Genomic DNA, 65,121 nt, shown 5'->3' on the forward strand with positions numbered 1-65,121 from the left:
AAATGGGTATATCTCTAATATTACTTTACAATCGTAAGCTTAAGTATGTAAGGCATACCTCACCATGTGCATTAGTGGGAACAAGCCACGTGTCACATTACTACAGGTTGCTCTCTCAATGGTGCAAGATGTTTTGTGGAGAAAACCTGGAGATGCTTAGCGGAGATATAAATTCGACAGGTGACATGTTTGCTGATCTTGACCAGGAGTGTGTGTGTGTGTGTGTGGGGGCCAACTCAAAGTTATTTCAACGGCTACAAATAACTTGTGATTATTAGGCATTGTTGAGGACACGTTAATAATTAATAAATGTTCAATTTTAAACTGTAATACATTTTTTAAAGAAAAAAATATATGTTTCTCAAAAAAAAAAGAAAAAATATATATACTTGTTAATGAAATTTTTGGCTTACATGTACAAATGGTGTATTCTTTTGTTTTTTGTTTTTTTAATAGGATTTGGTGTTTGTTAGATGCACTAGACAAAAACTTTACCCTTATATATATATATATATATATAATTTGACTTTCTTTTTTGAAAAATGTATAAAAATTATTATTATTATTTTTTATCCAAATATAAAAAGATTTTTTTTTTATACAATATAGAAATTATACTCTAACCTAATCTAACCTTTCATTCTTGATTCTCGACCTTCTGAGGTTAAGTAGGAGCTCTCAGCATCTTCACCAATGGCAACATCCCGAACTTTTTATTAGTTAAATAAGTTCTCTTTGTGAAGTGACCCTCTTCGGAAATACCCTTATTTTTTTTTTTTTTAACGGCTTTCGATCCTCGTTCCTCCACACAAACCAATAAATCATTGATAAGTATTTTTTGTGTGTGAAAATTATGCATTATACCTCATAACTAAATATTTATTATTCTTTAACATGTGCCTTTTATGTAATCTAATGATCCAATAAAATAAAATGACCAGCTAAAAAATTATATTAAAAAAATATTTCTTATTAGGTTACTTTTTTTTATTGCCCCCAGAGTACCAAGCTATTTGTCAATCCAAACATTGTATTTATACAAACATCTTGCATAATAGTATATTAAAGTGAAAACTCAATTAATAATAAAATTTAAATTCTGATTGCACTCCAATTTTATGCCAAATTTCACTCTAATGAACTATAATTTGATATCCAGTGTCTTTAGATTTTCAATGCACTCCAATTTCATGTCAAGTGTCATTCTAGGTATAATTTATTTTTGTGTCAATTATATTTATATGCAAATTCATGCATTTAAACTTAAAATATTTAAAACATTTGATTTGAATCTATTATGTTTCTATTGTTTTTTTTGGTAAAATATTATGTTTCTATGTGATACTATGAATGTGCACAATTCATTAGTTAGAAAAGTTACGCACACATATATATTGCAGTTGCCTATGTAGAGGTTATAAACTAGATTTCTAGCAAAAATTTGCCAAAGTTTTTTAACACTTATAATAATTATTATTATTATCATTCCTTGTACTTAAATCATCCTGTCATTTTTCCCATCATGAATTAAGCTTTAGCAAACCATATAATTTATTTGGTTGTAATCTATTCTTTAAAAGAGGTGCTCATAAATGTTTTGGGTACTCCATATCTCCTTCAAACTCAGCCTAGGCATGGCCCACGAGCCAGCTGTTTTGATCACAAACAGAGATGGTACTTAAGTGTGCTAACTGCTAAAGCTGCCACAAAATAATGCATTTGTTTAACGATTTGTGGGCTAGTTTTATTTATGTCTTTAGCTTAGGTACAATGGTCCGAGATCTTTGCTCTAAACAGCTTAAAGGCACCATGGTCCAATTAATTTCTCTGCCGAGTTTGAGCTGAAACTGCAGCCCTGCCCAAAAAGTAGAAACAAAAGCAGCCCAAAAAGAAGAAAGAAAAAAAAAAAAACCTACAAAAGGCACAGTTCTCTTGCAGACCTGTTCTGTTGGGTATTTTTTGCTTTTTGGGGTTCTTGTCTAGGCTTAGTAAATGGTAATGTCTAGATTGTAATTGTAATCACCCACAGTGCAATAACTTAATGGATCACTTACTTACTGACTAGTAGTAAGACTGGGGTACAGAGATTTATAAAACACAATAATTTTTTCTTCTTAATTTTGTTTTTTGTTTTTTGGGGGTTTGGGGTAGGACAATAGGTCCACATAATGCATGTTAAAGTTAAGTACTACTCATTTAAACCACTGCGGCTGGTTGGTCCTGTAAGGGCGGCCAATATATAGGTCAAGTGCCGCATTCAATCATATCTGTAACACCATAGGACAGAGAGAGAGGCAGAGAGAGAGTGAGAATGTGAGATCTAAAATTTAAAAGAAAAGAATAATTGCTGGCTTATGGATTGGGTCTATGGAGTGTGAAGCTTACAGCCTTACAGTGTACTATAAGCACTCCATTTATCATAGCTGCCTCTCTCTGATGTGATAGGAATTAATGATTAGACTATACTCTATTTCATTTTTCTACCCAATCAAAAAAGGAAAAAAAAAAAAAAAAAGAGGAAAGTTTGAAAAGGTGTTGCAATTCAACGTATTGGGTGTGTGGATGAATTTTTGTTTTCTTAGCAATGAAAAAAAGGGTGAAGTTTATTTTTACAAAGTTAAATAATAGTGAAAATTACAGCAAAGTCTTGAGATGTGAGTAAACGTCAATAATTCTCAATTTGTTTTGCAAAAAATTACTAATTGGGATAAAGAAACCCTTTTTTTCCATTGAATTATCCGATTAAGTGTTCCTAATTCTTGTATAAATAGGGTAAATTGAATAATTAAAGAGAAAAATATAGATTTTCTTAATAAATTAAGGACAAATTAAGAACATAGTACTAATTTAAGGGGCATTGTCTAAAAAAAAGCATAAAATTGTGATTTATTGTAATTAGTATGTAATTATGTTTATCACAAAACTCAAGAGAAGGATGTTATTTTTGCAAAACTTAAGGGGCCATTGTCTTCTTCTTCTTCTTCTTTTTTAATTAAATTAAAATTTATTTTTAAACCATAACGAAGATTACCATAATTTTCCTCCAATAGTATTATAGTATTATTGTAACAACCTAGAAATAGTACTTCATATGAAATTGTCACATTTTTTTTGGAAATCACATTCTTTGATTATACCAATGAAGTAGCTCTGTCACTTTCTCCTCCTAATTCTTTCCCCCTTTAAGCATGCTGATTTCTCTCTACAACTGTCTTTCTCCACCTTTCTTTGTACCGTAGCTATCAAAACTATTCAATCTACAATAAATTTTATTTATCTTCAATTAAATTAATAAATTTTTTATTTTCTTTATTCATCATGTATAGTATGGCTATTTATAATGAAAAATAAAGCAAGAAATTACTGAACCATATTTCGGCTTTAATCAATTTTGGATATTTGCTTGTGTCTGTTCTGAAATGGGACCTAAACCGTATAGTGGGCCAGTGAGTATGGAGTGATGGGGCCTAAACTATATTGTGGGCCAGCATTATGGTGTGTGAGTTAAAGCCCACCTCATTCATTTCATAATTTCATACGGCTATCCATTTAGGCCATGGAAGCTTTTGCAGATAAATGTTTGGTTAAAAAAAGTGGGCTTTACAAATGAGAACCAACATTAAATCCCAAGATGGTGACACATTTGCACGTGTGGCCACTACTTGAACCCAGAGTCCACAATATATATATATAGTTTGATAAGGTGTTGTTGGTCCACAATGAGAGAGTACTACAATAATGAAAGGATAGCAAAAAAGTTGGATTTGATTTATAAATAAATTATATATATTAAAAAAAAAAAAAGTTGAAAGGAAAAGAGATGGGGGAGACTTTGACTAAAATCCCATTTGAGAACCAAAATCCTCATGCTAAATCTTTTAATGGGTTGGTAAGTGGTACTTTGGTTTCAACTTTCAAGTTTAACAAGTCTGCTACAGAAATGTTAGCTTAGCTCATGACTTTGAATTCGATTTTGCTCCTCTTTTTGATGCCCTGTTTGATAAATGTGCTACAATTTTGTACCATGTAATTAGTCTAGTACTTGAAAGAGAAGAAAGAAATTGCCAATAGTTTGGTTTTATTAGCACTAGGATTAATGATAAAAACAGAATTAAGGGCATAAACAACAGTAACACCACTAGGGTGATGGAGCTTTTTTTTTTCATTGAATAGCTATATAATAAACTTAGAAGATAGTGTGCAAGTATTTTATGACTATATCTTCTTATGTAAACTTCTTTGGCGGCTTGCTTTGTAGTTTAGTGAGACCATATTAAAGGCATATGGATTCTGGGATCTATTTTGAACTTTCATGTCTCCATCTACATTTAATTTCTCAACATTAATCAGATCCTGAGTCCAATTGCTCCTTCAATTAGGTCCATTCATTTGCTTTGGCCATGCATTTCACCAATAGTGAGTTGATTGGAAATTAATTCTATCATAGGCCATTGAATAAAAAGTTTGATATGTGTCCCCCCAGACATACTGAAAAAAAATCCCGTAGAATGATTTCCTTTTTAACTTATTTCCTTATTTTTTTCTGTTGTGAAAAGTTTTATCACATTTGTATGATAATTTAGAATTATGGGCCTACCTACAAGACTCAAAGGGCAGGTTCGTTGAATCGAAGTTATGTCTGCTAGATTTTGGGATTTCACAATTGATTTAGAAAATCACAAGACGGTATAATATCAGTACATTTGAACACAGCTTAGTATTTTGTCCCCACAAATATCAAGGACTGATTGGTTACTTCCATGAAAAGGTGAGAGATAAACAACCAAAACACAACATTTTGAACTCCAAGACATTAGGTTGCCTACAAACCAATAACTATTCATAACCCCCACCTCAATATCAATAGTGACATGGACCACATGGTAGATGATCAAGCTCTAGTAGTAGTACAGAAAGCCGATCGAGTTTTTTTAGAAATTCTGAGGAAGAAAAAAAAAAAAACACTATACTTTTTTATTGATAATTCCCACAGGTTCCTGACTTAAGTTTCTAGATGTAAACTTTATACCAAATTTTGAGATGGAAGACAAAAGGCTTCAATGACTGTCTATGCAATATGGTCCCAGACTTGACAAGGTCAGCACATCTAACCCCTGGATGCCATGATGATGAGTAATGACTATGGCCATTTAATATAATCCCAGATTCATAAAAATTTGAGGAGCTGAGGATCATATATTGGGTCTTGATATGACCTGCATGATCTTAAAGTTTTACCTTGGGTGCATGCAGTTGTGAAGAAGTCAAAGAATATCACACTGTAGGCCACTTTATTGATAATCATTCTCAAAGGTGAAAGGATGGCAGAGGCAGTGCGTGACAGGTTAGAGTAAAAAAAAAAAAAAAACTCCAAATTGATGATTTGAGATAAATCAATAACATGTGATTACTAGATGAAATGCGCATCCCGTATAAAGAGAATCTCTAAACGTGAGGCATTTATATCAGAAAATGCTTCCAACACAAGGGTTTGATCAGACTATTAGATCATTCAATGCTGCATTGAGGCGTGTTTTCAGTCTGCACACATAAAGCTTTGTCCCCCAAAAGCTATGGGCTCTATAGTGTTGGGAAAAATCAGTACTTTAACTTGACTGGCAACCTTCAACCAAAGAGAAGGAGGGTATTCAATTTGGTTCATCAATTAAGCCCATTCGCTTAATTCATTGTCAATACTGAAGTCATTTCATTGGATGTGCTAACTGTTCAATTATACTATTTCAATAATTGAAACACGAGCAACTGACAGTGCTACAAATATTCTAACTAGTAATCAAAAAAATATTGATATTAAAACATGTACACTTCTACCTGGTCAGAACAAAATTGTCAAAACTCACAAGTATTCATGAGTACATCAGACTGCACAAATCCCTTATTCTAACTAGCAAAGCGTTGATGAAAGGGACAACCCTGAAGTTGCCTGTATTCAACTCAAACAGGTCAATATCAAATCTGCATTGCTCACCATGGTACATTTAACTTGGGACTAGCATTAGCATGATATGCACATTAAATTTTGTATAGTTCTACCATTTTGTAACAAAATCAACAGGCCTCATAAGTTTTTATGAGCATATCAGACTGCACAAGTCCTCCATCCTTGCTTGCGAAATGTTAGTGAAAGGGAAAACCCTGAAGTTTCCATCACTCAGGCAGGTCAATGTCAACTGTTCATTGCTTACCATGGTCTGCATTTAAAATTTACCAGCATTAGCATAGAATATAAACCAGAGTCTATCCAAGTATCAATATATTTTTTTGATTGGTCTATCAAAGTATCAATTATATCATAACATGCTATAGTCCATTTGTAGAGACTTAGAAGGAAGAATAAATTTTATGTACAAAGAAGTCTTTTGAGGTAGACATTCTTAAAACAAATATTTTTTTTGCCCCTTACGGAGAAAACTTAAGAAGGTACCAAACTAAGTAAACTGCAGACAGAGTTGAAATCAAGCAAGCAAGAAAGGCCATCAGGAAAGTACAAAAATACAGATGAATATAAACTTAATTGATGCAGAATTGTATTGGAAGAAGCCATCTATCTTCATTAAAAATAATTTAACTAGCCATACTGAAAAAAAAAATCAGTTACGGTATACGGCAGTAATCTTAATAAATAATCTACATTCAGTATGAGGCAATGGTTTCACTTCCTTTGTGCAGTCAGAAACATACATACCAGTACTACCAAACAAATCCAAAGTTGTTATCCTATCTCTCCTGATTTTTTTTCCCATTTAGATTGCTACTTTCAGGTTTTGACATTATAAACAATCAAATTGCTAATAAAAGCCATTAGTCTTTGGACCAAGTGGCATTTCCTCCCTCCATAAATAAGGGGTGAAGGGTGAAGTCACAACTCACAAGTTCAATGTCATACTGGAGCGTGAATTAATTGTCATTAATTCATCAAAAGAATTGCTAATAGTAAATAAATCTATACCTCACAAGAAGTTGCTTTGTCTGTGCAGCTCCACCATTTGAAAGGAACACAATCAACATATTGACACCATTTGCAATATGGGCTGATGTTAACACCTTGAAGAACTGCTACAATACATCCAGCAAGTCTGCATAAAGAAGAAGCTCCTCTTATAACATATCACCCGCCAAAAATTTCTAGCAACTAGTAAGAGAAGGAAGCTTGCCATGCAAAGAAAGGAAGAAAAAGAACTTACATAAGACCAAAAAGAAGAAGAGAAATACTCCTCAGGACTGGCCTGTCTAGCATCTGCTTCAACTTCAACTTGATAGAATCTTTAACACCATACTCAAAGAGGTCTACTTTGTTTTGAGCCACTAGCCTGAGCTGAGGGCTGAACAAAAGCACAAATCCAAGCAGGAAACCTGATATAAAACCTCCAATATTTGAAAAATTGTCTACATAAGGTAGCAGACCAAGGACGAAATTGATCATGGTGACAAAGAAAATTGATGCTACAGCTGAAAACTGCAATCAAAGAAAAAAGCAATTATTAGACCACTTAATCAGACTAATGGTATAGAGTGATAACTGGGGGTTGAGAAAAGAAGAAGGTGAAGGACCTTATTGGAGTAAATCTTCCAGTTCCGAATAAGCACAGAGAGCATAGCTCCAAGCAATCCATATAGAGCTCCAGATGCACCAACTGCTGGAATGTTTCTGACAAAAAGTGCAGCCACCAAGGTACCAACAAAAGCCGAGAGTATATATACTAACCCAATCCTTACTGCCCAACAGAAATAAAAACAGCAAGAAGGTAAAATTCTTTACAACACTTTTCAAGATTTAGCTGTATACTTATTTGATTAAGTGAATCAGACTAAAGAGAAGAAAATAGTTACACTGTCCAAATTCTTTCTCTAAGAAAACCCCTATAAGGACAACACTGCAGAGGTTGATGACAAGGTGGATAGCTCCAGCATGCAAACATGGAAATGTGAAAAGACGCCAAGTTTGGTGATATTCTGTTAAGAATGAATGTTGAAGAGCTCCCATTTTACCTAGCCTGCAATATTGAAAAGCATCAATTTGAGATTGTTGGAAAGCACCAGACAGAGCCAACTAATAGCATTGGGCTGAGATCTGTCTGATCAGTGAAAAATATAAGGCAACATATTAGAATCATTTTCTAACATGTAAATGCAATTATTCAGTGAAAAAGACAAGTCAAAACACAAAAGGCTAAGAGTATAACAAACAGAAGATTTATATGTTAAAACATGAACTAAAGACAACACAAAGTACTATTAAGCTGCGCTACAAAACTTTGGTTCAGTCTCCAAAATTAGAGAATGTTAAATTGGCTTTGGAACTAAAGAACCACTGAACCACACACACACATTTTTAGTTCTCTAGGGCTGAAATCACCATCACTATCCATACTCCAAAGGTCCTAACTTTTATTAAGCAAGCTTAAGTCCATTAAACATACAGAGAGGCCCAAAACAAAACAAAAAAAAAAAAAAAAAAAAAAAAAAAAAAGGACATTTCTCAAACTTCCTTGTCAACAATATTACTATATAAGAAAGACAGGTAAGAACATAATTTTAGAGACTTAATTTTATGGATTAATTTCTCTTAAATGGATGAGGCTTAATTTTATTAATTTCAGGGTTTAATTTGTTACACCCTAAACTACAGGCATTAAAATGTAATTTTCCCAAAAAAAAAAATGTCTCAGAATTTACTAGAAACCCAGCATAAAAGATTAAAAGCTGCTAAACTAAAACCATTACTAATTTCTTCAGCAGTCAACAACAAAAAGACAGTTCCAAGGCAAACTTTTCAGGTCAAAGAAACTCAAACCCCAAAATGAAATTCACCAATTAGAGAAGGAATCATCAAAGAAACTGAAACCCAGATAAAGAAACCGATAAAAGAAGAAGATTTTGTTAGTAAAATTGAAAAAACAACTCACGTGGAAGCAGAAGGACCAAGCAAGGGATTCTCAGAGAGAGGCTGAAAAGAGAGCCTCCCAAGCAGCTTGAAGGCGCAGTCTTGGTGGGAATTGTTCCAGCAGTCATTGACGAACATGGTGGCGAAGAAGGCAACGACGTGGAGGATCACGAAGACGGAGATGACCCATGTGTCGCCGCTGCGGCGGCGCTGAGAGCGGGAACCGAAGAAGCTGAACTTGATTCGGTCTTGGAGTTGGAAAGTAGTTGTTTCAGCGCGATCGGATGTGAATGGCGGTGGTGGTGGTGGTGGTGGTGGTGGTGGAGGAGGAGGAGGAGGAGGAGGAGGGGCCTTGATTTCGATATGGGTCTGGAACTTGCAGTTGGAGTTGGAGTTGGTGTCTTGTTCCGCCATTGGAATAGTGGGTGTCTTTTCACTCTTTCAAGTTGCAGGAAAAATGGTTTCTTGGGTTGGAAGCTACAGCTGTATTTATTTAGAGAGAAAAAGAGAGAGAGAGAGCGGTTGGTTCTTTCTGTTTCTCGAAACGGTTGGGCTTGGCGGGAATTTTTTTTTTAAGCTTAGCATACGATTTTTTTTGTACTATCTCACAAAATAGTAAAACAATTGCAATAATAATAATAAAATAAATAAATAAATAAAACAATCTCACACTTATGATTAGTCTTTTTTTTGGTTAAAGGCAAGTAAGTTATTTGAACTCTTAATATTTTTTGTTGGAAATGCTAAAATGTATTAATCAATTGAGTTATAATACTTTTACTCACTTATAAGGTGTCTTAACTTTCAAATTTTAATATTCATATTTATGAAGAGAAAGAATATCATTAGATTGTGTAGAGTTGATGATTGGTTTTGCCTTTGGTGCAAAATGGAGGATGAAAGTAGTATTCCATGAAACCCACCAACACACGTGAAAAAAGAAGTTTATTTGTAGTGTGTAGAGTTGATGATCAGCTTTGCTTTCTGTGCAAAATGGAGGATGAAAGTAGCGTTCAATTATTCTTATTCATACCTTGTAACTCTGATGCTAGTTTGAGTATGGACGAGATGTTAATCAAGCCTCCACCGACAATATTGCATCAAGCTTTACTAGGCGAGGTATATTTCTTATTAACTTCAATCTTTCTTGAAGATGTATGGCATGCTAGAAATAGATACAAGTTCTTATGAGAAAATTTTTAAATAATTAATGTATGTCTTATTATTTTCCTCGATTAATATGAATCTTAGGTAAAATTTTTTTGAGTGAGTATTCTTAAGGTGATTTTTTTTTTTTTTTTTTTTTTTTGAGAGTAGAAACGATAGTAACCTTTATTTTGATAGAATCAAATTTTATAATGAGGAAGAGAAAAGAGGGACATTCTTCCAACTAAATAATAACCTCCTCTTTCTCTTTTGTAACATTAATCATGATTACATCGTAATTCGTAAAGGTATGCTAACAAAAGAGAGAAGAGAGAAGAAAAAAGAAATCAAAACTATCTCTAATCAGAGTATTCAAATTCTTCTCTACCCGAACACATGATGCAGCTAACACTTCACCTATGTTGTTGTGTAGAAGAGATCCAGAACCCACTGATGTAGTCTTCTTTGACAGTGAAATAGACAAACACAATTTCATGTTGGAGAAGTACCAATGAAGGATTGCGAAAGACTCATAATATCCCTACCAATAACTTGTTTTTTGTGAGTAGGAGAATCCAAAGGAGTGGAGACTGGATGGACGCTTGGCTAGATGAGAAGAATGAATCAAGACATCAATGGATGACTGGTTGTTAGGATCACGTAGTATACGTTTCCATGATCGAAGGGATGATTTGTTGTGGCCCATAAATCCTCAGGAAAATTTGTGGTTATCTCCATCTCCACATCAATGTTTGAGTACCCCCCATTTAAATTTTTGTTATCCATAGCTGGGATAGTTTTCAAATTTCCTTCAATAACCATCTTTTTATCCTTCTCACCCTTCCTTGTCAGTTGCTGTCGTAGTTGTATTTAAAATACTCTCCCTAGAAATAGGATTAGACTTATTCGAAGGAATTAGGACAGGATCTTTGGAAGTATCCGAAATAATTAGTTGTGGGTTATCTGGTGATTTGGAATTTAGATTTGATGAGGGGATAAGATTTTTGGATATTGTGGATTTAGGTAGGATACTATCCCGTTCAAAATTAGAAATTTGATTATGATGAAAGATTTTGAAGTTTCCCACCCATTCGAGATTCTAATTGAGTTAACCAGCTGTTGTCCAATTGTTTTCACAGTAGATTTTCCTATCAACAGATTACCAATCAGTTGTTGCTGGATTAAGGAGGGCTCAGCTATACCATCTTCCCCCTCAAAGACCTAGATTTCCTCTTCATCTTTGTCATTTGATTTGGATTGTTTGAAATTACTTTTCTTCTAACCAACTTTTGGAGCTATAGCATGAAGCCATGGCCCAAATTGGAACTCATCCTCATCCGGAGAAAGACAACCTTTTTTTTTTTTTTTTAATTTTTTTTTTTAATTCATGATCTTGATGACCAAGAATACCACAACGATAGCAGAAGGTAGGTAGTCTCTCATACTTAAAAGAGACCTATCATTCTTCCATATTTTCAATATGAACTATTTTTCCCCTTTCGTGATATCAATGTCTACTCCAATACAAAGGAAAGGGCCCCAAGCAAGACTACTCTTTGGAGCATCAACCAAAGGAGGAGTACCAATCTCATTGGCAATACGAATACCAATAATTCTATTCATACTTTTAATATGAACATTGAAAACCCTAATCCAAAAGGGAGAACGTTGAAAAATAACCTTACTTGGGCTGAGATCACCATTGAAACACTGTAACAAAAAAGTCTTTTATCAAAAGACTATGGACTTCTGTCTAGAACTTCAACCATGTCCTCCTCATTTGCAAAGATAGCCAAAAATAGATTGTTCCCCACTTCTTTGATAGTTACACCATATGAGCCTTGCCAAAGTTGTTGAATGGTAGATTTGAACGCCTACTTATTAAAATCTTTGTTGATTTGTAATTTTAAAAAGAAGGCTAAACTGAGCTTGTTATTTAGAGAGAGCTACTTCATGAGAATTAACAGCTAGAACTCCTTTTTCCTCTTTAGAATGATGAAACTTTTTCCAAAGCTCCTCCATAGCCCCATCCATAATTGGTACAAAAACAAGGTAAGGAAAAAAGAAAAGGGAAAAGAAAAAGGAAATATAAAGAATGAAAGAAAGCCCCTACTACGATCAATTAACATATTGAGGAGGTTTGAATCTTACGTTATACAATGCAAATTAGTTTTTTTTACTTTCCAACCCTACTGAAAGCCAGTGAGAGAAAAGTTCATTTTTCACTCCTTAGGAGAGTTAACTTATAGCTCTTCCTTTGAAGAAAAAACCTATAGTTATTGTTATAGGTTTTTTTTTGGGAGGATAACCTATAGCTGTAGCTAATCATATTAAGGAGGGAAGGAAGATGAGACTACCCTCATTATGTAGTCCATTAGGCCTCTAGTGGGCCAATAAACAGTCGTTGTCATAAGAGGTTGCATCCAGCTGTATAGTCCATTGGACCTAAAATGGGCCATCCAAAAATCAGTGATAATAAGATCAAATCCTCAAAGGTAAAAGTTTTTTGGTCCACTCTTCAAAAAAAAAAAAGTTTTTTGGTCCACAAAAAGGGAAGGAAGTCATAGGATTCAACTCCCAAGTCCCAACATGATTACGATGATTTTAGCTGTCTCTTTTTAAGAAGTGGTTAGTGGATGGTGATCGATTGTGACTTCCTTGGTTAGAACTAATAAACCCAAAAATGTACCTTATTTAATGTCTTTGATCAACAAAGATAAGCTGTCCAAATCATGAACTAAATAGAAGTTGGATGGGTCTAACTCCAGCCTAAAAAAAATTAACACTTTTTGGGTTTTTAAATGTAATTGAATTATAGTGTTGACTTTGATAACTACTTTGCTCCTACGAATATGTTATATCTCCATCATCACAACTTGCTTTGTCATATGGGTATAATAGGATGCGGCAAAGTCATCTCATGAAATGAATATGATGTCGGTATGCCGCAATTTCAGATTTTTTGTATTCATTTTTCTCATGTTCCAACCATTCCTTGCCCTAAAATGAGAAAAATGATAGAAAGAAAATAAAATATAATTTTGAAATCTTAGATTTTGTTTAATTAATTGAGCGGGGAATTAAATTAGTTACTTGGTGTGGAATTGTGATAAAAGTTTTTGGCCCCTAATTTGGTTCTCTGGTTTATTTTTTGTTTGGATTTAGATAAAATTTCTAGAAAGGTGAAAATCGAACATCTTCTTTCATATATTCATTTTTCACTATTTTGAATTAGAAATTTAACTAACTGATTTGACCTATAACTGATTCAATGTTTTTTTTTTTTTTTTTTTTTGGGTTTCTTGGTGGCCAAACAGGAGCTTTGGATTCTTCATGTTGTTTAATTACTTGACTTGATATGATAATGATGGATTTGTAAAAAGTAAAAAGTTCTATGCAGAAGGTTTAAATGGATGGTGTTTGTTACCCTTAAAAATTACTATAATTTTTGAGTAGAGTTTGTGGTATGCTTTTATATTTGAACATTTTTTCATCTTTCTTATGTGTGTGTGTTTGTTTCTCAAAAAAAGAAAAAGAAATGTGGTGTCTATTTCTCAATTGATTCAAAAGGGTTGACAATCATTATTGTAGGGATAAAATTCCCAAAATCAAAGAATGGGTCTTGGGCCCCATACAGAGTCCAGCCACGACCGAGGAGAAAATGGGGCGCCAAAAAGACTTCCAGCCCAACTCTAATGAGTCCAAACTTATTTTAAAAGAGGTTCGAGGAGGAATTCCTCCTCGGACGTGCCAAATATGGCCCAAACGTGCACCCTATTCATAATAAGGAATCACTCCAACTAATATTGGTAGTAAGGACGAGCCTCACAAAGCCAGGAGAAGGAAGAGAGTACAGGATGTCCAGGGGGAAACCACAAGTGCCGCATTAAATGCATGAAAGCTACTTTTCTGGCCGCATTAATGTGGAGAGGACAGGCAAACAATATTACCTTGGCCACTGCAACTCATAGAAAGGTAAGATAGATGTCCGATGGGATGGACACTCAAGTGAAGGTGTGGACGATCAACAAGTGTAAGGCTCTGATTAATTTAAGGAGGCTATATAAGAGAAGGGCATCCCCATGAAGAGGGGATCGAAAAAAAAGGAGAGAGAGAGAGAGAGAGAGAGAGAGAGAGAGAAAGACTATAGTCTTTAATCAGGAACAAAAGTGCACCCACACGCCTCCTCGGACCGAACATCCAGTGGACATAAAGGAGGTATTCTTACGTTCAAATCGCTGCATGGCCCAAAATTAGCTAACATACACTTCGTTAAGGCCTAGTTCTGTAACCCACTCTCTACAAATTCATTGTCTAGGGCTCTTTGAGCCAGAATCATTTACCTGCTGGGTCTGGGCCCCAAAAATTGACTCTACAATTATGATCTAAGATATTGGAATTGCATGATTCATATCCCAATGTGACCCATAATTTCGTTTTTTAGAAGACAATGTACCCTATAATTAATTTGTTAAACAATTAATTTTTCTATGAGCATATAACAAAAAAGAGAACATTGAAACATTAGGGAAAAATGCCCATGCACCCCCTAAATTTTCAGTCACTGGCCAATTTACTTCATAAACAATACATATCTGCCAAACCAATACCTTTGTTAGTTTGGTGTCAAAAAACTAATAGAATAAAAGCATGTGAGATGCAGGTGTTCCTTAAAAACCAATTAAACCACACACGATAGAAAGAAGAGAAAGGAGAGACCAAAGGTCTAACTGGCAGAGAAGAGAGAGAGAGAGAGGAGGTAGAACCAGAGCCATTGCAGAGCGTCTTTCTGTTGTCTCGCCGCCCTTGTACTGGTGGCACCGTGGTGGTTCCGCCATGCCGTTCACTAGCAACTACGTGGTATGTTTTTTCTCCTTTTCTTACATATTGCTATTTAAATCCACAAAGAACTTTTTTTTATTTATTATTATCTCCATGTGCAAATTTATATAGTAGAAATTCTTGGTTTGGTTTAATTTTTTGGTTGGGTCTCTGTGAAATTCTTGGTATTAATTCTTGGTTTGGTTTAATTTTTTGTTTGGTTTAAAATTCCAAGGAGTGACAGTGGACATTCATCCATGGCTATAACAAAAAATTTAACAAGAACATTAATAGAAGAGTTGGAGAAAAAAAAAACACACACACAATACAGAGAATAGTGGAAAAAAAAAAATAATACTTGCATTCAATAAAAGGACAATTCCTCTCTTCTTGAATGTGGTGGCTTAGCAGTCTATCAAATTGGATTAGAACTATACGAATCTACAGCTTCCAGTTCAATATGATAACATCTATCTTTGCACTTATCACACTTGTTGGAGATTGCAAAACGTGGGGCCAAGTCAATTATGAAACTGAGAGGAATATCATATTCCTGAATTTTTTCCAACCTTTTTGACTTTTTTAATCAAGATAAGTCTTTGTAGTAAACGAAAATTTGAAGCCAATGTTTTTGTCCAGACCAGTTTTCGACAAGCAGACACACCCTAATTATAAGAAACTATGAGAATGATTGTTGATGAATGATGATGTAGCTTTATCAACTATGGGAAGTTAGTGATTAGTTGCAAATAAAGTTGCCATATTGCCCAGAAGATTAAGCAATGGATTTTAATTATAAATTCTGCACCAGCTGAAAAAGAGTGAGGTAGCATTATGGTTAATTAATTGTAAACTAGGTGGGCTCTATGGATTTAAGTATAATTCTGCAACAGCGTCAAAAGGCGAACAAGTGTCATTCCCTTCGCAGCAATACTGGATGGCAGACAAAAGTTGACAAAAGATTACTATAAAGAATTTATTTGGGTCCCATATTTGACAATTATAACATTGACATTAGGTGCATATTTTGCACAGCCCCGTATGCGTGCAGCCAGCTTCAGGCTTCATTGATAAGATTAAACCATTAGAGCAGTAGTCATATCTATTTCAGGCACTCTACACCAGCTCTGGTTCTACCGCCTCTTTCTCTCTCTCTTCTCTGCCGTTCAGTCCTCTCACCTCTGGTCTCTCCTCTCTTTTCTTTCTATCGTGTGTGGTTTAGTTAGTTTTTAGGGTTTTTTTAAAAAATAACCATAAAACACATTCTATATTATAAGTTAGACAACGTTTGAAACATATTGCATTTCTAACAATTCGAGTTCAGTAGACTCGATTTACCCAGAAAGCTGACGTGGAGAAAGTAGAAAATCGAGTTTACTGAACTCGATTTCTATACATAGAAATTGAGTTTAGTGAACTCAATTTCTGTGTACAGAAACCAAGTTTAACAAACTCGGTTTCTGTACATAGAAACCGAGTTTATTAAAATCGATTTCTATGTATCCAGAGAACGCTCATCTTCTGCTCAAAAAATCCAGAGAACGAAGAAGAAAGAAGCAACGGAGAGTTCAAAATGAAGAAGAAAGAAGCAACGAATGAAACCCAGGCGTCGATTCTGACCAAACCCAGGCGCCTGAAGCTTCATCGCATTGTCGCGGCGGCGAAAGCTTCATCGTTTTTGCATCGTCGCGGCGGCGATTCTGACCAAACCCAGGCGCCTGAAGCTTCAGGCGATGCAAAACGCAGAGATCGGACGTGTTCTTGGCCGCAGCGGCGAGACACGTCCGATCTCTGCGTTTTGCATCGCCTGAAGCTTCAGGCGCCTGGGTTTGGTCAGAATCGCCGCCGCGACGATGCAAAAACGATGAAGCTTTCGCCGCCGCGACGATGCGATGAAGCTTCAGGCGCCTGGGTTTGGTCAGAATCGGCGCCTGGGTTTCATTCGTTGCTTCTTTCTTCTTCATTTTGAACTCTCCGTTGCTTCTTTCTTCTTCGTTCTCTGGATTTTTTGAGTAGAAGATGAGAGTTCTCTGGATACATTGAAATCGATTTTAATAAACTCGGTTTCTATGTACAGAAACCGAGTTTGTTAAACTTGGTTTCTGTACACAGAAATTGAGTTCACTAAACTCGATTTCTATGTATAGAAATTGAGTTCACTAAACTCGATTTCTATGTATAGAAATCGAGTTCAGTAAACTCGATTTTCTACTTTCTCCACGTCTGGGTAAATCGAGTCTACTGAACTCGAATTGTTAGAAATGCAATATGTTTCAAACGTTGTCTAACTTATAATATAGTATGTGTTTTATGGTTATTTTTTAAAAAAACCCTAGTTTTTAAAAAAACACGTGCATCTCACATGCTTTTATTCAATTAATTTTTTAACACCAAATTAATAGAGGTATTGATTTGGGAGATGTGTATAGTTTATGGAGTAAATTGACCAATATAAAAGTTTAGGGGATGTTTTGGCTAGTGGTTGAAAGTTCTAAGATTGTATGAGCATTTTTCTTGAAACATTATTTTAAAAAAATTTATTGATTAAATTTTGACACAATTGATTTTATTAGGAACAAATGAAAGCAAACTCTAAAAATTAAGGACCAAATGTGATTTAATTTATTTATTTTTTGATGTAAAAAATGTTCAATTACAAAAAAGAAGATTTTTTTTTTTTTTTTGGTGAGTTGAAAAGAAGAAGGTTTAAGCTATTGAATTGGGAAACACAAGCTGACTTACAAGTTACAATTACTTACATAAGAGCATCCATATTGGTGGTGCTAAATACTCCCTCCTCCGTCCTACTTTGTTTGTCATATTTGAAAAGTCAAACTTCTTAAGGAAATATCATTTATTGTCTTGTCTACCTTCTAAAAATGTATAAGTTTCCAAAACTACTCTTAAATAAATTTATCAAAAAATTGAATTGGTAAATTAATAGAGGTATAATAGGAATATTAGTAAATTAATGACTTTTATTTTTAGAAATAGGACAATATTTTGAGACATCTCAAAATGGAATAGATGACAAACAAAGTGGGATGGAGGGAGTAGCTATATTGCTATTTTTAGCACCGCCAAATACCAAAATGTGCCCTACAATGGTGGAGTCAAAGCTATATTTTTTGGCTCCACAGCTACAGTGCACAGCTACTTTGTGCATAGTAGCTGAAGGTAAATTTTATTTATTTATTTGTGCATTTACACTGCTTTTGATTATTTTAATCATTTTTATTCTTTCTTTTATTCTTATTTCTCTTCGTTTGACATATGCCTGTTCTGACCGAAATCTTTTGAGATGATTCGGCAATACAATTTGGCGGAGGAACTTTAGGGCGTTCACACTGTTATTGTTTGTGCGTTCATACTTCTTTTACTCATTTTTTTTTCTTTTTTTATATAACGCACTACTATATATTGTTTGTGCATTCACATTGCTATTATTCATTTATTTTTATATGATTTTATTGTGATGTTTATATTATTTTATTATGTTGAAAACTAAAATAGATCCACTGATGCTGGATGTTTTATAAAATAAATAAGTAAAATAGATAAAGTAAGTTTTTATGATATCAAATAACTAAAAAAATAGCTTTACCAATATGGATGCCAGTAAATATGTATATACTCACTCTGTCCTACTTTGTTTGTCCTCTATTCTATTTTGGAATGTCCCAAAATAGTCATATTTCTAATAATAGTAATTTACTAATGTTCTTATTATACCTCTATTAATTTACCAATTCAATTTTTTGATAAATTTATTTAAGGGTAATTTAAAAAACTTATACATTTTTAAAAGGTAGACAAGATAATAAATGATGTTCCCTTAAAAAGTTTGACTTTTCAAATATAACAAATAAAGTAAGACGGAGGAAGCATCAAATAAAAGTCCCCACTTGTCTCTTAACTGTCAAGGTGTTTCCATAAATGAAATCAAATTTAATTCATATGTATATTCCCCATCGGCTACCGCCAAAATGGATCACTCACCCCAAAACCAAACTATAGTCCTTTTAGGAATTGAGTGGGACAGGTTAGTTGGGCTGGTGCCTCACCCTTACCTTAATTGTGGTCTTTGAGTTTGTGGTAAAGCTATTGTCATCGTTGACATTGGCGGGCGGCTATTGTCACTCTTTATACTTTTTTTTTTTAGAAACATCACTCTCTATACATTTGACTAACAATTAAAATCACTTGGTAAAAAAAAAAAAAAAAAAAAAAGAAGAAGAAGAAGAAGAAGAAAAAAAGAAAGACAGAGCCTAACAATTAAAATTAAAATGAAGAGATCTAATAAAACTTTTAATAGTTAAATGAGAGATTTGAGGTTTAATCTCCATTTATATCGAAAATCGATTAGTATATTAGTTTAAGAGTACAATTATTAAAAGTGAACGTTAAAATTATAAATTCAAAAAACAAAAAATCAAAAAAAGAAAAAGAGAAATTACACTTTACCCACGTATGATTTATTCAAAAAATACTTTAATCATTGTGATTTAGAAAATAACATCTTATCTACTTATGATCTGATCCGTCAATTAGAATTTGCCCATGTGTGGCCTTGCTGTTAGTCTAACACCATTTAACTTAAAAACACCAATTGAAACTGAATCAAAACATAAAATCTTAACTTAAAAACACAATAGAAACTAAAAGTTTTAGAGAAACAAACCTGCCCTACAACCTTCACCCTCTCTCTTTATTATTTATTCCTTTCATTTTCTTGGTTGAAAAATACTAAAGCCGTTCATCAGAACTTAGATCACAAGTAAAATAAGTTCCCAACTAAAATCAAGGTTCCATATTTCACTCCAACACTTCCTTCTCAGTTACCACATCGGACCATATCCACACAACACAACCCCGTACGCTTAACAGAGTCCTATGTTATCGTATCAACGAAATTTCATTATATAAAATTACAAATCCAACTTTACAAGTCTCCTCCTTCAATTTCAACCCAATTAATATTCACTCTCCTCTCTCTCTAGCTTCAGAGTCCCTTGCCTTTTAATTTATCAGGTAAGAAATTCTATACTTTGGATATTTCTCTTTGCATTAAATTATAGAGAAAAATGAAAATTTTTGTAACAAAATTGGAATCTCAGATTTGTTTTGATTTATTCAAACTCAGATTAAAGTAAGGTAAAATGTCATTTTTTAGACCACAAGTAAAAAAAGTGTTATTTTTTAAACCGCATGTAAATAAAGTGTTTTTGGTTTATGTTTTTTGAGCAAACTACAGGCGGTAAAATCTCAAAAGAAAATTAAAAAAAAAAAAAACATAAAAGAAAAAGTAGCAGAGACATTTGAGCTCTCGAAACAGTCTCCCGGAATATCTATATAAACGCTTTCGAGTCTTCTTATCTCACACACACAATTGAAAACTTTGACCCTTTCACTCATTTCTCACATTTTTAAGGTAAGTGTTTGTACTGTAAACTCAATCAAAATTCTTCCTTTTTTCTTTGCTTCGTTTTTGTATTGGTTCTGGTACCTCAGCGGGTTCATGTTCATTGATAGGGTTACAAATCCCATCATTTTTAACTAGTTTCTGCGTGGGATTTGTTTGTTATGCTTTCTCTGAGGTTAACATTTATCTAAATTTTAATGGGTATTATTAAAAATCAAAAAATTTATTGCCTAATTGGATCTGTTTTCAATTCCTTTCATATTCTAGTAATGATCTTTACCCTTTTTTTTTGGGTTGGGTTTAAATTTAGTATTCATATACTTATTCTTTTAGTTAAGAGTATGAGGTAGCTTTTATATCACGCTGATGTTTCATATTTCATTCACTATCTTCTTTCTTTTTTTCTTTTGTTGTTGTTGCTGTTGTACTTAATATCCTCTATCAGCTATCAAGTCCCGAACTTGTGGGCTATGACATGATTTCTGTGTGTGTGAATTCAAGTTTGGGGTTTTTGACAAGAAAATAACTGTAGGATTTTTGTGATGGATATAACAAATGGACTGGGAGTTCCACAAGAAACACTGGATGCAGAAATCAAATCATTTTTTGAATCAGCTCCTCCTCTAAAAAACAGTGATGATATCGGTGAAAAATTGAAGAAATTCATCGAGAGGAATTCGTTATCACTAGGCAAGTTCACCCTCTAGTTTAATCACATGGATACATTTTTTTTTAAGTTTCTTGACTTGAATTGGTCTCCATTTATTATATATTAAATAGTGTGTTCGTTTTGATTTGAAACATGTTTTTAGGAAATGGAGAAGCTAGGAGAGTTGTGTGTGTGACATCCGGTGGTACGACCGTTCCTTTGGAGCAACGTTGTGTGCGCTACATTGACAACTTCAGCTCGGGCCATAGAGGGGCAACATCCACGGAGTATGGCACTTTACTCCTTATTGAACGAATTTTTTAATTTGCAAAGCGACATGATATGTTAACTATATTGGTATGCTGATTGTCTTGCAGGTATTTTATAAAGGCCGGATATGCAGTTATCTTTTTATATAGGAGGTGAATTCTAGTCTTTAGTGCGTTTTATGCCATCCATTAACTCCAAGAAGTTTACAAGTGGGAATTCTTCTTGTCATATGGTGGGTAATGTATGGAATTTATGCAGGGGATCCTACCAGCCATACTGTAGATCTCTTCCTGAGGATCCCTTACTTGAATGTTTTGAATACACTGATGAGTCTAGTATACGAGGTTTGTAGCTTCTGTTACTTGAAAGCCATGACCCAATTATTCAATATAAAAAATGCCAAGATGTCAATTTTTCTCCACAATCACCTTAGTCGCATTATATCTTGTTATCTATTATTTATGTTTCTCTTTCGAAGTTAATTTATTTATTTATTTTTTTCTCAGATTTTGTGAACTGATATGTAGGACCTAATCATAGAATGACATAACTGGAGTGGGATTTGGGGGGTTTTTGTCTTTTAATTGTGGGAGGGGAATTTTTTACTTTTACTTTGTCCTGTATTTTTTTAGAACTTTAATTTCAAATTCTTACAATCAAATATTATATAATGCACTGATGGTTCTTATTAAAATGACTGAATTTTGTTTCATAATTCAGTGCGCGAGTCACATTCTGAAGCAGTGAAGAAGGCTATTTCTGAGCATCATGCTGTATGGAGTATTGATATATGCATATATGTTTTGCATGTTTTTCTTCCCCTTTTCCCCTTGAATTTTGACTCTTTGCTCTCTTTGTTTATAATGCGATGGATGAAGATTAACTCAGCATAACATTGGGCCACTTTGGCTTTTTGTTATTGCAGGCAGTAGCAGAAGGCTTCTTGTTAAAACTTCCCTTTACAACCATATTTGAGTATCTTCAGGTGATCATTATTTGTTTTTCTTTGTCAGTTTACTTTTAATTATATAATTGCATATTTTTCTTGAAGACAGTAAAAGCTACAGTATATTGCTTAGGTGAAAAAAAAAAAAAGTTTATATATAACATTTAGGAGTCTTAACTCTTAAGGTTGTATGATTTGTTTTCTGTTGGATGGCTTTACTTCATGTACAATGCCCCTTGAACAGTCAACAGTTTTTTCCCCTTTATTATTATTATTTTTTGGCACTGAATTGCATTTGATGATTATATTGAATCCCTTATGGTGCAAATTGCTGCATGTATATGGTTACCCTTTCCCTTGTATAAATTTACTATTTCTCTTTGGTAAAACCATTTTGTTAAAGTGCCAAGGTATTATAAAATATTTGTTTTATTTCTTGTTTCAGGCTAATTTTCCAACCTAGAAACTTGTTGCTGCTTTATTTGATGTTACAAAAGTGTGTGGCGGCTTTGAACATAATAGCTGACTACCTACTCTTTGATTATGAGCAGATATTGCAGATGGTTGCAACTTCATTGAGGAGTCTTGGGGCACATGCAATGTTTTATCTTGCAGCTGCAGTTTCTGACTTTTATGTTCCTTGGAAGAGCATGGTAATGGTTTAATATGTTGAATATTGTCTTTCTTTTATTCCATCCTTTTGGATGCATTTGGTACTCATGAAAAAAAAAATATCCCTTGGAAGGTTTTTAATTCTTTTTTATAGGTGAGCTTTTGCCTGGCCTTTATGGTCCTTGAATTAGCCTAGCAATGATTTAATATATTTAGAGCTTTTAAAGATTGCACTTTTTAGTTTTTACTCCCTCTGGACTGCTGCATTTGGTACTCTGGAAAATGGATTTTGTGAACACTGAAAGAATTTTTACTTAATTTGTAAACCCACAATAAGCTTGGTGCCATTTTTTCTGATATTCAAGAAAATCTGACAGATGATTATTTATAATTGTATGTTTGAGGTTTTTTTGAAAGGGGAAAAAAGGGAAAAAAAGAAAATAAAAAGGTTAGTTATTGTATTTCTTATTCATCTTGTCTCACACATCACTTAATTGGCAATCATATATTGCAGGTGTTAAATAATTTTGTCTTCTTTGTCATTTTATTTTGACCATTGTAGAGCACATGATTGTTTACAGAATTCTCCCAATATCATCATTTATAAACAGACTGAAAATCAATTCTTTGTTATAAATGTATTAAAAAAATGGTATTTAACAAAATGTATCAGATATTGGTCTGACTTGGAGTAAGTTCAGTCTTTTGCTGGTTAGCTGCATGTTGGATTTTAGGCTGACTATATAATTCAAATTCATCTAAAATTAGTATCATATTTTATATCAGTAACAACAAAAACCTAAGAAGAGCACAGATTTGCCTTTTGAAGTTCCAACTGTAGCCAAGGAAGTTAGCTCAAATTTATTTAACTTGGCATATTAGATTTTGCGCCATTTCCTTAGCATAGGATTCCTCTACTAGAAACTTGACTTTAGTTCACTCTTCTATTGACTCACAAACAAGTGCTGAGAAATACTTTTCATGAAATTGGAAAGTCTTGTACTTTTCTTTATAAAAGATATGGTTTTGTTTGCAGGCAGAACACAAAATACAATCAGCATCTGGTCCTCTGGATATGCGACTTGTTCAAGTGCCAAAGATGCTCTCGGTATTGAGGAAAGATTGGGCTCCAATGGCTTTCTGCATATCTTTCAAGGTTGAATACTTTTGCCACCACTAGTTAATTGTACTTGGGTGAATATAAAAGGTTTGACATACCCATAAATTATTTTATAACGATATATAGCAACATCTGCAATGATGTCATGAGAGAGAGAATCAGTGAGGCAAGGTCATCTGTGGGGGACTTAAATAGGTTTGTTTGGGACTTCCACTGAACAGAGATGCATTCACAATTTTTTTAGCTTCATATACTTCTTTGGTAATGTGAATTTGAGAAATAGAAAAGGGTAGGCAGAGGATGTATGGTCTTTCATAATCCCCTATGTCTTGAAGAAAGTGGAGGGCCTGTTACTTTCCCTTCCACTGGAACTTTGCATAGAAAGCATTTTGCTATAAGTTCCTGGACTTTTTATTATTTTATAATGAGATGGTACTGAAAGTTTTCCTCTGCTTGACTAAACAGCTAGAGACTGATATAAAAATACTTTTGGAGAAGGCTGATATATCTCTTAAAAAGTACAAGATGCATATGGTTGTGGCAAATGAGCTTTTAACTCGCAAAGATGAGGTTGTAGTTGTTACAAGCAATGAAAAGATATCAGTTCGCCGTGACAAGACTCAAGTTGGTGATGTTGTGGAGAATCCCCTGATTAGAGTTATTGTGGAGAGACATTCAACTTATGTTGAGAAGCCGGATATATGATATCTAAGCCTAAAACATCATCAAAAGTTGATATAGCAGACATCTACCAAAAATTGCTTTATGGTAGCAGGTCCTTATGATAATCATTTGGATTATCTGGTAGGCTGACTTGCCTTTCGGCAAAAAATAAAAAGATATAAAAAGCAAATTTTGATTTCAATCAAAGTGCTTACAGAATAACTTCAAAGGGGGGAGATTATGGCAAACATTGTAATCTCTCTATACTGTGACAAAAAGTGAATAAAGTTGTTCCAACATTGTAATCCCTATATACTGTGGCAAAAAGTGAATAAAGTTGCTCCTTTTATTGATGATAGTGTTTCCTCTTTCCTATTATGTCTCAAAGAAATTTGAAGTTATGAAATATAAAATATTATTGTCCATTGATGCAGTTTGACTTCGCATGCGTTTGTATTTTGTGTTATATATTTTGTTAACAGTTAATCCCAAGCCCACAAAAACAAGGGTTGTAAGTTGATGGTCAACGTACAATTTAATTACTTGATTATGAATTACTGCAGTTTCATTGAACATCATAAGCAGCTACACTAAAGCCATAATGTCATGCACTTATATCTCTATGTGATATCAGGCCGATATATGTGAAATTGGAAAAGTCAATGCTGTATGCTGTGATCTATCAAATAACATTGCTTGACCTCCTTTCTGTCCCTAACCCTACAGGCTAGAGGTGGGTCTCCTGAATCGTTGAATCCAAAGAATTCATGGATGGTTTGTTTGGTGTGAAATTGTCATCTATGTATTATATCTTTTTTATTTTTCAGTGTGAAATGGAACCAACACAATTGTGTTTGCATTAGCATATGACAACCCATGACATCCCAAAAAAACTGGACGTCAAGTTTTAGGGCTGATCACATTAGTCAGAAAATATTGAAGCCACACTTTCAGAGATCCTAAGCCCAGCTAGGTGCATTTCAAATTTTGAAGCAGCAGAAATTAATTATTGGCAATAATGTTGCCTCTTCATTCAGCTTGACAGCCTTGAGTTTTAGATCCTGCTAGATGAGCTGCATAGTTGCCATTTTATTTATTTAGATAGCTCTTTCCTAGTTGTCAAGCCCTGACCACCTGGAGTCAGTTAACAAAGCTGCGATCCTAATACATTTCTAAATGATTTTATCTTATGTAACGGTTGTATTTTACTCATTTTTATTCTTTCTTTTATTCTTATTTCTCTTCTTCTGCGTTCACACTGCTATTGTTCATGCGTTCACACTTTTTTTACTCATTTTTTTTTCCTTTTTTATATAGTGTTCACACTGCTATATATTGTTTATGTGTTCACAATGCTATTGTTCTTTTATTCTTATTATTTTATTGTGATGTTTATATTATTTTATTGTGTTGAAAGCTAAAATAGATCCACTGATACTGGATAATCAGTAAAATGAGTAGGTAAAATAGATAAAGTAACTTTTTTTTAGTAAAAATAGTTAAAAAAATAACTCCACCGATATGGATGCTCTTACATGTGAACTATATGGAAAGCAAGAAATAAAGCTGATTCTATAATACAATTTGCCATTGTTCAAATTGTAATTTGATTGCGCACCAACACCCAAATTAACCGGTTTAACTCAACCTCAAATTTAAAGATATTGCAACTGTTTAGGTCGTGAACTAATGGCTCCTTAAGTTTCAAGCGCATTAAATCGCAATGTTTCAGCCCATAAGGCTATAGAGTAGTTCCACGAAACAAGTGATATGTGGACCTAATATCCCCTGTGAAACTATCTATGCCTAGTGAGGGTACAGGTACAACTTCCAAGTCAAGAGCCTATCAGGCCACAGGTCCGCATACAACTTTATCACGCTTATATGAGTTTCTTATAGCATGATCACCTTTCACCATTCCAGCAAAATAAGTACCAGGTACCAACTAAAAACAAAGGCTCCATTCCAAACAGGTGAACAACTGACTAAACATCACGCCGGGCGTGTGAGTGTGGCACACCCGGAAAGCACTTTTCTATTTGTAAATGGTAATTTCCCATTAATTTCTCTAAACTCTTGAAGGAATACTATACATTTTCCACTTTTTATACAATAAATTTATGTATCACCAAGAGATACTCTAGAATGTATTCTATAATAAGATTTGGGATGACAGTGAGTGAAGTAAATTGTCTACAGGGCCTCATCATCATCTGTCTCAAGTTCAAGACCCTCTGCAGCTAAAAGTTGACTGATTACCTTTTTCTTCTCTTCTTCTGCTTTCTTTCGCATCAAATCCCTTTTCTTTAGGACAAGTGTATGCCGTTTAAGGGTGCTGGAGAAATACTCCTGGGATGCCTTTTTTTCTCTGGCCAGAATTCTTTTCTCTTCTTCAGGGTCAACCTGGAATTGCAATAGATTTTAAGCAAGAATTGCAGTAAAAATGTGGAGAATAATTAAAGGATTCTATTAGTGAAAAGTGAGATCAAAGAAGAAACTTTGCGGAAGCTATTATTTTAAACGTGAATCACCAGAAAATATGGTGTGGTATGATGCCTATAGCTATACTTTTCTAACTGCAAGAGGCAGGGCCTTTCAGTATCCATCAAATAATTAGAAGGGAAGAATTATATCTTTAATGCTGCACAAAACAATTATGATTTGCAGAATAATTGTCTCAATTCTACTTTCCATCCAGTTTTGAGAATCAATTTTCAACTTATCTTGTTTTAAATAAAAGGTATTTATATGGTGCAGAATCAGTATAATTTTATTTGAAAAATATAAAAAAGAGAACAAAGAGCTAGGTCAATAGGCTGTTATAAGAGAAAGATGGAGCTTGAGAGCATTCTTTTACTGGTAAGTTACACACAAACCTATTTTTAAACCACAACCTCATCCTCCACCCCAATCTTGTCAGAGGGGGAAGTGTCGTTTGAGTCAAGACATAGGTAGCTTGAGAGCAATTTTTTCAACTAGTTGGAGATGTAATTTAAATCAATACCTTTGAACGAGCAAGACGGCGAGCACGAAGACTCATTTCACGCTGCTGCTGCTCAGCCCAAGCTGCAATGGCCATATCACCCCGCTGATCAAAAGCTTTTCTCTTTTTCATAAGCCACTCCATCCATGCTTGAGATGCCTGATATATTAGTGAACATAAAACACCATTACTAAAGCAGCTAATGTGAGGATTCAATTATAAATTTGCAAAAAACGCATCATCTAATCAATAACCAATGAACTGAATCATCAATTTTATGCATATATAAAAGAGATAGTGCATTTGAAGGCTGGAAGTTTATGTATTTCGGAAGCTGAATGGTGCACTAATTTGAAGAATTGAACGTGAACAGTTTAAATAAAACTGAAATTGATTATTTTAGCATCAACTTTTAGGTGAAAATATACTCCAAAGCATCTTGGTCAATATCTCAACCAAGAGTTTAGAGCCTTACATATTTACCCTATAGGACAACCTATGTGAAGCACTAAAACAAATTATGTATATTTACAGGTATGATATTGAATATGTTTATACCTTTCATAAAACTTAAAGCACAGAATGCAAAGCAAAGACTTAAAAGTAACTATACTCAACAGAATTGTTGGAAATCAAAATAAAGGCTTAGTAAATTGGACTAATTGGTTATGCTAAAATACTTTGCAAGTATTGCACATAAAAGCAGAATATGAAGAGAGAATTTAGAGTGTTCTTTGTATTGCTTAATGATTGTTATATTCTTCCTTTCATATGTTTGAGCAGTCCTAAAATCTCCCCACCCAAAAGTTTCACACTGGAGTAGCAAATAAAATTTGCTAATGATTATCTATGTATTATGTATGTCATAAAACTGCCAAATCATGCTAACTTAGAACTACTAAGCTGATAATTATAGTGATTATTTTCACATTTTCTTGTATAAATAGACTAAATAGTGGTATGAGAATTTTAGTTTTGAAATTATTTAACAATACCATAATAGGTGACTCATAACACAAAGCTCGCAAAATATCTCACAAATGCATGCTTCATGTAGCTTACCATGAAACTAGAAAATTTTAAAATTCATAAATAATTGGCTTTGCTCATTCTCATGGTTACGTTGTGGTGAAGAAATTCTCCAGTACTGCTTTTTACTAACAATGATACAATTCTTGTGAGCATGTGCAAAGTTGTTAGATTCCAAATGCAGCTAGTATTGTGCTACAATAGTTTATAATGCAATCAGGAACTTCACAAAGGATAAATGAAAGTAACAACATATGATTCATAATAAAAATTATCACCAAGAATGATTACCAATAATTTCAATATAACACTAAAATTCTTGAATGCCAAGCTGTCCAATGATTAACATATATAAGATAAAAATTAGACATCTTTTCTATGCTCCATAATAATACTAAAAAATATTAACATGTGGACATCTAAAGCAAACTATGAAGTGACACAGTGATTAAAATATAAATTATTATAATTTTGTTTAAAGTATAAATTATTATAACTTACTTTCATTGGGTTGACCCGGTTATCCATATCATATTTCCTCCGCTTCTCATCATCTCCGAGCAACTCATAAGCAGCTTGAATCTTAATAAATCTAGCTTCAGCTGTTTCTCCTTCCTCAAGAGTCCCTCTACCGTCATAAACTTGAAACAAGAAAGATGACTGGATCAATACCAAGTCCAAGAATAAGGGCCAACTTCTAAGCGTACACCGTACAGAACAGAAAATAAGAAACAAGTTGCAAAGAACATTTTGCGCTGACATCCACCATGAAATTAACAACCCCCCCCACCCCCCCCTCTTCCAGCCCAAAAAAAAAAATCTATAGAAACAATCCATACGAAAACTTAACACAAAAAGTGAAAGTCATAGTAAAGGACAAACCATCTGGATGATAAAATTTGGCCAAGCGTCTGTAAGCCAACTTTATTTGCTCCTCATCAGCATCTCTCTCTAACTCTGTATCAAAACCAAAGGAAACAAATTTGAGACACAATTTGTTAAGCACCCATCAACATTCAAATAGAACAAACCTTCCAAAAGTCTACAAGTTACCAAACAGCACATAAACTTGAATAACATGCCTATGTATAAGTTACAAACATGTATAAAAACCATACCTTTTAAATGTATAAAGCTTTAATTTTTTCTTCTTCAATAATCTAATTCATCCTTTTGTCCAATTATTCACATATATAAGCACGTTACAAATTGTTACATTAAATGAAAAATTACCAATTATCTGAAATGTTTAAGCTTTTGGAACAATCAACCATTTTTCACGGCATCAGAGTAGATTCAAACCCTGTCTCCACCTTACCTCCCACTTAAAAAAAATTTCTCATTTATTTTGGGCCCCACAGCAGTTTCGTCCCACAAGTAAAGGTGATGTTAGATTAAATTATTAAATTAATCATTTCTTCAAACTTTCAAGACAATGGGTAATTTATCACAAATTATTCAAATCCACACATATATTATTGTAAAAGCTTACAAAGCACATAATCACTAAATTAAAAAAAAAAAAAAAAATTGCTTGTAATTGTAATTGTGTGTATGATTTCTAGAACTGATTTGAAAGCTATGAGGAACTGAAAAAGAAAAAGAAAAAGAGAAATAGATACCGAGAGTTTCGTAGGGAGATTTCTGATCGGACCAATTGCAAGCGTGAACCATGGTCCTCCTCTGGTTGACACGAAACCAGGGCTCAGCACCATTGGAATTCAAGCCCAAGGAATCGAACCAGGCAGAGGAGAATTGAGGCCCGTAATTAGGGTTTGGAAGGGAAACCCTAGGTCGTGCTCGCTGTCTCTGTCTGCAAGAAATGATGGAGGAGAACACCGTGTACGGCCTACATATTGTTCTCAGATTGCTCATCTTCTCTCCGCACAAATCGCTCAGTTTCGAACCCCCAAACCCTAAGGCTTCAATTTTATTTCAACAATTTAAAAATAAAATATAAAAAAAAAATGGCGTGATTTGCGTAGCTGAGCTGAGGTTGAAGACGTGAAGGAAGTTGAAAGAGGTTCTGATAATGGGACCTACATTTGAGAATCTTACTGAATCTGAATTTTTTTTTTTAATTTTCAAAATGATTTATCCTATATAGTCCAAATCTTTTGGAATATTTTTCTTTCTTTATTTTTATTTTTATTTTCCGAAATTGGGATTTATGGACGGTTAGGCTTTCTGTACAATGACAGTTGAGATTTAGATAAAATTACCTTTTTGCTCATTTCCTCATCCCATAATAATAAATAAGATTTCCTATGTTTTATTTTATTTTTTGGAATCAGAATTGCTATTCCTAATAACGTGGCCTCTTTTGCCAAATATTCCGTTTTTTGCAAAAAAATATTATTGAAAAGTCTTCATCCAAAGTTATTTAGTTATATATATGGTTTCTTTTGAATTCAATTTTGCTAACATTGAGTTGAGTGAACTCGAATTTTAAGCAAATGGGTGCTCACATGGATCGTCGGATAGATATCTTTCTTACTGATAATATTCTCTGTTTCTAATTCTGAAGCATTTCTAGCAATTATTTCTTTTCTGCATTCCATTTGCCAATCGGTGGGGTCAATCTTAAGCTTAAAATATACGTTTAATTTAACCAGTAGTTTATATACAGCTTTTTTTTAACAAACACTCTTTTTTCTTTTTTGGTACATTCTATTTAAGAAAATGAAATCAAGCTCAGACAAATTAAGTGTGAGAGATATAACAGATATATTAGCCCAATCTAATAGGTCCAAATCTAATTTTACTTTGTGTGCAACCTAATTCTCTTACTTGTAATAGAAATTTATTAGTCTAGGGTTTAGTCTATTATATATACAACATGGTATAACACATATAATTGCTAATAATATTATTTAATATAGTATCAGAGCCAGACTTATTTTGGCATCAAACAAAATCTCTAGCAAGCAAAGAAGATTCTCACGTGCACACCACCATCAGAAGTTACATATGCTTGTCTGCTGGATTTAGACTCCACGGCATCTCGTAGACACCGTGGCTCAGTGCTGTGTCATCCACAAACTCAAGCAAACCCGTAACATCAATCTCAGATCTACGCAAATCCAAGCATCGCCTGATGAAACCAACCACACAGACGTGCCCCACAGCCTCCCGTGAGAAAAACCTAGAAGTCCGGTCACCACTGAACGTTGCACGCGCCCCAATGCGTTGACGAAGTTTCTACCAACTTCTCCACGCACCGCCGCAGATTTCACAGGTTCAAATCCTCCTATTGTTACATGCGCCGCCCTAATGGCCTTGTAGCCCGCCGTTCTGCAAACATGAGAAATCTGGAGCTCAATGGATGTTACACGCACCTCCACGCACGCGCAAACAAATTGCTGCTGATGTCATCCTAACGTCATCAACCACGCAAGCACGTCCACATCAGTGACACGTCATAGGATGACGTCAGTGGCTCTGCTGCCCGATCCGTAACCTGACCCGGAAACCCGAAACCGACCCTTATCAGTATCCGTTGACTTTATTTTTGTTGACTTTGACTTTTTTCGTTGACGTTTGACCAAAAGTCAAAATTTCCAAAAGGGCCAATCTTGCTCAGTTTTTTGCGTAGATTAATTTTGGATTCTATTTCTTCATTTGAAGCTCTGAAATTGGTCAATTGGCATATTCTTTATTGTGGTTTCTTTAAAGGCATTCTTCAAGGCATCTCCAAGGAATCTTCTCATGCTTATCCAACCCCAAGCCTTCATTGAGTTTCCGCCTTGAGTTTGAGGGAGGGTGTTAGAGATATATTAGACATATTAATCCAATGTAATAGACCCAAGCCTAATTCTACTTTGTATGCAAGCTAAGTCTCCTACTTGTACTAGAAGTCTATTAGTCTAGGGTTTAGTTTATTATATATACTTATGTTAGAGTTTATTGTAACACAGGTTTTGTACTACACTCTTACACAATAAAGATGTAACCCTTAAGGGATTCCTCCGTAAAAACTAAACTACGTAACTCTCGTGTTCTTAATGTTCCTATTCTATACTTCCCCTTTCCCATCCACTCTAACATATACAATATGATATAACACATCGCGTTGTTAATAATATTATTTAACATAAAGCAACATGTTTAGACAATAAATACTTCAAATTTACCTTTTACCACAATATACACAATACAGTCTTACAACATGCAATGTAATTTATAGGGAAACTTAAAAATTTCCCAAGTTTCTTCTTGATACACAACCTTGAGATTTATATTTACACCTTATCGAACTAGATAAAACTGCTGTGAAGCAGAAGGCACAGGATTCATATCCTTCGCAGCTGCGTCCTGAACAAGGGCGGTGACTAGTACTACAATCTATATATATATAGTGATTCTAAAGGTGCTTTCTAGGCTATGCAGGTTCACGAGGACGAGCAGACCAAAGCGAACTGAGAGCACGGAGACGATGGAAGTACTCCCCCAAGCCAAGCAAGCCTCGAGCTGATTGCCGGATTGTTAGGATACGATACATTTGCTGCAGAGTTTGTTGCCTAAGGTGATCCGCCTGCTTTGTACAAGGGTGACAGTTCAGTGATCAATTTGAAAGGGCAATGCATAATATAGACATGGTAAAGATTATAAAAACTCTTAAGACACAGAAACTTTGGTCCTAGATAATGGATATTTGTTTCACCATGGTTAGATTCTTGGGCTAGATTTTAATATTAATAGGTGAATGTTTATATAAACTATAAACTGGTTTTGTTTTTACAGCCCATAGGTCTGGCTGCTCTCTTCATTTGAAGACACATTGGTGTCTTACATCTTCAAGGAGCCAACTTTGAACTCATAGAATCTTACTTGACATTTGTGAGTTAGCTGCCCTATATGCACTTCAACAGCAACCATCTAATATAAATTACCTGGTTCACAAATCCCTCAAGGGCCTCCAACTTCTCCATTGCAGCAATCATATGAGACCCATAATTACTTGAATTTACAGATTCAGCTCCTATGTTCTGAGCCAGACTCTGCTGCAGTTTATCCATTCCCTGTGAGAGAGCATCTTCTGCTTGCTGCGATGACCGTCTGAGGTTACGAACACTCTGAATTTGGGTATCGGTCAATGGTTCAAGCTGTGGCAAGAGGACCTACCAAAATAAAAAGAGCACCTCATATTTTATGAATAAGGTTGCAGTACAGCACAATCAAATCATGATGATATAACTAATTAATCTGAGACTCAATGCATGAGACTATTGTTAAATGAACCAAAAACATTGGTCTAAATAGGAAACAGCTTGAAGTAGATAAGCAATTTAGCATAATATTAACTTTCTGACTGACCTAGATGTATATTCTTGAAGAGCAAATAGTTAATTTCACAACGACTAAAAAAAATAAAAAATATTGCACAACTCATAGAGCAACTTATCAAAGTGATATTTCCTGCTATATTGATGTTCTAAAAATTATTTGAAGGCACTGCCAACATCCATAATGTCCCAAATGCTATGCATTTCTGTACCACCTTGCTCTGCTAATTATCATGCAACAACTTCAAAGAGGTAAAATTTTGTAAATTCCTTGAGGTTGAAGAATTATGGGGACTTCTGTTTGCAACCATTTTTCCAAAACAGTGGCAGAATGCTGCATGATTAACTTTAATTTTTTTTTAATAAAAAAATTAATATGCCTGATTAAAAATAGTTTGTTCAGATATGCAGTCCTACTGCAGGGTTGAAGATAAGGCATTCCACAGTGATAACTCCCAGATAGTGATGATGTAAATAGAGAGTCAATCCCAAAAACTAAAAAGTAAATGAAGAGACTACTTATTACATTTAGAAGCTCTGATGGGCGGAATCCACCCATCCAATGGAAGAAACGCTCTGCTGATGTTCTCCACACTCCAGATATTAAATAAAAGACATCAGCCTTTGCAGCATCTGCCTTCATGCGAAAAAGATTATAATAATGACTGTAGCCATTCTCAACAAGTATGTTAAGTTCTACGTCAGTTATATGAGCTTGCAGTGCATTTCTAAGCTCACAAATCTGTCTATTTTGTTCTTCGACCCAGTGTGCATATTCCATTTCAAATGCTGCTATGCCTGCAAGATCCACAGTTGGGACTATTTCAAGAACAAAACAACTTTAATGACAAAAGTAGTAAAGAGGACAGGCAATTGTTTTCACAAAAAGGAAATTTTCAAATGTCATGCTTATTTTTGTATGTATGCTAAATACATACACATATAGACATACAAATATAATTATTGCTGATCATATGTACTTCAGAATTATATCAAGATGTTTGGTTCTGCGCATCATTCTTTGAGAGGCAAACCATACAAGAGAGTGAGACAATGCTTCCCTACTCCACACACACACACACACACACAGCTCTCAGAAATAATCAAAAGCACTAAAGAAGATATTTTCATTGCTCTCTCTCTAGCTTGGTAAGATTAGAAGCTAAGACCTTCCAACAACCCCACACCTCCCCTCAGATTATCCTGAGTTTATGAGGAACTAGTCTTATATAACAGGTACATAACATAAAAAAAAGCTGCTTTATGAAACTATTGAAGACACAGTGATTAGAAGATAGAAATGGGCTCGTCTCTAGGGTAATCAACACCATGTTAGTCTGTTTCTTTTATATGTCAATACAACATTCCTACCTCAGAAGTCTGACAAAAAGATGCAACCCCGTTGCATTAGGTATTAGGGGAAAAAAAACTTAAAGCATGGGAATAATGAAACCTGGAGTCTCATCCAAGGAAGAGAAATCTAGGCCTGAAAGGATGGAACAGATCATAAAAAGAACTTTTAGGGGCAGGGAAAAATCTTGCAAGAGTCATTTTCTTTGTTTCAGAATACAATTCTTCTCTAGTAACTGGGCAAAACAACAGCTAAGAAAACTAGGATGACTCACTTTTCCGCATATATCATATGAACCTTCATTAAATTTCAGAGATACATTTACTGCTAAGAGATTTCTACATTCAGTGCATGAATCTGTCAAGCTGAACTCCACTTGTACATTGTCTACTATCTCATACACAGAAGGATACATAGTCCAAAATTTAGGTTTTAGAAATTGCATAAGAAATAAAAACATTGACTGAACTCTAAGAGTAAAGAGTAGAAGAACACATAGGTAGAGCAAATACATGATATAGAACAACAATTACCAGCAGTTAGAATCACAAACCTGAGTTTACATTTCCAGAGAATCCTACATGACTGGTATCCGGTGGACATATGTAGACACCCTACAATCAGGCATTCAGTAGTTATCAGATGGATACAAAATTTGAATGCATGATCAATGAGTATACACATTTGATGATCAGGGGAATACTGAATATGGTGAGCTTCCACTAACCTGCTTCCTAGCTCTCTCAAGCTCCTGCTCCAGTTGAGCCAGCTTCAAACGGCTTGTTTCCAACTGTTGGACATAGGCCTACGAAAATAAAATGAAAACTGAAACTTAATGAGCTTGATAAATTCCAACAATGAAGTTATTACAGGAATGCAAATCTTTTTACCTTCTTCCGCAAGCGACTTTTTCTAGCAGCTTCACGATTTTGTGCTAGACGTCTCTGTACCTGTACATAGATATGTGCATTTACATTACCAACACTGATTTAGCAACTGATGGCCTACTTAGATCAGATGCTTATGTGCTCAGTATGACCAGGTGATATTGGGTTGCCCACATGGGTCCTAGTCAAAGTAAACACCACATAATTGAATTCAAATCAAGTATGGAAAAAAAATCCTTGATGAACAATCCATAAAAGTAGCAAACGGTGTTTAGCACTTGAAACAGCACATATTTTCTTTCATGTAATATATGCACAATCATATGCTCTCCCAACTTGATAACAATATGATGCACTCTGTATGATGAAATATAAAATAAATAACAAGAAGATGACATGGATATATTTCCTAAGAGTACAGAATTGTGGATGGGGGTAGAGATAGACCATATGGTGCAATTTTTTCACCTTATCACCAGGCTTGTTTGCTTCTTGCTCATTTCCAGAAGGTCCCATCGAATCATGAGAAATAAATTCAGTCTAGCAGATCATTTGAGGAAATCATTAGAGTACAATATATAAAATAACTCTAATATTGAAAAACAAAGAGATCAAATTTCATGTATATTCACCTTGTTTTCCAGCCTAGTGTCCACCTGTAAAATTGTGGAAGCATTCGGGATACTATCACCTTTAAAGGTATCTCCCCACATGCTAACCTGTTGGAATGGCTCGTATATGCCCATCCTTCTTGAGGTGACGATATAAGTTGATGGAAAGCTTCTATAAATTGACTAATAAGCTTATTAATTCTCCTGCAGCATTACAATAATGAAAGAACGAAATCAAATTAAACTTGTCATCCTGAATTAAAATTAGAAATGTTGGGAACGTTAAGAGATTAATAGAATGACCAATTGTAAAGTGGACAATAACAGAGCAACAAAACTCCAAATTTCATAAATGGTTAGCTCTTTTCCATGCATATTGTTTCTGATCAATGAAATGAGTGGTACAAAAATTTTTGAAAACCATCTACCACTATTAGCCAGATCACAAATAATGGTTTCTTTAACAATTTGGTCACGCTGGATAAGCAGTATCTCTGGTCAAAATCAGCTAATTGACACACAAAGCATACAAAGTGTGGGGGCATATACCTACAATGGTGGATATATGCTCTCACACACAAAGCTAATTGAGCGGTTGTCAGCTGGCATTTTCATTTTTACCTACTGATACACCATGAGATTTCTACCTAAACTTACATGTTTAGTTGTTTGCACAAGAAAATGATAGGCAACAAAAAGACTTAAACCTGAAAATTTGATGTTGAGATGGGCAAACTTATGAAACAGATGGAAAGCAAAAATGGACAGCATAAAGCTTCCGCTGAAACAGTTATTTGATTGCTTATGGTCTGTAGGTTTCTGAATCTCAGGAAGTGAATTAAAGGATTGAGGATCAATGCCCAAAGCCTAAACTTATTACAATCATTTGGAGAAAATAACACTTAACGGCAAAATGAAATGAAGATGATCCACCCACAATGAGCCCTATATAGCAAAAGCTAACATAACACTTACTGTTCTTCATGCATTTCTGCATCCATCAGGACGATGGTGAAATCTCCCTATTATCATCCTCACATAAAACAACAAAAATGTATTCCAAGCAAGCATATCTTTGTCATGCTTGTTGCATTTTTCTCACCTCAACCAATTTTTAGATCTCAATCAAAAGTAAAGCCGAATTTTAAGACTATTAATTGTATTCAACAAACCCCAAATATATAGCAACTTCAGTGATTTCCTCATTAAGATAGGTAAAAAGTTCTTAGACAAATCAGGTTAAACAGCCCTTGTGTGGATTAAACCCAATCATACATATTCTGTAAGAGGAAGAGAGGCAAGAGTCCACTAATGATGTTCCAAAGGCAGCAGTGGTGCTCCCTTTGTGGCATTCACTATGTGTTAGTCCTTCTCTCTTAGGTGCCCTCCATATTTGTTGAAAATGACTGAATGCAAAAGGCTTGCTGGGCTCATAACTAGAGATCTAAATCCTCTGTTGTGTTATGTATCTGTTTCTAGAAACCACATCATGCATCAAAAGTCAAAACAGTAAATTGTTGGCCACAATCAAGGCTAGCTACTATATGAATGGTTCTTTTCTCCACAGCTAACCTATGAAAATTCCATCAAAGTTTAAGCCTCTACGTCTTTCCTTAACAAGAATCTCGAACATGGGGAACTAATAAATCAACGTTTCTGACAAATCAAAGTCAAATTGAGTAATTCAACTACTAAAGATATTTAGCTGTACTTTTAAGATTGATAAATGTTTGACTATATTCTCCACCACGTCTCAACAATCTAACACAAAATTGTCCTACAGAATGGCCAGTAATTGTAATAACATGTTCTGATCTTTCATAAATCAGAATAGGTGAAAAGTCATTTCATCAATAAAAGAAGCTCAGTCATTAACTTATTAATCAGTGGATTAAAATATCATACTTAACTGGAAGCAGAATAATTAGAAAATTGGACTCGTTCCCCAATTTCTTTGTGAAACTAATTGTACTTATTAACCTGTGGATTAAACTATCATAATTCGGGTGGTTTGTATTCAAATGAAATCAACTCAATTCTGGTAAAAGTAAGGTTATAAGCATAGGGCAACAATACATGAGAAAGATTTGCAGCTTCCAATTTTTCAATAAGATTGAGCAAAGGGAATCCAGTCTGCGCACGTGCCCCGTGCACGCACGCACACGTGTACTGAGATAGATGATTTCAACATCTACTGCCATTGTGACTGAGCTCTAGCTCAAATGGCACCTGTGGTCACGTGTTCAAAATCCATACCACTTCCAAAAAAAAAACTTTCAGGTAACATTGACAAGAACAAGTAATCATAGTGCGTTTACCTTCACAACAAGCGGCAATGAATGAATCCTTTGCAGCAAAATGGCGCCAAAATCACATGATTCATTAAAAACTAGCCAAAAACAAAGAAGTACTTAATTAGCCAGAATTCTACAAGTACAAACAAAAAATTCCCACCAAAAGGGTATATATAACAAAGTCCCAACTTTGTAAACAACATTAAAACAACCCCACAATAGTAATTTCCTTCTTTCTCTTTTGGCATGAATATGGAGTTTCATTGAACCAAACTGAAGATTGTACTACAAAACTGCTCCACCAGTACAAAACTACAAATCAGAAGCAGCTTAATGCTGCAAAACCATAAGCACTTTCAACTAACTTAACAAAGAACAAACCAGCTAAGGCTCAGTTCAGTTGGAAACTCACAAATTGGAACACAGAGAGAGAGAGAGAGAGAGCAAAAGTTTGAGTAGTACCTAAACTTGATGATTAACTGCAAGGTTCCAAATTAAGCTGAGTGAGGCCTATAATTTGGTATTTAAACCTGTCTTAAGCTCAGCGAATTAATAATGTCTATTCCACGACGAAAGCAAACAAGAATCCGAAAGTAACATAACGACTAAAGATTAAAGAAACGGAACCCAATAAAATAATAAAGATGAATAAGAACAAAACATTATAATATTTAATCAATAAACTAGTAAAAATATTTGGTCCATTATTTGAACGCTACAGTCAAACGTTAACGTGGCTGTGTTCCCACTAAAGAAGTACTACTAATTAAAAGTGAAATCCTCCCTACCAAAACCAAAATAAATAAAAGTAGTGGTGTGGTCGCCAAGAATTATTGTATTACTTCCCATGATACTTGGTAGGAGTTGAATTGGTGCTTCATTAAACGTGTTGTGCACGTAATGATATTGATAACTTTATCGATCAAAACCGGTAGTATATGTGGTATTACCCTTAATTAAATGTGTTGTACACATAACGATAATTTTATCAATCAAAGCCGATAATCTATGTGGTATTATTTTTATTGTCACGTAACTTGAACTTGATAAGTTTATACTAAATTTTAAAAAAAGAAAAAAAAATATATATATAATAAAGTAGTTTTTTTTTTTTTTTTTTTGAGAAGAAATAAATGAAGTAGTTAACAAATTAAGAAAAATGCTTTAAAAAATTAAAATTGCGCACCAATTTGGTAGCTTAACCTACGCACCCCCTTCCCCCTTAAAGTGCGCATAGTGCTAATGCTGTCAAGCCCATGGCGTATAGGCTGACGTCATTAATAGGGGGGGTAATTGTGATTGGTCGGGTGGGTTCGATGTGCCACGTGGAGAGTCTTGGTTTGTGGCTTACTTGCGAAGTCAGTGAGGTTATCGTTCCCCCCTATTGATTAATTTTACATTTTTTATTTATGTTGTTGTATCTGATTTTCTTGAACATGATATACACGTAACAGTTGAGTCAGCACCTGGCAAACAGTCCATCAAGCGCGTGCTTTGTCGATTATGTGGAAAGGGTTTTTTTAAAAGAAAGATAAAATTAATAAATAAATACCAAGAAGGTAGGTACGTAATCTCGCTTTCACATACACTTTGACATGTATATGATACTGCAATATAATTTTTATAATTTATATAAGAGTTATATTAATAGATGTTTTTAAAATAATTGTTAATAAATCATATTAGAAAAGTTTTAATATCACTTTTAGAGAAAATATAAAAAGCTCTCAATAAAATTAAATACTTTATTATTTTCTCATAAAATATATATAAAAATAGTTCATAAACTAATGTTCTTATGGCATTTTTTAACATTTTCCTTTATATAATTTCACTAATTCATACAATCATATGTTAGGTTGATCTAGTTATAGCTTACTAAATCAATTAAAATGTTGGTACTAGCTTAACTATTAATAAAATTTAAATGTTTTCTGATTCACTTTTACTATAAGTAGGATTTTAAAAGCTTGGCAGATAGAAGGTTGTTGAGATCTACATTAGAGTATTCCTTTAGAGTGGATATAGGCTTTAGACTGGTCTTCATTTACGCCTCACCTTATCCTTAATTACATAACAAAGGAAATGAAAACTTCGTAAGTAATTGGATGTCAATTTTTAAGTATTTAAACCATTTTCGGAGTTAGAATACTCTTTTTGGGGTGTGCTTGGGGTTTACACCTATAATACCTTACGAATGATCTATTGGAGCTAAGAATACGTTTGGAAACGGCTCTAGTTTTCGCCTTTTTGATCTATGATATTTTTGTCTTAAAATGCTCAATATACATGGTGAAGAAATTAAATGTACCCTGTTATAAGTAGGGTACTAAACACATCTTGCTTAGGAATGTGTGTTTTTTAGAATGTTGAGACTGATTGTCTCACTCAACTAGATATGAAACTTGCTCAAGCAAGTTCCACTTGAACAAGAGAATCAAGATTTGTTCGAGCGAGAGAATCAAGGTTCGTTCGAGGGAGAATTGAGGTTCACTTAAGTGAACTTTTACAGAAAGCACATATTCAATCAATTTTCAATCCTTACAATTGACAAAGAGTACATAACAGATTTTAAATTACATTATCAATGGATTATGGATATATGCCAATTCAAGATCCTAACAATTAGTACATTGTAGGAGACATATTCACATTTACTATTTATATCAATTTTATTGTGTGCTAATACAATATACTCTAATCTAAAAAAAAAAAAAAATTTATAAAAAAGGTTTTGAAAGAATACTAAAAAAACCATTATGGAGTGTACGATGTGGAAGATTCTTCACAAAAATAAAATTCTTCTCACAGCAAGAAATCCAAAAAAAATAGAATAAAAAAACCAAGAGGTGAGCTTTTACTTTTTTCTCGTGCCGGTATTTTGCCGTTGTATTTTGTAAGATTGCATGCGTGCAAAGTAAAGAACCATGAATGTGATATTGTGATTATTATCACAGTTTTTTTTTTTTTTTTTGAGAATCATTATCTCAGTTGTAGTTATCGTATTTTTATGAATTATATTTTAGACTTTATCCCGTATACTTTAACGCAATTATTGGCTAGTTGGCTAAGATAAGATCAACAGGGCCGGCCCAAAGCCTAGGCCTAACGCCCCCACTACAAAAAAAAAAAAAAAAATTTACCTTTTATAAAAAGACCCCAATCTCATTGTAAAAGGTCCAAAATTTTAAAAAATATGAATTTTTTCAAATAGTTGTACACTTTTAATTATTATTGATATTAGGGATATCACAAATTTTAATATAAATTTATATAAGGACTGAGTTTGGATTGGACCCAGTATAGGATTAGGTTTTAGCTCAACAAGCCCAAATAATGAATTTGTAAAGCATGAGTGAAAAAACTAGTTCTATTCCAGAAGAAAAACAATAATAGTTGCTGATTTAAGAGCATTAAACACAAATAAGATAAGAAAATATGTCATCGGCACGGCCTAAGGAGCTATGTTATAATATTTTGTTGATGAACAAAGTTACAAGAGTTCAAAGTATTATTACAAAGATTTCTTGGTTTTTTCCATCCTCTCTTTTTTTTAGGCCACCTTCTTATGCTATATACTATAATCTTGGTATCATCTCTACCATACACATGTAAGGTTAGATTCTAGGAACTCCTTCTTGTCCCATCCAACACCTCCTAGAACCATCAACTAGTAGCTGTAAGACTGCTTGACCACTGTTCAGGTATCACCTCCACATTAATGCTGCCAAAGAGTTAGTTGGGAGGCATTTAATATGGAAGTAGCAGCTTTTGAAGATATTTGTTGTCTCCCTTTACTCATCCCTTATCCAATGTCCGACTCTTAGTTGTGATGCAACCTTGAAGAATGTCCAAGATGATAAGACATTCTTACTGACCTCGGATCTCCGTTTTCGAAATGACTTAACAAGGATGTTCACTTGCACTATAGCATCTCAAGAATATGGCCTTATTTAAAAACATCCTAGTACACAAGCAAAGAAAATATCACTTTTTTGAGACATGGACATCGCAAAATATAATCCCAATGGAATGAGTCATAAATCTTCATGAGGTCCACTTTTATTTTACCCCTGTTGTTCCTAAAACTTTGAAGCGTTTGATTTTTGTGAATACTAAAGATCTTGTCTACCCTAGGTTGTTCTAATGATTTTGTTGGATAATTTGGCTCCAATTGGCACCAAAACTTGTATAGAATTCAATTCAAAAAATTATTGGAAAATGATTTTAAATTTAGTAGTTTCTAAAAATGCAATTTTCATTTGAAATGGAATAGTCTTACCGAAGATTGAGATATCATTTCTTTATATTAAAAAAAATATATTTTTTGGTTATTTGCCCACGAGTCAAACTATTTTGCTTCCTAGACTGTCTTCTTGTGTCCAAGAGCCAACTAGCTTTTGAATAACCCAAACAAGTTGGAAATTTTGTTTTTTTAGTTAATTTTTTGTATGCAAAGAGAGGTTTTAGAGAGCTATAAAATGTTTAAGTACTTTTGGATCAATAAGTTAAAAGTGTTAGTTAGATATTCTAGGCATGTGGTCCTTACTAGTGTATGATTTAGTATTGGGATCAATGGTTAAGGAATAGGTCAATCTAGACGGGTGATCATATATGATGTTTTCTGTAAGTTCCACTTGTTTTGAGATTCGGAATATGCTCTTAGCTTAGGTAACAGAAACTTTGAAACTATTTTGTTTCCTTTTCATTTTACTGAAGTCTCTTAACTTTGAAGGTTCAATAGAAGTGTGATCTGTTTACTATTTTAATTCGAAAGAACCAGTTAAGAGCCTTGCGATGACACTTGTTGCAAACCAAAAAAAAAAGACCTTGATTATACTAACCAATTTAAGCTAAAAACTACAACGAAAGTACTCAAGAACCCCAATTACGTGGGTTGAATTTCAATTAAAAAGTGTGGATAATCTCTAAACCAACTTTTACCCTTCAATCATAATATTTAGAGTTCGCTATGACAAAGCCATGAGGGTCCTTATCGTTATCTTCTCTCTGTCTCTGTCTCTCTCTCTCTCTCTCTCTCTCTCTCTCTCTGTCTCATTTGTTAATTTTTACATACATATATTCATAGAATTTATTGCATTACTAGAACCCTAGGGGAGATTAGGAGAGCGATAGCATATAATATTAGGCCAACGCACACAAAGAATCTTTGGCCAAACACAATATACAAAGAAAGCGCACAAATTTTCTGACCCGAATGAGTAATGGCTAAAGGCCCCCCTTATTGACACAAATTTTTTAAAGACAAGTTTTTATTTTGTCAATTGTGCTTAGAACTCTTTTGAGATTCGCTATCTAAAGAAGGGAATGGGCCTCTAGATAATTGGGTTGCTTAACATAAGTACAAAAACATTAGGAAAGCACCTCTAGGTACCTCTTTTTCATATAAAAAAAAATTGCTAGTTGATCGCACCAAACTTCAGAACTATCCGATTCCTAATCTGGAGGGGAAAGTGACAGGAAAAAAGGACGTCCTCCATGCTTTTTAAAAGAAGATGAACAAAAAGTCGACAGATCTCTCTTATCACTAAAAAAGAGATAATAATAATGATTCTAACTTGGTCCAAAACTTGAAGTCAGAAAAGGAATCCACATTGGATTTGAATATGCATCAAGAAGAAAATCGTAATCTGAAAATCATGTGAAGTTCTTCTACTACCATAAACAAGCTCACAACTGTTGTTATAACTCTCCTATATGACAGGCTGCGACCGGAAGGTTATGAGTAGCTACCGGTTACTTTCATATGAATCCATCACTTTTTATCCACCAATCACAATTAGCCACCTAGAGAGTTATGACAAAAATTATGTAGTTTTTTTTTTTTTTTTTTTTTGGTGGCCTTAGATTTTTTTTTTTTTTTATTCATGCGAGTCACAAACATACAATTTTTTCTTATTTAAGCATATATACCATACAAAATAGGGATTTGGTCAGCATTTTATCTTACTATAGCACGGACAACATGGAATTTGGGAATAACATGGTATTGGCAGCATATTCCTCCCTTTGTCCTAATAGTATAGAGGAAAAGCCAGGACAGACAAAAAAATGTTGCGTCAACTTAGCATCCAAGGTAATAAGATTATAAGAAAAGGGGAAAAGCCAAAGATTAAAAAATAATAACAAAGGAATTATACCGCTAAGTAGCAACCATTTACCAAATGATGCTTGGCCATTTCCCATTCAAGCATGCTTGGTACTTGTTCCACTAAAGGTGTTCGAGCTCTGGTTATATATTCTAATTAAAAACATGACTTTTCATGATAATTCAAATTTAACCTAATTACAACAGCTTTTATTGAGGAATTGCTTAAGTATGCAGCTAAAGTGTTTGTTAAATTAATAATTCTCCCAAAAGTTTAAGTTCTCAAAAGCTTAGGTTAACTTTCTGTTCTAAAACCATGTTAAATCACCTATTTTCCCAAAAGTTTAAATTGATGAAAAATGAAAATTTTAATTATTTAATCACATAATTCTAGGAATGTTCTCCTAAACGCTGAGTTGCATTGGTCTCAAGAAATAAGATGTCCTACACCTTGCTTGGAAACACCAGCAGAGGAAAACACCAACTATACTTATCCCAAGTTCTGAGGCTCTAAAAAAAACAGGTTGGATGAAGCTGGCTTGGAGAATATCAATGCCTTGACTTCACAGTCGACCACAACATAGACATGGGCATGTTGGCTTGATTTTGGACAAGGATTAGGGTGGCATAAGGATATGGTTTGGTATCTAGGGAATTTTTTGAGGATTTTGGCTTGAAGAAATTAAGGTAAAAGTTCAGATATCTTGGCAATATTCAAAGGACACGCTATAAGTTGAAATTCTATCCTATCCTTTAAAAAAAGAAAAAGAAAAAAAAGGTGTTTTGGTAAAAAATTAATTTGGTGAGATTAATAGTAGTGATGTAGGACGTACAATTGTTTATCATTAACCAATCAGGTGGTTGATTTTTCTATTTTACATTCTAGGAGGGACATTGCAACTGATCCCAATGTTTATAATTAAAAAGGGTAATTTTCTCTAATATTTTAGAATGTCTTTATTATAAATAAATAATTATTAAACAATTTCTAATGAAATTATTAACATTGTTTTTGCATAAACTATTTATACTTTAATTGATATCTTGTAAAAAGGTCTACTGGATTATTGGAGTGAGTCTATGGATGAATTAATACCTAATTCTTGATCATATCTGAAAAAACAAAAACAAACCTTAGATTGACCCCAACGTACTAATTTATGGATTAATTGTTTCGTATACCCAAAGTTATAAATTTAATAGTCAAAACAATTACAGTAAAAATCACCACAATCCAAAGCAATATAAATAAAGTAGAAAAAGAACATTAGGATTTTTTTTTTGGCTGAATAAGAACATCAGGATTTTGGTTGCTAAGTGGAACACTCATAAATAACTCTATAAAAAATTAAAAATAAAACTACTTTGAGGGTATTCAACACCGTAGAAAATTTCTTTATAGAAGAAACAATTATATTCAATTTATACTCATAAAACCGTATAAAACCTTTGTAGACTAGACTCGACTTGTAATCTCAATTTATAATCAACATTTGCCTTCCACAACAATGACCCCAAAACTTTAGAATCCTTCTATAGAACTTCCTCCCGAATTCGTCTACATCAACTTAGAATTCCAACACTTTAAGCACTCATTGAAGAGTTTCTACCAAATAGTTGGGTAGGGGCCGGAGGCAAATTCGATTTTGCCCTCGACCTGGTTTTTAAAACTATGGTTTAGAACTTCTTTAGTTTTGAAAGAAAATGGTTATGATGTGAAAACTAAGAAACACATTTTTTTTTTTTTTTTGACTCAATAAAGTTTAGGCTCAAAGATTTTGATCTTAGCAATGCAACCTCACAATCGTGCAACAATTTTTTTTCTTTTCTTTTCTTTTTATATAGTTAAAAGTTAGGCTAATTGGTTGGTGCAAAAAAGTCAATTTACTATTTTCCAAAATCTCGCTCAAGAATGGTCCATGATGGAAGGAAAGTGTAAATTAAAATAGTTTAGACCACAGAAAGGCACACACAACGAGATTGCATGTATGTCAGCCATTACCTTATTAATCATTTAGTTGGAGGGATTTTAGGTGGGGAGGGAAAATGATTTTTTTTGGTGTTTGGTTTGAGTGATTTGAGGAAGGAAAATTGGTAAGGTACGAGTGTTTTTCTCTGAGTTCATCAAAACGTAATCTCTTTAAATTAGGAAAAAAAAAAACAGGAGAAAAAGTGATGCAAAAATGTTTAGAAAAAAAATGCCCATGATACTAGCTCCATAGTCCATGATGTTCTATTGCGCTACTTTTTTTTTTTTTTGGTTTGGTCGTTTCCCTTTTCTTTTCTTTTTCCCTTAGTGGCGCAAATGCACTGCATGTACTTTTTTTGGTTTTTTAAAAAACTAGGCACGATTGTTTTTTATTTTTTGTTTGCTAATTTGCCTTTTCTCTTTTTAACGGTGCAGGATTGGTTTTTTTTTTTTTTTTTTTTTTGATTGTTTGCTTCTTTTTTATTGGGTGTACTTTTTTTAATAAAAGTATATGAATTAATTTATATAAATTATATTTTTCAATCTCTTACTTTTCTCTTCAATTAAATAAAAGAGTTTTTCGTTTTTCAACTTTTCCAACCCGATCAAACACTATTAGGGAAAACTAAAATTTATCTTATCACTCTACCGTTCCATCTCCTCCCCATTTTATGTCCTCTTACTTTTCCATCATTTTAACCAAATGGATTAGTAATCTTATTGGGTCATTGCCATGTAATTGACAATACTAATAATATTTTAGTGCTGACCAATAATCTGCCATTTTCAATAATTTTTTTATTAAAAAAATTGTATGAAACATAGAATTGTGAACTCCAACTTATCCATTAAAGATTTTGTTAGAATTCAAGATCTTTTGGATATGAGTTACTTATTAATGATCCTTTGTCACCTAAAGAAGGCATCACCTTTGTACTGAAGAATGTTAGAAGATTTTATGCATGGCCTAGTCAAGTCATTTCCAAAAGTTATAAATGTATGTCAAGGTTACGCATACTGGCATACAAATGTGTAATTAAAAAACAAGCTCATTCCCAACCAGTTGGGAAATCATCCAAAATTCCTAATTACTTGTCCTTGAATTGGTATAAGCTTTTAACTGTAAGAGGTTTTTGGCATTTTACCAATTTTTTTTTCCATAATTATTTTTTTTGCAAAGTTTAAATTTATATTTGATTCATGTTGTGCTAAATTTGTTCGTGCTATATATAATTGTTCTTTCACTATTAAGAATAACTAGTAGCAAGCATGTATGATCGTAAGCAGTGACGGCTCTAAAAAAAATTTTTAGGGTGATTACTAAGAAACTTAAATTATACAAAATTTAATAAAGAGACAACTTGAATATATCAACGTCACCAAAAAAACACGCAAATACATGAAATATTACAATTTTTTTTGTACTAACATAGAGAATAAGAAAAAAAAAAGAATAATAAAAGATAAAGTGCAAATTGGAAATATGATATGAGAATAATAAAGTGACCACAACAATTTCATAATAAATTTTATGCAACAAGTTGTTAGCCTATTATTGGTGGGTAAAACATGTCAATATTGAACCCGAATTAAAATTAGTGATAGCTTACCACATAAAATTTATTATAAAATTATTATGAAAATATTGTAGATGTAGCATTACTCTTATATTTATTGAACTCGAATTCTTATAATTCTCAAGTAAAGGTGTTAAAAAAATTTATTAGGGTGATTAAAATAGATTAATTTAGTATATAATATTTTTTTAAAGTATATATAATTGTTTTTTTCAAGTCAAGGTTAGTCACTGAACATATATGTAGAGTCTCGATTTACAATCCAAGCCCAAAACGTATGGGATATTGGCCCAATGAGCCTCATATAATAAATTTGTAAAGAGTGAATCGAAGAACTAGGCCCTAATGAATTGAACAATGACTAGTACTAAATTGAATGACAATCAAACACAATTAAGATATTCTGATCTCAATAGACTTTTAGTCCGAGGAGGTCACCCTTGTATAAGTTAATCACAGATGGATACAAAGACAATTTAGATTGCTACAGTACTCTCTCTTTATTTTTTCGATTTGTTCTCATGGAGGGTCTCTCACATTATATAGCTCCCTTTGGGTCATCTTGGTCTTACACTTGTTAATCATCTGAGCCTCTACTTGAGTACCCGTCCCATCAGACACCCTCTCTGGCTTTCTGTGAGTTGTGGTGGCTAAGGCAGTACTGTTCAGAGATCTTCTCCACATAAATGCAGCTAGAAAAGTAGCTACAGTGCATTTAATATGGTGATAACAGCTTTCTCTTAGATATTTTTGGGTTTCCTTCTTTCTAGTATGTTCTTAAGGCACGTTCCTATCATGGAAGCTTTTTGGAGGGTTACTATAATTGCCGGAATACATACTTGAGCTGCATTCATCATATCCGAGAAGGAGTTCCTCCTCGAATCACTCTCCACTCATCTCCTACTTATGAAACTTTAACTAGGAACTCCTAATAGCTGTTTGTTCCTCCTCGGACCTATCAATATCCTCGGACAAAGCCCAAGACCCATTATATGATCTTGAGCCTTTATCACTACAATATAAATTTAAAATAATTATTTATATAAATATTTTTTAAGACCACCCTCACATACAAGTAGAGCCAACAGTGTGCGTAAGAATGTGATATTATTATGTAATGAGATATATATGATATATAATTTATTTTTAAAAATATTTTAAAGATCATATATATGTTAGAATTAGTCTCTATAACAAACCATTTTCTCATAAGAAAATTTCATATTAAATGTATTAAACTATTAATTTTAGAAATGCTCTTTTTTCATATAAACCTTTACAAAACCAACCAAAGGGCAAGATTTTTTATTTATTTTTTTATTTTTTTTATAACTGTGGGTTCGAGAGGTCTGCAATCCGGCCCAAACTCTATCTGGGCCCAGGGCCCGTGCCGAGGAGGTATCTTGCCGAAGACGAATGATCAGTGGCCGAGGTAGCAAGGGGAACGGCTGAGAACTTACCCTGTCCTCGGCATTCCAGAGCTTCAATGGGAAGACCAACACCATGGTGTAGGCAATCCCCAAACAGCCCCCTCAAGGGGATGTGAACGGAATGGGGCCCATAGGGAAGCAGGGTGTGAAATTGGACCAAGGAAAATGCGTCCCCTCTTCAGTAAATGCACTTGCCAATACCCAGAGCTGATTAATGAGAAAAGACGTTTGGACGGTGTAAACTTCGATCCATGCAACTAATAGAAAGTTAGACGGGACGGTTGATGGGATGGATACAGAAATAAGCTCCTGCCTGACCTACAAGTGGAGAGTCAGGATCAACCAAGACGGACTATATAATAAAAAGGAAGGTGCACCAACAGGAGGTTGGGAAAAATGGCCAAAAACCAGAGCCTCCTAGCCCACCTCCAGGAGAAAGACTCCAGGGGTGAAGGAAAACTTAAACTTGTACGAACACCACAAAAAACCTACCGCCTGTCGATCAAGGCCTAGCCTTCCAAACCCACGCTCTACAAATGATATTGTTAGGGCCTTTTCACGTGCGAACCCGACACTGTTACGGTCCGCCACGAATCATGTCCTTACAATTGGCGCCGTCTGTGGGGAAGGCTTGTGTGTTGGTATAGGATGTGGGTCGATAGAGTTTCTTCGTTATTTCTAACCGTTGGTTATAGAGTTCTAGTATAAATTTCTGCTAGGGGCTACGTTTCTTGACTAGGGGCTTGGCTGAGGAGCTAACTCCCTTAAAGCCAAGGTCCCCCGTAAAGAGCAAACTAGGCACTTGATAGCGTTAATCATATGGATAAACTCTAGGGGCTTGGCTGAGGAGCTAACTCCCCTAAAGCCAAGATCCCACACAAAGAGAAAACTAGGTTTTGGACAGAACCAAGGCATTGCATAGTCCTCGGACTCAAGCCTATGGGGAAACCAACTACTTGGATGAGGAAAACTAGGTTTTGAACAGAATCAGGGCATTGCATAGTCCTCGGACTCAAGCCTATGGGGAAACCAACTGCCTGGATGAGGAAAACTAGGTTTTGGACAGAACCAGGGCATTGCATAGTCCTCAGACTCAAGCCTATGGGGAAACCAACTGCTTGGATGAGGAAAACTAGGTTTTGGACAGAACCAGGGCATTGCATGGTCCACAGACTCAAGCCTATGGGGAAACCAACTACTTGGATGAGGAAAACTAGGTTTTTGACAGAACCAAGGCATTGCATAGTCCTCGGACTCAAGCCTATGGGGAAACCAACTACTTGGATGAGGAAAATTAGGTTTTGGACAGAACCAAGGCATTGCATAGTCCTCAGACTCAAGCCTATAGGGAAACCAACTACTTGGATGAGGAAAACTAGGTTTTGGACAGAACCAGGGCATTGCATAGTCCTCGGACTTAAGCCTATGGGGAAACCAACTACTTGGATGAGGAAAACTAGGTTTTGGACAGAACCAGGGCATTGCATGGTCCTCGGACTCAAGCCTATGGGGAATCCAACTACTTGGATGAGGAAAACCAGGCACTAAGCGAGATTTAGCTATTATGCGTGACGTCGAAAATGGTGCTTATATCTTCGTAAGACGAAGGTTAGAAATGAATCTAAGGCCTCTGTGGGTGCAAGTAAATTAGGGTTTGGGGAACATGATGATAAATGTATTGCATGCATAGCTATTTGTACATGTTAAAATGAATCAGCGCAGAGTTCATAAGCAAATAGTGCGCATCAACGAGGGCGGTTAACGATGTAATCAGAAGGGAAAAGGAAAAACAAGATTTCATATATACATGTTCAAATGCTTGTAAACCATCAATAAATTAGGAAGTTTGTGAAAGGAAAAGAAACAAGTTAATCGTTCAAATAGAAACGAATACAAAAGCCCAACCAAGGCTTCTACTTTTCTGCTTTTTTGTCGGTGACATCTTGGGAGATGGGAACAAGATCAGCTTCGATGCCCGGAATGACGGTTCCTTCTGGGGAAGGCTGAACAGGGCCAGCACTGGTACTCTGAGGGACCACAGCAAGGGGAATAGCCTGTGGCGGCTGTGCAAGTGTGGCTGGTTCTTCTGTACTGGACACCTGAATGCCAACCTTGGGCTCAGTAACCTCTGTAGGTGCCCCAGGATCCGCATGCTGCGATATCACTATCACATCCTGAAGTTTTCCCTCTTTGGGCGCCTTGCTAGAGGAACCACTGGCTTGTAAGTTTTCCGACGGGGTGACCTCTTCCTCGAGTTGATCATCCGTGGTCGCAGAGCTGGTGGAAGTGGTCTCGCGGATGGCCGCCGGGTAGAATACGCTCTCTGCCTTCCATAAATCTGATGAAGCGTCCATCCAAGCTCGCTTCAATGCTTCTTCCCAGACCTAGGAGCAATAAAACCTGCACACTCTAGGAATCTGCGCCTTAAGGGTGGCTTGGGTTTCGGCTACTCCTATGTTGTAACCATCGTCCTCGGCCGTATTCTTGGCAGCCTCTGCCTCATTCCTGGCAAACTCGGCCTCCTGCTTTGCCCTTACGGCTTCATCACGGGCATATTCTGCCACTCCTTTCTCATGCAGAGCCGCGGCCAGCTGCTTATTTAAATCCTCGATCAGATCTCTGGCTATTCGCAGCTGGTCCTCGGCTTCAATTGTGCGCTTGGTTTGGTCCTTGGCCTATTTTTGGGCACTAGCAAGGCCCGCCGAGACGTTATCCTTCTCGCGGGTAGTCATTGTTAAGTCATCCTTGACTTTGGCAAGTTCCTTTTCAGAAGCTTCGAGAGTCTTTGAGGCCGTTATGCGCTTCTTGCGTTCGTTCTCGGCCGCCTTACTCCTGTCATGCACTTCTTTCTCCATCCTATAGGTTGCCTGGAGAGCCTGTCAAGAAAGATGAACGTGTAGTGAGTGACAAATCGGTGACAAGAGTTAATAAAGTGTAGGTTTCAAGAAATCTTACCATGCCCAAGTATCTTTTAGTACTGAGAAAAACCTCCTGCATCCTCATTCTCTTAAGCTCATCCATGTCATTAGGGAGTAACATGGTTCTTCCTAATGCATCCGCCACGTATCCACCCTCGTCGTCTCCAAGGTCCCTCAGAGGGGCAGTTTCCAGTAATGGACCCCCGTGAAGCATTGGGGCAGGAAGCCAGGCGCTCGGTAGGGATTGGGAATCAATTCCTTTTCCCTTGCCTTGAGAGGTTTGAACTGCGGGTCCTTTGCCCTTGCCTTGGGGTCCGATCTTCAGTTGTTTTGTGCGCGAAGTCTCATCCTTCTCCTTAGGAGGTTGGGATTTTCCCTCGTCCACGATGTCCTTACCCTTAGGGCTCCTCTTTCTCTTGGAATCAGCACCTTTAGGTCGAGGAGACCGAGCTGGTTGGGAGGAGGTGGGAGGTTCGGGGCTGGTGGATTGTGGCTGAGACTTGGTGGAGGATGACCTGGTTTGGATTGTAAGGGACCGAGGTGGTGGAGGAGGAGCATTGGGTTGTGGTGCCTCCTGGGTATCCTTCCCTGGTTGGTCCTCGAGGAGTTGAAGAAGGGGGGTTAAAGGTATTCTCTTGACTCCCATCTCGGCTTGAGAAGAGGTGCCTATTAATGACAATTCCGCCTCGGACAAGGCTGGGTCACTTAGGTCACCAGGAGGGTCCTCGGATTGGTAGACTAAGTCAAATACCCCGAACCCTTCCTCCGGCTGATCTGGCTCACTTTCGTCCTCTGCTGCTTGATGAGACGAAGAGGGGCCCACCAGGGGGATGTTCTTGGGGACAGCTGGCTCCTGCGAGATTAAAAATCCCTTCTCTACCACGGTAATTTTTGGAAGCCAAGGACGGCGGGCACTGATCACGTGCTTCGCGTCCCCGAATGACTTCTGAACCGGAGGGTACCCTAGTATTTTGTGAGCTGCACGGACTTGGCCATCACTGTCATTCACAAAAACCGCCGTTTGTAAAACGGTCTCCAAGTCTGCCCGATTGACTAAATGAAAATGCCATGTATAGGCGCGTTCATCTACAAAAACAACAAACATATATGCATGGTTAGTTATCGGAAGGCGTTAGGTTAGAATGGTTTAAAGGGTTATCCCTCTTCCATTCCTAATACCCCACCTGGTTCTCCTTCTACTACGGGGCATGGATCGCCATCATGCCACTCCCCAGAGACGATAAGGAAATCCTTGTTCAGTCCCTTGTTGGAATCAGGGAGGCACTGGATCAACCGAACCCTATCATCCCTCGACCTCATGTAGTAGGTTTTTCCTTTCAATTTCTGGAGGTTATAGCACCAGTTTACATCATGGTGGGTCAGTCTTAAACCCATCTTCTCGTTTAAAGCGTCCACGCAACCCAAAATCCTAAGAACGTTGCCGGCGCACTAGGTAGGGGCTAAACGGAAATGCCTGAGGTAACCCCTCGTCACTGGTCCCATAGGGATTCTTATACCTCCCTCTACAAAGACGAGGACGGGAATTACAACCGCGCCCGTTCCCCTCTTAATGTGCCATTCCCCCATCTTACAGTGCTCCAGACTTACGTTGAGGGGAATCCTATAATCAACGATGAACTTATTCATCGCCTCTTCAGTATCGACCAACTTCCTCAATCTTAATTTAGTCGCCTTTGTCATTTGCTAAAACAAACTTAACCCGCGACGGAAAAGAAAGGGAGCCAAAGAGAAATAAACTCAGAAAAGAAAAAAACGCGAGTTAATGGAGGTAGGGAACTTACATAAAAGGAGAATTACGCTTCGGATGGGCTATATGTGCTTGAGATAGACTTGAATTTGGGCGGAAGTTCGGATGAACCCTGGATACACGCACTAAAACTCTTAAGTACAGAACTGGAAAGACGGATCCATCTCCAAAAAATCTTTTATACTTTCTAGGGTAAACTAAACGCCCTTTTTCCCGCCCAAAGAGGCTAGGAGATCACCACCGTTCGATTTCCATCACACCGTTGAACGTGGGAAGCACCAAGCCGCCTGTATTTAATGAAGCCACGTTTCGCCTTCCAACGGCTCTAGGAACATGCCTTGGGCAGGTGAAAAACCTCGGGAATCGATAGATGACAAGGATTGATAGGCATTGGCAGATCCCTGATGTCATCAAAACCCTCCTATCCGTCCGAGGGGACGGATAGCAGGATTTTGAGGGGCTATTGTGGGTCCGAGAGGTCTGCAATCCGGCCCAAACTCTATCTGGGCCCAGGGCCCGTGCCGAGGAGGTATCTTGCCGAAGACGAATGATCAGTGGCCGAGGTAGCAAGGGGAACGGCTGAGAACTTACCCTGTCCTCGGCATTCCAGAGCTTCAATGGGAAGACCAACACCATGGTGTAGGCAATCCCCAAACAGCCCCCTCAAGGGGATGTGAACGGAATGGGGCCCATAGGGAAGTAGGGTGTGAAATTGGACCAAGGAAAATGCGTCCCCTCTTCAGTAAATGCACCTGCCAATACCCAGAGCTGATTAATGAGAAAAGACGTTTGGACGGTGTAAACTTCGATCCATGCAACTAATAGAAAGTTAGACGGGACGGTTAATGGGATGGATACAGAAATAAGCTCCTGCCTGACCTACAAGTGGAGGGTCAGGATCAACCAAGACGGACTATATAATAAAAAGGAAGGCGCACCAACAGGAGGTTGGGAAAAATGGCCAAAAACCAGAGCCTCCCAGCCCACCTCCAGGAGAAAGATTCCAGGGGTGAAGGAAAACTTAAACTTGTACGAACACCACGAAAAACCCACCGCCTGTCGATCAAGGCCTAGCCTTCCAAACCCACGCTCTACAAATGATATTGTTAGGGCCTTTTCACGTACGAACCCGACACTGTTACGGTCCGCCACAAATCGTGTCCTTACAATAACTAAAATAGATGAAGTCATGTTGCTTTCTTTTTCAACTAATGAAATTTTGTGTTCTCTATATAAATAAATAAATAAATAATATATATATATATATATTTACTTTCTTTTCTTTATTAAAATTTTCATCTACTCCTATTATGAGCCCATTTGCTAGTGATAAAATACAGTGGGCATTAAGTTTTTCCAATCATGATAGTTGAAAAGGAAAGAGAAAAGGAGAGTCCTCCCACTATTCAAAAATCTTCAACTTGTAGCCCTCTATTTTAATGTTGTCTTTAATCCCAAGCCTACATTATCATCAAATATTATAGTTCCCTCTTTTGAAGAATACAAAAGTGCAATTATGATCTCTCTTCTTGAATACATTGCAGCATACCCATATTAAGATGCTTAGCAAACAAAACACAAAATGTCATATCAACAATTGTTGTTCAATGATGATTAATTGGATCAATTAGGAAAATAATTTGTTATTGATAACCCATTGAGATTGATTACTTTGCAAAAACAACAAATGCTTCCATCCAAAAGATTATCAAATAAACGAACATCAACGAAATCTCATAATTAAGCTTCTATATGCATAATAATGCATATGCAAAAGCTAAAATATATCACTTATCCGATTAATTTCATTTGACTAGCCATTGTTTTTTTTTCTAAAAAAGTACCACTATAGAAAACTTTCAGTACAACTATTAAGGGTACTTTCTCCACAAAAACTACAAATTTGTCCACCCAAAAAGATTTTAAAATAAATAAAACTTAGCAAAGTCTCATACTTTAACATGTAAACATATCACTAAAAAAAATCAAACTATAACTTCAAAACAACTAATTATTAACCCAACTCAAATCAAACCGATGAGATAAAAAGAAAGAACATATAGTTCGGAATTGAAACACCTAAATGCATAAAAGCCAAAACAAATTTGCCAAAAAAGAAACAAATGTGATGCAATAATTATATCAACAATAACAAAAAGAACCATGAGTGGAAAAAAAAAAAAAGTGGTAGAAACAATATAAAAAAATTACCAAAAAAGAAAAAAAAAATCAAAGAAAGAGAGAGAGTATGACCTTCATTTTTTTGTGAACAAAACTTGGAAAGAATAGGGGAAAGAGGTGGAGATGAAATAATAAAAAATTTATATGGAAAATTAAATAGAAGAGGAAGGATTGAAGTAGATGAAACGTTTAACTAGGGGTGGCAAATCTGACACGACCCGTGACCCCAACACCACTAACCCATTTATAAACAAGTCATGGGTTGAGGCTAAACAGGTTCGGGTTGACATGGCTAACTCATTTAATAAACAGGTCATGTTCATGTTAAACATGCGAACTCGTTTAACCTGTTTAGCTTATAAAAGTATTAGTTTTTGTTATTATTTTTATTTTTATTATTGCTTAATTTATGGTTGTAATTATATGTTTATTACTATATTTATGGTTGTAATTGTATTTTAAATTTAGATATATGGGAATTGATAACAAGTTATTTAGACCTATTAGTCAAATAGTTTATTAAACAAGTCATTTGTATTGACCTTTACATGACTTGTTAATTAAATGAGTTAAATGAGTTAAAAAATTGCCTCTAAAAAAAAAAAATTTAAATGAGTTAAATGTGTCATGTCGGATCGACCTATTTAATAAACAGGTCGTGCTAGAGTTGAGGATTCTTGATACGTTTACTAAACAAGTCGGGTTTGGGTCAACCCATATAGCTAAATATTCATGGCTTGACACGACATAAATACGACCCGCAAACACGAATTACCACTCCTATGTTTAACAAAGTAAAATGGTAGAATTTAAGAATTAATTAAGGGAATAAAATATAAAATTTAAGAAGACAACAATTAAAGAAGATGAAAGGTTGAACTAAGAAAGCAACATGTAGTTGAAGAAGATAAAAAATTGAACAAAGTGAAATTTTCAAAAAATAAAAAATAATAAAGGATGTTGATGACATGGCACAACAGGAACTTTGCAAATTTATTGCAATGCTTTCATTATTCTATTTCTTGCGTTGTAAATTAGAAGTGAGTAAACAACAATATGTTTCTTATCAAACTAGGAACAACATCACGTTACTTTCCATTAATCATAGTCATTGTCAGATCAATTTGTATTATTTGAGGTATCTTTAGTATTTTCCTTTTATGTTTAGGTGTAAGGACACCCATCCATCATCCTAAATTATGCCACCAAAGAGAGTTCTTTTGCTTTAACGCTTGTAGGTGGAAAATATTAGTGTTCTTTCACCTTTTGCTCTGAGCTAATGGCATCTTTAGTTCCACCACTTATATCTAAAGTCGTGTTTCCTTGCTTCCTAAACAAATATCAAACATAAGATAACTTAAAAAATGAACAAATGAATCTCCTTTAACACGCAATTGGAAATAAGCATTAAAATTTGGACACACCAGTTCACTTTTCCTTTTCTTTCTTATTTTCAGTTTGAAAGAAGTATGTTTTTATGTATTGCCAATAAATTTGACATAAAGTAAACGCAAAGTCTACTAAAGAAAAAGAAAAAGGTAGGACAAGTTGATTCTAAATTACACTATAGTCCCTTGTTAAGAAAACCTTTTCAATTAGTCTTCTTTAAAATTTTATGAATATAAGTACAGCAAAAAGGGAATATTTACAATTCAGGTTGCCATGTGTTACTAGTCAAAACCTTAGGATCTTTTCTTTCCTTCTGCACCATAAAAATGAATAGAGATTCTCCTACACTTATTAGGTAGCCCCCTGATATGCCAACATTAGATGAAATTCCTACTTTTGCTTCGTTATCTGTAATGTTCACTTTCCAAACTAAAGGTTTAACTTTTGTGCTTGCCATTGCTCATTTGCTTGGCAAATGGCAAAAGAACAGGGGGATACTTGACGTACTTTCCTTCATGAATAAGGGTTCCTATCTATGAAATTCTTACTTTATGGGCACGCCACTATTTTTGGTAAATCATACAATCAATGTTCTTTATGTGACTCATAACCTTGACCTCTGTTATGTCTTATAAGAAGAGACAGCAGTCACAGCACAGTTCATTTAATCCATAAGTCCTTGGCGCTTAAGTACTAAGTACTAACAGAAAGAAAAAAAAAAACAAAAAGCGAGTTCTATATTTGTTTTCTCTGTTTAGTTTTTAACACACTGTACTAGGTAAGTGGCCAGACAGAGACAGACAACAATCTAGGGATCTAAAGATGCATTTCATAATTGATGGTCGAGATGATGAATGCACATTGCACATGCATATAGAAAGTACTGACTATTGACTGATCATGTTTTTATTTGGGATTAATAGAGCCTTTAGATTCCCTCTTTGGCTGACATCATTTTTGTCTTTAAGAATGTTAATTTTTTTCCTTACAATTTAGCATATTGGGCCGCATCTTGTAATTGTGATGAGCCTGTCTTTATCTTCTCTCTTCTTTCGTGTGCTCTTGTTCAAAATGTTAAAAATGAGTTGTGATCCTCTCTTGTTCCTTTATAATATATTCTTATTCATTACAAAAAAGTATTGACCGACCATGTTTGGTTTCTCTCATTCTAATTTTTATTTGGGTTTTATTAACAAGTGCTCTCATGAATTTGTTAAGGAAGCTTCAAATGAGTCTTATCTATTTTACGAAGTAGCAAACATTAATAGTAAACATATGCCCTTTAAAATAAGAAATACTCAACTCTTTATAAAAATTAAAAAGTCAATCAATTGCATTAAAAAATTCAATCTTAACGAGTGCACACAAATACCCATTAAGAGAACCCTATTATAGTTGAGTACCATTTACTCAATTATGTGCTCATTATGGTGGTCCGAGAGAACAAGATTCATGAGCCGTTGGAGATACTTTCCTATTTGTGGTGTAGTCTCAACCCTCAAGTCTAAAAGTGCTTAGAAAAGTGGCAAACTCATTTTGATTCCAAGTTGGGTCAAAACAAACCATGTGTAAGGGAGTTAATACAACTAGCAAAGAAGGATTCTCAATGTTCCAAGAAAACCATACATACACACACACACAAGAAAAAGTAGTGGGGAAAGAAAAAAAAGAAGGATTCTAAGTACTATTTGATGGTGATATCTGAAACTATTGGTTTGAAGACTAGAGCTAAGTAACCAAGATGGTGTTTCTCTCTCTCTCTGCGAAAACTGAAAATTCCAATCTCAGTGCTTGTCTGTCACCAATGAAAATGCAGGAGATGGGTCTTGTTGAAGCTAAGGGTATCATTATTCATCAGTGTATCACCAAAAGAAAATGTCACTCTCAAAAATGCACTACATTTCCCATAGATGAGGAGTGCCAGTGTGCCACGAACCAATCGAATTGCCCTTTCTGCTTTTGTATTTTTGTGTTTTTTTTATTTATTTTTTTTTCCTCTGGAGTGCGTCGCTTTCCACTTTCCACTTTTTACTTTATATGTGCGTTTGTATTTATTTAATTGGTAGTTGAGAGCCCATCAAAAAGATTTTGAGTAGTGATTGCATTAGCCTTAGAAAAACAGAGATAGCATATTCTCCATAATCTTAATCCCTTTATTTTCAACTATGTGCAAATCAAGTCGGTTCGTGAGAAATTATTGTAAAAATGTTGTGAATATAATATAAAAAAATAAGTTTCATTAAGAGTCAATCAGAAAGTATCTTTATTTGAGTTACCATCTTAAAATTAAAAGTAATTATTACTTTTGTAAAGTTCGCATGTATAAACTTATCGTCCAATATGTAACTTACTTTTATATGACATGATATGAACAACTGAGATTCATCAATGCAAAGTTAATCTTGCTAATCTCCTTATCTTCAAACTAATGATGATTGCATTTCCAATTTCATGTTATTATTACTGTTAGAACATACATTGAATAGATGTAGGCCCAAAGAGGCCTGAACCCATTACTGGTGCAGCACTCCCCACTACATGTGTACCTACCTAGCACTCTTGTTTCTTGTAGATCACTCACACCTATAAATATAGGGTTATGCTTGTACAATTAAAACATGCAGAATTACAGATTTTTTTTTTTTTTGCTGAATAAATTACATAATTATTTCCATTCCTTCACTCCCTCTTTTAACATGGTATCATAGGCTTTATTTATTTATTTTTTTTATGGCCTTTTACTTGGGTTCAAGAAGCCCGTTATCAACCATTGCTCAATAATCATTGACGACCACTGTTTGACTCAATACTATCAACAATTATTCGGATCACTCAACATCAGCCACCATTTCAACACTTTTCACAATCGTTTGTCCAAGATTACAACCTTCAAAGTCTCTATGTTTGTAATGTACTATATCTATTTGGAAACTACTTATTTTACTAAAACTAAAAACTTTTTTATTGAAAGTATGTAGAAAAAAAAAAAAAAAAACTTTTTGGAACAATAGGACCCACTTAATAGTGCAATGGAACTCGCTTTAAGAGCAAAAATAAGCTAAAAGTAAAATAAGCTAACTTTTTCTCAAATCCCAAACGCAACCCAAATCTCTCAAAGATTTGCAATAGTTGGTTGAATCTCCAACAAAGAGTCTAGACACGCCAACATCATCACCCAAAGCATTGGACACACATCCCGTCATCTCGTGTACCTAACACATCAAGCCACCATGTCAACCCTAATTGTTTGCCACGTGCTAAATCCAGAGCGAGCCACTTTAGCCCTAGTCCTAAAATGCCACTTAAGCCCTACTTCCATCTCAATGATAAGTTAGATGCCACTGTCGCTTACCATTATTTACTGATGTTGATTTTTGACCACAGTTGCTAACCAGCACTGACCAAATATTTTTAGCCATTGTTTTTTCAGAGCAAGGAACACTCCATCTTTTTCATGTTCCTTCCATCGAGCCATTCATTAATGCCTTTACCAAGCCACATCCTCCAGCCAATTTTTGTGCTCTTCTCACCAAACTTTAGTTGCTCTCTCAGCCAACCCCGTTGAGTTTGAGACAATATGTTAGAACATATATTGCATAGTTGTGGGCCCAAAGAGGCCCAAGGCTATTACTTGAGTAGCACCCCGCATTACTTGTGTAGCACTCTTGTTTCCTCCTTTTGCAATAGATTAGAAGTAACCTTCTCATAAATGGAGGGCCTTATCATAAATTTAATAGTGATATTATAGATATTACAAATTTTACTACATAAACTTTACAAATTATCAAATTTTTAAAACTAAAAATATAAAAAATAATTGACAAATTTATTTATTTATTTATTTTATTAGTGATGTAGCACCAATCACATTCATTATCATGTCAGTTTATGAACTTTTATGGCAAAATTGGTGATAACTTTAGCATTTTCCTAATTTTTTAGTTAGTGTGCCTAATAATTTAATGAGAGCCAGAGGGATGAGCTTACTCCTAGAGTAATGGAATAATAATAACTAGTCGCTAACCCGTGCGATGCACGGGAAAGCTACCAATTTTTTTCCAAATGATGTGACATTAGCTATTGGAATTCAACATCGATTCTCTAGTAGCATGTTGTTATTTTTCAATTTCATTTATTTCATGTCTTCCACTAAATATTCAATGCATTCATTATATTTAAAAACATATATTCAAATTGATTATCTAAGTGTCTGCAAAAAACTACAATTCAATCAACTCTAGAATACAAAATAGGCTGGGGTAAAAAATAAATCATAGCTCAGTTTCCATACAAAAACAAAAGAAGCAAGCTGATAACTTCACCTCGCTCAGTTTCCACTAAAAAAATTCAAACCCATAGCTCAGTTTCCACAAAAAAACAATTCAAATTGACCAATAGCTCAGTTTCCATACAAAAACATATATTCAATTTGATTATCTTAGTGTGTGCATAAAAACTACAATTCAATCAACTCTAGAATACAAAATAGGCTGGGGTAAAAAATAAATCATAGCTCAGTTTCCACACAAAAACAATTCAAATTGACCAATAGCTCAGTTTCCACACACAAAAAAATAGAATTTTGTTTAAATTTTATTCGGCCATTGAAAAGCAGATTAGCTGCAGAAAATTAACAGAATGAACAGTATTCTGGTTGGATAGGCCCAATAATTCATTATTTTGGGCCCATAACTGGGTCCCATTAGGCTAAAACCATATTGGGCTCAAAAGGCCCACCATGTTGAAACAAAAATCTGTCTAATAACTCCACATGGCACATAAATACTAAAATAACCACATTTTTGTTATCTGTCTAATAACTCCATTTTTTGTTTCAACATTCTGTCTAATAACTCCGTCCAAATCAAACAGGCTTTCCAACGGAAACCGTTATCGTTCCTTTCCTCTCAATCTCTTTGTATTCCTCACAAGCTGTGTATTACTGTATTATATATAATATATAATATAATATTATATTACTTGGAGTTGGACATGAATATACTGTGTATCCAGCTTCGTGTAGCAGCCAACCTTACACTGTGTATTATATATAATATATATATATATAATATTAATATAATATTATATTACTTGGAGTTGGACATGATTACACTGTGTATCCAGCTTCGTGAATGATAAAACTTTCAGGCTGCTTACATCCATCCAACCTTACATATATCGAAGTGTAAGCAGCTCACATTAGTCCAACTTGGACCCCCCACAAAATAGAAAGACACAATACAGACACAGTCACACTCACACAAGCTTTGCTTTGAGAGACACAGTCACATAGTCACACAGCAATGGCAATAAAATCATTCTTGCTTTCAGCTTTCCCAAACAAACGAAAATGAAAAAAACAGTAAAACACGAAGACAAACTACAAAACTGAAAACACGAAGAAGCTTACGGCTTACCGGTGTTCTGCGTCAGGCGAGACTTGAGTAGAGAGCCGAGAGCGAGAGAGAGAGTTAAAAGATACTGAGAGAAACATACGAACTTATATACCCCTGAGAATCTGAAAACCTAGCATAAAACGCACTGTTTTGCTTCTTCTTTTTTTTTTTAATAACACCCATACATACGATGTCGTTTATCAGCTTCATTAAAAAAAAAAAACAGAACGACAGAACAGATCTTGTATCGGTTTGGTTCGGCCACAGCTCGGTTTCGGATTTGTCAATCCGGTGATTTCACCGCACCGGCATCGGAATGGAGGACGAAGTCCGAATGCCGGCCTCGGCTCATTCGGTCGGTGCAACAGTCGGGACGGTGTCATCGGCGGCGGTCGGTTGGGTCGGTTCCGGTGAAGTTTTGCACACCCCTACTCACAGCCAGTTATTAGCCGCTTGTCGTTGGTTAAGTATCTCTGTTTTTTGTGGATTCTAAGCCAAATCTCAAAAAGGTAATCTTCCTAGATCCATTCTTTATCATACCCACTTTTTTTTTCTTTGTTTCCTTCAAAGGAAAACCAAATTGTCTTAAGCCTTTCTCAATTGTAAATATATATGTGTATCTCTGGTAACCCTTGTTGAAGGTGTCTGTTGGGTCTTGCCGTGGAAAGGGAGAGGCAGAGGATCGGGAAAGGTAGGCTAGATGGGTTGGGTCTGATTGGCTTGCCATGGGTGTGATTGAGGAGGAGCTGGGAAGAAGGTAATGGCAGAGTTTTCGTGAAAGGGAAAGCGTGAAAATCAGAGTCGGGTAGGGAATGGGTTTATGACGTTTTTTTTTTTGGTTTTGGTTTTATTGTTTTATGTTTTATTTTTATTTTTTAATATTGTGCTGACGTGGAGAATTGTGGGAGCTTCAAAAGCTTCGGTTTTATATATATATATATATATAGATTAATTACTCGAATATTATTTTGATTAAGATAACCCAACAAACACTCGAATTTGAGCGTTGTATCAGCCTTGCAAACCCAATCTAGACTGTAGTGGGCTCCAAAAGACATCGGCTTGCTATTATGCGGGGCCTACAGCCCAATAACAAGCCCAACCTCAGCCCTGAGCAGTACTAGACCTTGAATACTTTATAAGAATTTGGATCCAGTCCAAGGCAGAGCTAAGGTTTTTTGTTTGGGAGGCCAAATTTTAGTATTAATATATTAGTTTTGAGTCAAAATAAACTATCGTGTATATACATAAATGTAGATATACAAATATAAATATTAATATTTTGATACTAGAGTAAGTTATAATTTATAAATATATTATATATAAAATTAACAACCTTCAAATGAGCATATAAAAGTTGTCTAATTTAATATTAAACATGTACAAAAAA

The 65,121-nt window shown here is 35.1% G+C and overlaps 4 protein-coding genes across 6 annotated transcripts; 1 reads left to right on the forward strand and 3 right to left on the reverse strand.

Moving 5' to 3' along the window:
* Positions 1-5,791: 5,791 nt before the first annotated feature.
* Positions 5,792-9,455, reverse strand: LOC115972149 (RHOMBOID-like protein 8). The gene is made up of 6 exons (XM_031092326.1): positions 8,928-9,455; positions 7,852-8,015; positions 7,573-7,736; positions 7,206-7,477; positions 6,971-7,097; positions 5,792-6,212 (listed from the first exon to the last, which is right to left on the reverse strand). Exons 1-6 carry the CDS (start codon positions 9,317-9,319, stop codon positions 6,090-6,092), a joined length of 1,242 nt encoding a protein of 413 aa, XP_030948186.1. The 5' UTR covers positions 9,320-9,455; the 3' UTR covers positions 5,792-6,089.
* A 10,274-nt stretch (positions 9,456-19,729) lies between these two features.
* LOC115972384 (phosphopantothenate--cysteine ligase 2-like) lies at positions 19,730-24,907 on the forward strand. Of its 2 annotated transcripts, none has more exons than XM_031092655.1 (10): positions 19,730-19,903; positions 20,827-20,984; positions 21,107-21,230; positions 21,321-21,365; positions 21,472-21,557; positions 21,934-21,986; positions 22,139-22,198; positions 22,711-22,812; positions 23,808-23,927; positions 24,357-24,905. In XM_031092655.1, the coding sequence occupies exons 2-10, from the start codon at positions 20,837-20,839 to the stop codon at positions 24,594-24,596; spliced, it is 978 nt and encodes a 325-aa protein (XP_030948515.1). In that variant the 5' UTR covers positions 19,730-19,903; positions 20,827-20,836; the 3' UTR covers positions 24,597-24,905. The 2 variants fall into 2 exon arrangements, with proteins under 2 accessions (XP_030948515.1, XP_030948514.1); XM_031092654.1 differs by lacking the exon at positions 19,730-19,903 and adding an exon at positions 20,186-20,303 and having other exon boundaries at positions 24,357-24,907.
* A 1,593-nt stretch (positions 24,908-26,500) lies between these two features.
* LOC115972385 lies at positions 26,501-30,657 on the reverse strand. Its single transcript, XM_031092656.1, has 5 exons — positions 30,189-30,657; positions 29,449-29,523; positions 29,068-29,207; positions 27,559-27,696; positions 26,501-26,957 (listed from the first exon to the last, which is right to left on the reverse strand). The coding sequence occupies exons 1-5, from the start codon at positions 30,439-30,441 to the stop codon at positions 26,748-26,750; spliced, it is 816 nt and encodes a 271-aa protein (XP_030948516.1). The 5' UTR covers positions 30,442-30,657; the 3' UTR covers positions 26,501-26,747.
* A 2,015-nt stretch (positions 30,658-32,672) lies between these two features.
* LOC115972386 (transcription factor TGA7) lies at positions 32,673-39,593 on the reverse strand. 2 transcript variants are annotated; one of them, XM_031092657.1, is made up of 10 exons: positions 39,457-39,593; positions 39,019-39,089; positions 36,722-36,904; positions 36,558-36,629; positions 36,093-36,152; positions 35,930-36,007; positions 35,756-35,816; positions 34,378-34,649; positions 33,459-33,686; positions 32,673-33,100 (listed from the first exon to the last, which is right to left on the reverse strand). In XM_031092657.1, exons 3-10 carry the CDS (start codon positions 36,833-36,835, stop codon positions 32,948-32,950), a joined length of 1,038 nt encoding a protein of 345 aa, XP_030948517.1. In that variant the 5' UTR covers positions 36,836-36,904; positions 39,019-39,089; positions 39,457-39,593; the 3' UTR covers positions 32,673-32,947. The 2 variants fall into 2 exon arrangements, with proteins under 2 accessions (XP_030948517.1, XP_030948518.1); XM_031092658.1 differs by lacking the exon at positions 39,457-39,593 and adding an exon at positions 39,407-39,424.
* Positions 39,594-65,121: the final 25,528 nt, after the last annotated feature.

This window comes from Quercus lobata, chromosome 12 (genome assembly GCF_001633185.2).
Source record: "Quercus lobata isolate SW786 chromosome 12, ValleyOak3.0 Primary Assembly, whole genome shotgun sequence".
Classification (NCBI taxonomy): Eukaryota; Viridiplantae; Streptophyta; class Magnoliopsida; order Fagales; family Fagaceae; genus Quercus; species Quercus lobata.

Bases quoted from the DNA above. Each gene is read 5' to 3' on its own strand.
- LOC115972385 (XM_031092656.1), bottom strand. From the start codon at position 30,441: ATGAGCAATCTGAGAACAATATGTAGGCCGTACACGGTGTTCTCCTCC. The intron at 29,208-29,448 runs GTTTGTCCTTTA...TCTTGTTTCAAG, and splicing joins CAAATTTTATCATCCAGATG to TTTATGACGGTAGAGGGACT. The intron at 27,697-29,067 runs GTAAGTTATAAT...CTAATATATCAG, and splicing joins ACCGGGTCAACCCAATGAAA to GCATCTCAAGCATGGATGGA.
- LOC115972149 (XM_031092326.1), bottom strand. From the start codon at position 9,319: ATGGCGGAACAAGACACCAACTCCAACTCCAACTGCAAGTTCCAGACC. The intron at 8,016-8,927 runs GTGAGTTGTTTT...TCAATATTGCAG, and splicing joins CTTGGTCCTTCTGCTTCCAC to GCTAGGTAAAATGGGAGCTC. The intron at 6,213-6,970 runs GTATAGATTTAT...TTTTAAATGCAG, and splicing joins ACAAAGCAACTTCTTGTGAG to ACCATGGTAAGCAATGAACA.
- LOC115972386 (XM_031092657.1), bottom strand. From the start codon at position 36,835: ATGGGCATATACGAGCCATTCCAACAGGTTAGCATGTGGGGAGATACC. The intron at 36,008-36,092 runs GTAAAAAGATTT...TTATTTTCGTAG, and splicing joins AAAGTCGCTTGCGGAAGAAG to GCCTATGTCCAACAGTTGGA. The intron at 34,650-35,755 runs GTTTGTGATTCT...TGGATCTTGCAG, and splicing joins CTCTGGAAATGTAAACTCAG to GCATAGCAGCATTTGAAATG.
- LOC115972384 (XM_031092655.1), top strand. From the start codon at position 20,837: ATGGATATAACAAATGGACTGGGAGTTCCACAAGAAACACTGGATGCA. The intron at 21,231-21,320 runs GTATGGCACTTT...ATTGTCTTGCAG, and splicing joins AGAGGGGCAACATCCACGGA to GTATTTTATAAAGGCCGGAT. The intron at 23,928-24,356 runs GTTGAATACTTT...TTGACTAAACAG, and splicing joins CTTTCTGCATATCTTTCAAG to CTAGAGACTGATATAAAAAT.